The 62,331-nt window shown below is 41.4% G+C and overlaps 1 long non-coding RNA gene across 2 annotated transcripts; it reads left to right on the top strand.

Annotated features, from left to right (window-relative positions):
* Nucleotides 1-20,712: 20,712 nt before the first annotated feature.
* On the top strand, nucleotides 20,713-59,237 carry LOC115360577 (uncharacterized). Of its 2 annotated transcripts, XR_003928350.1 has the most exons (5): nucleotides 20,713-20,736; nucleotides 39,075-39,158; nucleotides 47,335-47,424; nucleotides 54,245-54,368; nucleotides 58,985-59,237. It is a non-coding gene; the product is annotated as an uncharacterized LOC115360577 (long non-coding RNA). The 2 variants fall into 2 exon arrangements; XR_003928349.1 differs by lacking the exon at nucleotides 20,713-20,736 and having other exon boundaries at nucleotides 38,667-39,158.
* Nucleotides 59,238-62,331: the final 3,094 nt, after the last annotated feature.

Raw genomic sequence — 62,331 nt, 5'->3', positions numbered from 1 at the left:
GCGACACCAGTGGCCCAGTGTGCTGATTCAGGCTGTGTAAAAAAAAAAAAAAAAAAAAAAAAAAAGGAGGGGTGGAGGGAGAGGAGGAGTGATGGAGAGAGAAAAGAAGAAAGAAAACTGTCTCCATGCAGCCGCTAGTTTATCCTCTGTGCAGCTCTGTCACAGAGGGAACGCTTTGTCTGAACAGACTCACCCGGCTGGTGAACATTTCAGATGATGTGAAAAATTAGACATACACCAGGAGGAAGATGTTATCTGATTTGGGCGTGTATACAATACACTGCAAACAGTTCCTTAAAAAGCCATCTTGTTGATAAGTTCTATTGCCCAGTCTCCCCCTATGCGTGCAATACATGTTTTACAGTTCTCCAGTTCTTAAAGATCCTTGACCCTGCCTGACCCTTGAGTGGTTCAGCACAAAGGAAGCGATTGTTCTGGGACTGGACAAGGACAATGCATGTTTGTCATCTCTGTGAGCAGTTGAGGAGGGGGGGTGTATACAGTAATGGTATTGTGCACTGGCCAGCATCTCTGGCTCCGTACTGTAAGTTCACTGGGGTTACTTAAGGGAAGAGAGTATATTGTTGTGTGATAAATCCACATGTCTGACCATACTATTGTCTTGCATGCTGTTTTCAAAGTTGTTGTTGTGTGTGTGTGTGTGTGTGTGTGTTTTAACAGCACTGGCAAGTACTGAAGAATGTGGGTCTGTTGTATTTCATTGACTTTGCTCATTAAATGTCCTCTTGCCTTTGAGTTATTGCACCGCATGCCCACAAAACAGATTTTGTGTGCGCGGTGCAGTCAACTGTGGACGATAATGTTGGTTTGCAGTGTGAGGCCAACATGATCGTTTCATAAACAGAGAAGTAGCATTTGTCACGGCCGCTTTTGACAGCTCATGACAACGTGTGACGAATAACACATGCTGTGTTGAGTAAGAGAACCACAGCAGGGCTCAGGGGGATAGCCAAACAGCCAGTCTGAATCAGTGAAGGTCTCCTGGGACAGCTGCAGGGATCAAACTCTAAAATGGAGGAGATCGGAGAGCACTGGCGGGGATCAGATGCAGTAATGCCCCCACAGACAATGGGGCCAGGCCACATGAGGTGAACATTAAGTACCACAAGCAAACTACTTCCATGCACTTGTGCACTGACACATCGAAGTACATGCAGACGTGCCCACATATTCGAACAGAAACACATGCACACCAAAGATATGCATACATTTTCAAATACATGTACAATGCATGTGTCCACACACAAAACTGTATGCACAACTGTACTCATGCTGCACAAACCTCTTGAATACTGCATTCCTGCTATATTTTGATATTTTAATCTGCAGCCAACTGTTTTTCATTTGCAGTGGCTGGGGTGAGCGGGTCCATGGAGTCCCATGACCGAAAATAGACAGCTCATCTGAGTGTTATCAAGGCCTGCCCCACATCTTGTTAAGGCATGTCTGCCAGCCTATCTAAGCCTATCACTGTGCTCCCAGGGAAAACAAATAAGACCTACACTCATATACACATGCACACACACACACACACACACACACACACACACACACACACTCACTCACAAAAACACAGAGACAGTTGGCAGCATGTGAGCTCATCCTTTCAGACTTGTTCTTAAAAAGCAGGTCACAGGTGAATTGAGGAGAGGCCCAAGCCTTGTTTGAGTCACAAGCTTTTTGGCCTTGTGTTCAGTATCAGACTTTCTTGCAGTACACAGCATATGGGCCGGCTTTTGTCAACAATGACAGGGTGAAGTGCCACATGTAGGTGCCAAGGGAGCCCACGTGATTACTTTACCTGATATGACCCTGCTTCAGATGAACGTGACTCGCCAAGCGGGTGTTGCTGCAGTTGTTTCACCTTCTGTAGTAACATAATATGACCCACTGTGCACCCTAGGCTAAACTACCAAACGAATGGTTTACACTAAAGCTTATAAGGATCTTTATGAGTTGTGCTCCTGTTTTTTGTTCCCAGATTTCTTGCAGGGGAAGCTGGATTTTTATCAGAGTAAAACAGCATTGTGAAAATGGAACTACCCTGGGGACAGTCTGAACCAAACCTTCTGTATGATTGAATATTTTCCTGCATACGGGGACAGTGCACATGCAAGCTGTATTGCCAAAGTTAGTTTTTTCAGTCTATTTATCAGGTACAGTGCACATTAATTAGCAGGAGCCAGACTTAGCCTAAAAGGCTAGTTTTCATCTGTTGTCCTTGGCCAGATATTAAAAGGCATCCTGAAATAGCAAATATAAATGTTCATAATATAACTATAAAGTTAAATATAATCCATGAAGGGGTGGGTTCAAACACAAATGCATCAATATCAAAGAACAGAAAAAAATATAATAAGGCATTTCGCATAAAGGCAGAATAAAGTCATAAAACAAAAATGCTGATAAACCACAAAAAAAAAAAAAAAAATTATATGCATAGGAGAGTAAATCACATAGCAGCCAACAACAGTCAAAAGTAAGCAGGAAAGACAAAACACTGAGCAACTGTGGCATCCTAGCTGCATAAAGCCTTGTGTTGCAATTAGGTATCACAGAATGGATTCTCATGAAGGTTTTACAGTATGATGCCAAAATTCTCAGAAGACTATTAGAGGGATTACAGATACTTGAAGTCTTGCAGCTGAAGGCACTGTCTTCAGGTCACCTGTTTGCTGTGATGCCGCTGTGAGCATGATTACACAATGACAAAGAGTTAATGCCACGGTAAAAACTGATCTGACATTTATTTTTTGTTATTCACCAACACAAATATTCCTTGAAGATCTGCTGGATGTAGAATAAAGTCCACAGGTAAATTATGCCATTGTCATCTAGCAGCTCAACTATTTTTTATAATAACAGGTATAATTCTTTTGTGTCATTATTACATAAAGAAAAAAACAACTAAGAATCAGATATAAAACTTGCATCACTGACTCCATTAATGCTGGTAGCTTAAGGCATATTCAGAAATGAATGAATGAATGAATGAGACTGCCAACTAACAAATGAACAATGTAGTTGCACCATGACAGCAATTAAACCTGTGCATATGATAAACATGATTTTTCACGCTGTATGGTGCCTTGTACAAGTATGAGAATGCAATATGTTTTGGGATGGAGGTCGTGCCTGAGGTCAGGTCTCTTCTGTAAACAATTCCTTCCAATAATGCAAGAACAATTATAAATATGTCACAGCAAATACGGAGCTGAAGTCAGAGGTCCCAGTAGTAATTGCAGTGGAACACCAACTCATCCCTCCACGGTCTAAGTGCTCTGACTTGATTTGGAGACAGCTCTGTGGTTAATGCACAGCTTCCATTTGGCAAGAAACACTTGGGGTTTGCCTTTTCATATGCAAGGCTATTGCCAGATCTCTCAGACATTTTGTTGGTGACTTCCCATGCAAAACAACAGTTGATTAAAGAGAGAGAGAGAGAGAGAGAGAGAGAGAGAGAGAGAGAGAGAGAGAGAGAGAGAGACAGCTCAGGGCTTCATTTCACCATCTCCTCGCCCAGCCTATTTCCCTGTCACTTGGCAGTTTGATGAGCAGATCAGGTAACCCCTTGCATTGACAAGACAGAGTTATAGATACCTATCATATGTTGCTTCTGTACTGAAAGACCTACATTTCCCAACAGTTTAACAATCTCTTGGCATTAGATAGTTACGAGTGACATATCAGAGCCAGTGCTTTCCAACATAAGCCAGAGCAAGGTTTTAGCTCTGAGAACTGGTTCAATGAAAGATTGTGTTCCTCTCTAAACACTGCCGCTCATACAGACCCAGCTTCCTTTTAACATGCAAGCCCCCAGAACATGAGATGCCCGATGAAAGATAGATTATTAAAATGGTAATGTTTCTGGAGTCCTGGGCATTGCAGAATTACAGGGGAATGTGCTCCTGGAGGGCTTGCAAGCCAGTACTTCTACAGCGTAATAAGATATTAACAAATATCAGGTTGCTGATATTTGCGCTGACAGCATGAAAAGGTAATAATGTGACTATATAGCCAGTTAAGTGGAGATCCAGCTTTAGATTTTGGTAATACTGATGTAATTCATGACTTGTTACAAATCATTTTGACATACATTAAGTGTGGTCCTTGTGGTGTGCTTTTAAAATATATTGTGTTGATACTGTGTTTAAAAAATAAAAGGTGTGCCAGCTGAGCTCCATTCAACCAAATTAAGATATTTTTAACATACTCTCTGTGAAAACTTTGAAGTTTCATCAAGTCAAGGAATTGTTTGTTTTGAAAGACCCCAACTGTGAGGATGTTGATACATCTATTAGTCAACGTAATTAAAAGACCTCCAAGACACATGAATTCCTTGTTGTTGATACAGTAAATGAAGCAAGCCAATAAATCAAAATCAAATCAAAATTTATTATAGCTAAATATCATGAAGTATGTCTCAATGGACTGTACATATGTTAAAACAATAATGGGCCTGAGTAAAATAAAATGGAAATGAATAAACGTGAGATAAACTACATATACCAATAATGAGCAACATTGGTAAAATGCATAAAACTGAGAGACTACATATTAACATTAGGGGTGTAACGCTTCAACAGACCCATGGCTCAGTGTGTATTGTGGTTTTTGGGTCACAGTTTCAGGTTCAGTTCGGTTTGCTTTGCTCATTAGGGAGAAAAAAAAAAAAAAAACATGACCATTTCCAACATTTTGTGTATTTTGTTTTAATTGCATTTTTGATTCAGGAATGTATATATATATATATATATATATATATATATATATGTGTGTGTGTGTGTGTGTGTGTGTGTGTGTGTGTGCATACCTTTTCTCCATGGCTGCAATGTCCTGGTGAAATCGCTCCCTATGCTCATCACTTACAGCTCCACTACTGTGATCTGTTGGTTCTTGCCAAATCATTGGAACTGCAAAAGGCATAGATTTTCTTTTTTTTTTTGTTGAGCCACTGATGAAGATTAGTTGCACATGTGTTACAACAATAATGTGGGGCCCAACTCTTGTCCTGATCCCCTATTTTGCACCCAAAATAAGGATGATATGCCTTTTTCACAATAGCAGTTATACTGCGCGTTTGCGATGCAAAGGTTACCTCACCACAAATATAACAGAAGTTATCTGCATTGTTTGCACAGTTTCAAGGCATCTCTGGTTCCTCAGGTGAAAAAAATATGAGACAATTTGATAAAAGTATCACACACTGACAATTATAAAAGCTGCTACATATGACTTAGATCAATGCTCGTCGTGGCTTATGAAATGTAATTTGCCAAAGAGGGCATGTTCTATCAAAACATTAGCATAGATGAATATGTTCTACATTGCAGAAATGTTTTTGAGTCAGAACTTGTAGTTCAGACACATACATATCCTTTCAATTAATAATCGCTCTCTCATTACTTCATATAGAATTTCAATATTTGACTTATTACTGTATCTTGATAACTTGAGCCAACTGTCACTTTTGACTTTTTTTTTTCTTTTTTAGTAACTGAAAGTAGGTAAAGTTTAACTACTTTTATTCTGGAATCATTTTGCTTGTAGACCAGTGTGGTGTGTGGTGGTACAGCTCTCATACAGTGGATATGGGTGTAACACTGTATTTTTCATCTCCCAGTTCAAAATATAATGAACACTCATCGTTAGGTAACTCTTAGTTGCCCTGGAGGTCCAGCCATCACCAGTGAGAACTTTGCAGGGTGTGGTGTGAACAGGTTGTTGTTTTTTTTACAGTTCGGTTTTGCATCAAATTGTACGGTTTGTTTTTTTATAGATTGGCTTTACACCCTGAATAAATGTTATTAACAAAATATTTGAATTAATGAAAGATTAATGTTTGTAAAGCATGTTATAGGGCTGTACTGCCAGGCCTGTGGTGTAACACCAGACTTCTAGAAATAATGAGGTGAGCCATGTTTCATTACCTATTCGAACATCATTTACACAGAAGATGAATGAGGACAAAAAACAAATGATCATATAAATTGAAGTGGAATCAAATGTACAGATCACGGATAGCTTCCCAGATATGTGAAAAATTAAACCATGAATGAACTTTAAAGACAATTACCTGTTCAAGCCATGGCAAATATTTCCATGCAAGGACAGATTTATGAGATTAGAAAGAATAAAACTGCGTCAGAAACGAAAAATTCAGTTTGAGATACAGTTATAAGTCACATTTGTTTTCTTAACGCACTTGTTATTGGGCTTGCCTTTGATCCATGTGCAGACACTAGTTTTTAGCATGGGTGTGTTACTTTTGCTGCTGTCAAAACAAAATTGTGGTATTTTCAGCTACCTTCCTCTGACAATGATTTATTGCTGAAAACGCCAAACCTGTCTACCGTGTCAAAGGGATATATTTACCAATACGCCCAAGCAGAAGCTGGTGTGTGTATATGCACGTGTGTTTGGGTGGTGTTTATGGAGAAGCCGTGGGAAAGGTAGTGGCAGGTCCACCCAACACACCACCATGAACTGAACTAATTGAAGATTATGGCGGGGAGTATGCCATGCTTCTACCAGTAGATAATCCCTCATCAGCTGCCGTCTGGACTCAGAGTGCATTTCAGGGAGGGACTCCCCCCATGGAGCTGCCGAAACTGAGAGGCAGTGCTGTTTAATTACTAGCCCCGCTAACAGCACTCAGGGCTCGAGGAGCGCAGAGACTGTGGCGGGACGGCGGACTGAGCTTCTGGGAGAGGGACTCTTACGGGGTGGGGGTGAGTGGGTGAGTGGGTGAGGGAATGCCTAACCCCCTAACTGTGGAAAATAGGAACAATGAGATTTTGTTTAGACTGCAGGCTCTGCAGCTTTGCCTCAGTTGCCATTGTCTCACTGGCTTTTTCTTAAGCCCTCACAGGTTACAAATCCAGACGCATATTGAGTCATTCATGCATCTGTCAATGACAGGGTGAAGCCCACGTAGGGACTCCTGCTGGGAATTTAATGAGCATGTTTTCCTAAGGAGGTGGCTCTGAAAGTTAACAGACTAGCACATGAGTGAATGTGAGAAGCCTAGCAAAAGCCAAGAGTTGAGGATCCGGTGCCAGTTTTGGTTTACAATCGTGTTTGATTTTAAGCAGTGTCTTAGGGGACGTATTGTCTGTGAGGTTGGTGGTCTGGACACTACCAAAACCCGGTGAGATCAAACCTTAACTTCACTCACAATGCTCATGAAATTACTCATCAATGCGTGCTTTATGCAAAATTTAAGTCCCATTTTCTCTGTCCAAAGCAAATCGAGGCCTTTGCTGCAAATATGGAGTATAGAAACAGAGAGCAGAAATGGGGTCCAAACACCAGTGAGAATGGTTTCTTTGTGTGAACTGGCCTTATTCAGAGGCTGGAGGGTGAGCGAGGAGAACTTCAGCAAAGCGTTCTGTTTACAAATAAGCATGGCTTAGTGTGCAAAGAGCTTCCAGACAGTCTGAGGTCAAGGAGCATTCAAGCAAAACATCTTACCACAGTCACCAGCCGACCTCACCGCTTTACTCCAGAGTTGGAATTCACATGCTTATGGAAGACGGCAAACTCTATTGAATAAAAGAAAAGGAAAAAAAAAAAAAACAATAAGACAAGTAAGTCGTAATCCTTAATCTAAATATCAAATGGTTTTGCATTTTCATTCGCAAGTATGTTGTGTCTGGACTCTTGATTAAGCAGTGTAAGAGACTCATTGTCTAATGCAAAGCATAGAAATATGTGTGCATTCAGGACCCTCCGGCTGGCCTGCCTTTAAATCAAAAATCAAACTTCAACTTTTTAGCTTATATGTTTGCTAAATATGAAGGCCTGGATTGGCCATTCTGTGGAGAAAAAGATATATATTTCAAGGTAACTTAGTGATAACTTTCTGTCACATATGCACAATATAAAAATGTGCCTTTGAATTGCATAAAACTCATTCTGTGAACAAACAAACAGAAATTAAGTTATTCATATAGCAAACACGGACTGACTAAGTGCTTCACATGATTACAACAAATAAGGATCAATATACAGAGTATAAAGGCACATTAAAAATAAAGGCACATACACATCAGCGGCAAGAAACTTAGACAAAAAATTAACAACAGCCAAAAAGCAAAATGAAAATTATTTTAAAAAGCAAGCCCATAAAAGTGACTCTGTTAAGATCGGTGGCTTTATTGTTTGCTGAGCTTTGTTTGAACCCACAGAATTTATTTTAAACTCAAGTGGAAATCCCAAAGTTTCCACAGATCCCAAAGCTGTTCTGCTGAATTAGAAAAAGTGTATAAAATAATTCAAGAGACATCAAGATATTTTCTATCTGATATAATGTTGCAGCCATAAAACAATGACATCGTAGGTTTGAATATTTCACTCAGCATGAGTGGGATGAAGCGTTCAGTGAAGCGTTGCAACCAGCATATACGGAATATGTACGTCGCATTGTAGGTGGAAAAAAATTCTACCTCAAAACTACTCACAGGGAAGTTTAAGGGAAAATGAGAGTTAGAGGTTTTAACAAATTTCATGTGCTGACTGATACCAGTTGTGACTACAAAGTTTAAATGTCCCTCTCAGCAGTGTCTACAGGTTGACAGTGGTATGGCCCATTACCTCTCATTCTTCTGGTCCGGTGTCTCATACTAACATCCATTCCTCGTATAATGTGTGTTTTATGTTCTAATGCCTTTCGAATCCTTGTATGTCTTTGCTCGCATTATGGCTTTTAGAATATGGATGCTTCTTCTGCCAAATCCATTTCCCCTGTGGGTTAGGGATAATAAAGTTAATGTTGAATCTTGAAGTAAATGCTTGATAATTCCTCCGCTGATGTTTTTACTTGGAGCAAAACTTGATAAATGGATCTCTATCTGTGGTACCGCCTCAAAAGCCTCAGTCAGCTGAACAAACCTTTCAACAAAGTATCAAACTGAGTCAACTAAATAAACGCAATGAAATATTCACTAATTATGGCAAGGAGATATCAGTCTTGCTGAATAAGTTAGATGTTGGTGATAGATGTTGTGCAGGCGGTAAGCTCAAGCAAAACATCTGCACATTTTAGCACTGAATTTGCACAAATTATGACAATATATACACATACTGTATAATGAAAATAAGGGCACAAAATACCCCCAAACCAGGGAATGATATGTAACTTGTACACTCCACTTTATCAGATTGAGGGCATGAGGTCTGCCTTGTGCACACAACACAATCTTGTGCCATCAGTGTTGTAAATCATGGCCTCAGAATGATTTTTATTTTCTTTGGAGGCCACTCCCTGCTGAGGAAATGCCCTCGTGATGCAGGATGAAAGGCCTGCTTGATATTGACCTTGTCGGTGATATTGACCATGATGCCGCCTGATGAAACCAAGCCAAATATGTCTGAATCTGGTCACACTGATCTGATGCAGTGTTCAACATGTCATTAATCAAAGCACGAGCTGAGATTTCTCCAGAAACGGTTTAACGTCAAGTCAGCAGCGGTGATTTGATTTGACAAGCGGAGTCATAGTTGTGTCTTTGTCCTTACGTCCGTGTCTGGAATGGCCAGACGGGTGGGCGTTTTGGGCAAAGCCTTGTGGCGCTTCCAGAGACTTTCCCTGTGGAGCTCATGTCAGCAGTGCATTCATCCACTCCTAGCTAACTCTGCACACATCTGTTCTGGAGACAAGCAACAGGCCAGGCCGCCTCCTTAATACTGACCTGATATGACATGATGAGAGGATTTCACATCACCATACTGCAGCTGAGGGCAACACAATCCTCAAGCATACATCAACAATCTGAATCTTGAAGAACAATTCCAGTATGATTTGAGTTTTATTTTTCCAGCTCTCAGCCATTTAATATTACCTGTATTAGTTGCTACATGCATGCACCATATCTAAGGATATTCCTTCATCAGTTGTGCCATACCTGTCATGAACTCCCACTCAGCTCCAAATGGCACAGAATTTCTAATTCATTCAGTAATCCATTATTGTGAATGAAATGCCACCAATTTTGAAAACTTGTATTGCAGCTCTTCATAAATTCATATCCATAAACATTTACATTTTGAAAGATATTCTTTTCACAGTTTCATATTGACATATGCATTGGGAACACTACAAGAGCTGAGACGAGACACGAGGAGGCTTCTTACTTCTGCTTTCTGATTTGTGCAGTTTGGCACCCAAATAATAGTTTCAACCAGTAGGTAAAGTTCTCTGTGGCTGTATTAAGACCTGCCTTCTGTCACTCGCAAATGAGCATCACACTTGGTAACCCATTAGTCCGAAGGCCCATTATTCCAAAATCCCTGAGTCTGAAAAATGTCCCGTTGCACTGAAAGCTGATGGCCCACTATCCCGAAAACAAATGTCCATTATTCTTCAACCTTAATAGTTTGAAAATGTCCACTCCATAATTTGGGTCAGTTTAAGCAGGGGTTTCCTCAGTTTAAGGTTAGGGTAAACCGGGATGGGAGCAGTTCTCGGCAGGGATGCAAAACTGGGCAAAACACCGGCAGTCACTGAACTCCAACATCTCCGGAGTGTGTATTTTCAGAACAGTAGGCCTTCGGAGCAATGGCTGTTTGTTTTTAGGATAATGGGCCATCGGACTAATGGGCTTTTGGTCCAATGGGACATTTTTCAGACTACTGGGGTTTCGGAATAGTGGGACGTTGGACCAATGGCATGGCATCACAGTGTAAAAGTATGCAAGGCTGGATTTTGCCTTGCAGACATGAACTTTTTTCTCCAAGTGAATTGCTACCGCAGAAGAGAACTGTTTACAAAATGGTGAATACAAATAAATGAGGAAGGAGTTCTTTTGGGCAATGGGTCAGCATCAGAAATCCGTGACCTCAAATGCTCCCTCTTTGTATGCAAGCACTTGGTGCTCTTGCCCCAAATTCTCCGCACTGTGAACCCAATCACCCCACCCAGTAATCCTTGCACTCCTAGCTGCGGTGATTTTGTCACATGATCTGCAGAGACTGAACGACATGCACGCACAATCTGGAGGGGAGACGTCACAAACGACAGTCACACTCGTGCACAGCTAATCTCATTACTCTTGTCTCTATGCAGTATGGGGTCAACAGGGTTGTGTTCCCTGTGCCGCCACAGTGCACCAGGATCAAAACGATCATGAATTTCGGTGAGGCTTCACAGAAACATGAGTCACTTTAATGTGAGAGGTGGTTAGTATTAATAGCTGCTCTGAGGGGACCTGGGTGGGCTGACTTCAGAGCAAAACATGTTGCTGGGTAAAAGCTGTTTTTGTGCTCAGGATGAAAAATCAGTGAGGCTTACGTTTTGTGCCCATGCAACAGGTGTCACTTCAGATACAGTGAGGAATATTCTGAGTAGCTCAAGTCACAATTAGAACATCTCTGTGGCTGCTCAAACTTGGTGAAAAACTTTTTGAAGTAACACTGCACAGGGAACACTCAGTGGTTCACTTCTGAAATGAAGAAATGTGAATGTGTGCGTTCAGAAGACCCATTGAGAAATACTTGGAGATACAACTGAGTAGATTTAGTGAAAATATTTATTTGAAGCTGTCATAAAACTGTATACATACAAAAATAGTTCATATTGCTCCAATTAAGCTATGAATGAATGTATCATAGAGACACTAAAATATAAGCCCCTGCAGAAGCCTCTAACATATCCAATTTGTTAATTTCATTCTAAATACATAAATAAATATGCACGTATTTATAACAGTGGTGAGTTTGCACAATCAAGTTCTTCTGTCCTGACAAAGGCCAGGTAGCGGTAGAACTATTACACATCCGCCTCAGCTGCAGCAAGCCTCATCCCAGGTGGTAAGGCATTTTATTAGCTTATGATTGGTATTGCAGAAAAAACATTAGTAAAACATTCATTTGGCTTGAGTTGTTTGAGCTGTTTTATCGCTTGTTATGTGAACCAATACATTCAAATAATTCCCCAGTCTGTGAAAAAGTATGTAGATCTGCTTGACAGGCAGGACAGGATCAAAAATTATTTTCATGTCAACATCCCAGAGATGTAGCGTATGTTGAATAACCCACACTGACATCTTTAATTATGATTATGACAAGATTTCTTTATTTGTTTAATTCTAAAAATACAGGGAAATTATCTCAAACCTTGTAACATCTAACATAATTGCTTGCTTACGGTGTTTTACCGAAATAAACCTGTAGATACAAGCCTGGAGACGTCCTCGGCAGAGCAGATGTGTGGTTTATGATCTTACTATTGTGAGTGCAGGCTCAATATCACAGTGCGCGCGCATGTTTGTCATGTTTACACTTTGACATTCAACCAAACCACCAAAAATAAGAAATAATGTCACAGACTCACAGTTGTTGTTTTTTCTTTCTTTTTTGAGTGGCATCTTTCCAAACTATTGACTCTAAACTTTTCAGCCACTGGACTCCAGCAAAGCCACTGCAGCCAACTGCGCACCAGGAGCGCGATTCTCCGCTGAAATAATAACAACAACAATAACAACAACAATAATAATGATAATAGGCCACATATTTTGCTCGAGTTTGTTTTTTTCCTGCAGGCGTTACAAGTCAAAACCCTCTCTGGCTGGTAATAACTTGCATTAGCAGCCATACGCACAGCGGGGTGAGTCAGATTCGCCATGCAGCCGGGGCGGTGATACTGAGGACAGCCCGCTGCGTAGAGGTGAGATACAAGAAAAGCTTTCGCCGGGATGTGTATAATCCTATCCTCGCGAGTCGTGACACTCATCAGACCACCTCATAGATTATAACTCAGGTTTAGGATGACTTTCACGGCTATTCAAAGAAAAGGAAGAGCGGCGGTGAGGGCGTGAACGCAGCGACAGTGACAGTGTACGCACCATTCTGGAGTGCGCGCCTCCTGACCGAGTCTAATTTCTAGAGAAGAAGAACACGCTGCAACTACAGAAAGAAAACCTTAACACGCCGCTTTCCCTCCCGGCTTTCCCACTCCTGTTGCCCACTGCGGACGCTAAAATAAGGAGAGCCGCAGCTGACCAGCGACCAGCACACGGTAGGCCTTCAATAATCTATGGTTTCCAGCCAAATAGCCTCCTGCAACTTTTCTTTGCCCGACCACCTTGTTGAAAAGTGACTTTAAATCCACGTGTCTCCACGGAGAAGTGACTTTGCTCGTGTGAGAACAGCAGGTTTCATGTTAGTGGTGGTGTCCCCACTCTCTTTTGATGTTCAGCCAGTTTAGATTATTTTGACAGGAGTTTCAGAATAATCTGTAGCCTATTTGCATGACACATGCAGCACCCCCTGGGGAAAAAAAAAAAAATCACTAAGCTATAATATTCCTATAACATTTCTTTGGGGACTTGTAGTCTGACTTGAGTAGCTGATAGTGACTTTTTAGTAACTGAATCTTGATGTGTTTTGTTTTCTTTTTATGGTATTACTCTCATCTCAGTCCTGATTATGTCTGTTGGAACTTGTATTGCGTCTCTATAAATAGTGAGCTCACAGGAAGTGACTTTATGATTCTTTTTTATTATAGAATTATTTTTCTGTGATGTATATAGATATATATTTTAGCTGTAGCTGCAGTATCTATTTGGGATTTCAAGTAATGCCCTTATAAAGTTTATGATTGGATTACAGTAGGTTTTTTTTTGTCAAGGATGATTGTTTATTCCCTGTTTTGCCGTTGGCATTGTTGATAAATGCTGCTTTAGAGCTCAACAAGGTGATAAGCTATTTTTTTAAGTGAAGGCTCAGGTTCTTTTGTTTGTTGGTTATTGTCTTATAGCACCGAGTTTACTGTCCTGAGAGGAAAAGGGCTTGTTAACAGTGTTTTAATGTTCCGTGTAGGCCTATTCCTGCAATCGAGTTGTCCAAATATTTACTTGACTATGGCAAAGGGAAATTAGATACATGCAGGCGTTAAAAATTTAATATAATATTAAATAAATGTGATTAAAAGTTTTCAGAGTGATTCTTAGATTGACTATGTGGTCTTAGAAGTCTTAGAAGAAGAAAATTTACTGCTGTTAAGCTGTTCTGATCTCCGTTTGTTTTCCCCTTTTTCCTTTCTCATGATGTGATTTTGAAAACTGCTGTGACGTGCAGTCTCAGAGACCACTTGTCATAAAGCGCTGAATAATTGTTAGGTCAGTTATTTTTAAAGTGTTTCTGTGCATGAAAGTGGAGCAGGGATGCAAGTTTAAAAGTTCAGAGCTCACCCGGAGCATCCCAGCAAACACGTCTTGCTGTGTGCTGTTATGACAGTTTGTTCAGGCTAAAGTTTTCCGTGGGGGGAAAATATCCAACAAAGAATTATATAAAAATATGAAAATATGAAATCAAACAGTGTGCAAATAAATACTGTTGTTCTGACCTGTGTATGTGAAACTTTAGTTCCAGAAGACTGGAAATCCTGTTGCTAAAGTAAATGCACCAAAGACATTATCAAAAGGGAATTAGAGGAGAACAAGACGCTGAAATTGGGATAATAAAAAGCTAATCTATTTGAATTATAGAATATGTATAATCACAAGGCGTCTCAAGTCGATATCTCCAAATTTTTTTACCCTTATTTTCTGGCTTGCATCACTCTAAGTCGGCATTCCTCGTGTTTGTATCTTTTTTTTTTTTTTTTTTTTTTTTGTGACATACAGCATTCACATGGCGCTTGTGGTGAGCTGTCATCGACACCTGTGTGGTTTTTACAGCGCCTTCTGTGTGCTCAGGCAGTTAGTGGAAGTTGGTCATTTCAAAGTAAGATCATCTTGGACATCAGAGATTGTTGAAGTAATTTTAGACGAGTTAGGATTTTTTTTTCTCCTGACCCTGTTTTCTAACCAGAGGCTGAACCTGATTTTGAGGTTGAGGAACTTATTCTACATAAAACCATCCACCCTATAGAACAAAAACTAATAGTAATGCAATACATGTAATTCTCTCCATTGGAAAATTGTCTTTTCAGCTTATACTCGCCTTCAGGTGGGGCAGAGGTCAGGGTCAGCCACAGAGCCACACTCATGAGCTGGTAGGAATTCATTGTCTTGCCGATGGACACTTCAGCAAGGTGGATACTTACCAACACTGGGCTGCAAATTCAGTCCTGAAGTTGAAGGACGATCTCACTAACCATATGGCCAACTTAATGCCTCTAAAGCTGCACTGTCACTTTTCTCCTATGCAGTTGTTGATTAACAATGTCTGGAGCAACATTTTACACAGCTGAAATTCCTCTCTGCTTTGTGTCACACAATACTGTCTATGGCATTTTGTGTCTGTGGCCAAACAAAAAACTTTGGCAGCCCCCTACTTGCACTACACGTTCTGAGACATCCCTGTTGTGATTATGACATTAGTCACCAAACTCACGTCATTCTTACGTGGTATCCTCTTCTTCATGAATTTATCCACAGTTTTGCGGAGCTCATGGATATTCTATTTTCCACAGCAGCATTAGAACTTGTAAAATATGATTAGGTCTGGTTTTGCTCACATCCAGCCTCCCTGCTGTCTTCCAAACATTTTCATGCAACTCCAGACGTTCCCGTAAAGTGTGTGTCTCTTGAGGCTGCCTTATTCTCTTGCTCAGTTGCTTACAGTTAGTAGGGCTCACCGGTCCATGGCTTGGAATTGCTGTGTACAAGTCGTGGAGCTGAGCATGGAGTAAAAATATTCATTACTTTAAGTATAATTAACCAAAGATGTTGGAGCATGACCCGATGAGTAAGTGAGGTCCTGACACTAATTTGTGTGATGATAATAATTTAGTCTGACTGTAAACTAACAATGTGATAATAACAACAGCAAATACCCCTCATACACACACACACACACACACACACACATACAAACACACACTGCACTCCCTATTCCCAAACACTGACACACAGCTTGGACTAAATGCACATTTTTCACATCTTATGGTGCTCAGTGATTCCCGGTGGCTTTCATGCCTTTTATTTTTTCACTGATCATTCTTTTGATCTAATATTATATCTGCCCCGTATCACTGATGCACCACAAATCAGTTGCACAATTATTTACTGTTATCAGTGGCAGTGTACAGTGGTTATGAGTGCATAAAAGCTTGCAGCGAAACCACACAGAAGGCTTTTATCTTTTCCATGTAAGCTAATCTTTCTCATTTTATTGTGGGACTCAGTAAGTGTGCATTTACAAATCCAGCCATGCTGTATCGTTGCACAAGCTTTAGATATCATGTTATGCTTACAGCACAGGGAAGCCTCCAAAAGCCCTAAAGAAATGCATGTTGCATTTTTATACACTATAGATTTCAGGGTGTAACAAGACTCTATTCTTGTGTGACATTAATCGATGAGAAGCTAAAGCTATTAATTTCATCGTATGAATTTCTACCATCAGCAGTGGAACCTGTATATCCAATCCTCTTAGTCCAGGTACATAGCAGTAAATACCAAGGCTTGTATCATTATAGAATGACATTTTTGAGCACTGCTCTACAATCTTTTTTTTTTTTTTTTTTTTAAACTTATTTATTTATTTATTTATTTTATTGAAATGCAATGTTTTGATCATAAATAGACCTACATCAGAGTGGACCCTTTAGTAAATATTGGTCTGTATTGCAGGAGCAATGTGCTGGAACTTCATTCCATAATTACATAAGCATAAGAATTTGTTTTTATTAAAGATGACCTTTACAGCATTTCTGCTTTTTTATTGGATAGTGACAGTAGAGAGAGACAGGAACGGCAGGGGAGAAAGAGAGGGGATGGCATGTAGCAAATAGCCTGAGATCAGATTCAAACCTATGACACTGTGATCAGGATTCAGTCTCAACAAGTGGTATGCAGTCTTACCAGGTGAGCTACCGGGGCGCTGCAAGGACAAGAATTTCTATCATGTGATATTTTTAAGCCTTTCTTTGCTGTTGAATGAGAGAGTAAGTTGTATTTGTCATTTGTTACTGTGCTGTAGCAGACTGTTGACTGTCACCCTTCAGTGGGAAGCAGGAACAGGTGAGCACTGTCAAGGAGCTGAGCCAGATAAGCCAATAAACCAGCCTCAGGACACTGTTAACTGATGCACCTCTTTCCTTTAGTCCTCCCTCACTCTTCATCTTTCCTGCTGTTGTACAGGGAAGTGTCTGTACTGTACTGAGGAGTACTTATTGTACAGTACAGTGTGCAGTGCACAGTAAAATGGCACTAACCAGTTTGGGTTTCTGTTGTAAAAATCCCATGCATGTGGTTTTCCCCTATGACTTTGAAAATGTCTTTTTAAAGTAGTGCATGTTTATCTGTGTGTCTGTGTTTGGGGCTTTTATGTGCATGACCTAATTCCACAGTGAGCAAAGAATCTGCAGTGATGGCGGCTTTTTTACTGTGTCTATGGGCGTGCATGCGCACGTGTGTGTGATTGAGTGTGCATGCGCCCCCTTCCCTCTCCCATTGTTTCCTTGTAGGAGCCGACAGAGAGCACACTAAGTTCATCTAAGGACAGGGAAATGCTTTTCTTTCCAGTGTGAATCATTTTGGAAAAATGAGCCTCTGGACTGAATTGCCCCAGCAATTTGGCATGTTTCTCCATTCTGCTTTATTGTCTATTTTGGCTGAACTTGCAGTTCTTCATTTCACTGCCAAGAAAACTTCAGGTCCTATACAGCAGGCAAAGCCAGTTCCTGAGTCAACCGTGTCCTGTAAGCAAATAAAATAAATCTCTGTAGAATGCTGCCATAGCTTCCTGTTTAGTTGTGAATTCCAAAGGGAAATGAGCGAGCCGGGTCTTTACATTCAGTGCAAAGCCATAACTCTGTGCCCCAAGAGACAGTTTTGAGAATACCCTTCTTTAGGCTTTAGACCCGCAGATAAAATTACACAGGGAAAAGGACACTGGTTCACTTTTTGTATGAGACTTTCTATACTAGGCTTTTTTATATTCAGACCCCCTCTCCCTTTTAAACACATTTTCTCAGCATAATTTTCAAGCTTAGAGCTTAATGCTCACGAACTCAACAGTTATGCAGTTTGGAAAACAAAACTCTGCAGTGCAGTGAAAAGAGTGTGAGAGGGAGCGGTTTTGGGATGCAGACAAGGGAGGGAGGGGGTAGTTTTTAATTTTGCAGTCAGTCGGCACCCCCTATAATTCTGCTGGTCCCCCCATCAGAGGGAGTGGAGAGGGGAGAGGGAGTGGCCTGTGTTGAGGTTTGGATGAGCCAGTGGTGGGCTGTGGCAGCCGGCAGCTGGGCTCTCACTACCTATGTCCTCCAGCTCCAGCCTGAATTATGAAGGCTTGGGAATGGCAGCCAGCCTAATTACAATGACTGATTGCCTGTCCGTTGGTATTTCTCAGACGGTGATTGTCGTGTGCAGGAGACAAGGGGAAGGAGGAGGGCTATTTTTCATTGGCCTTCCCCTCTCGTTCTTTGCATGAGAACAGCCAGAGATTGAGTCCTGATTGGTTGAAGAGAAAACAGATGTTTCATGATTTGGCGAGGCAGAGCTGGTGTGAAGCCAGAGACAGGTGATGTTGTGCTAATGGTGCATTGTAGGCTATTTAGTCCTTGGCACAAATTCCTAAAAATAGCTGCATGTTACTACGCCATTGAACAAGAATTTTTTTTAAAAAATGCACATACTTAATTCCAAAGTATTTCTCCTATGAAACAGTCATTCCTCATCAACCAGATATATCTGTTATTCCAGCAACAATGCTGTTGATGCTGAAAAGAATTTCACCTTGTTGAAAATACAGGAAATGCTTTAATGGTCTGTAAATGTGCCAAATCATCAACCTGTTAACCTCTAACTGTGTATTCTGAGCTTCTTTTTTTTTTTTTTTTATCTATCCCTGGGGCATGTTGGAAAAAAAAAAGAAAGACAAAGGAGAGGTCTTGAATTGGCCATTTGTATGTCAGTCAGAGCACTCAGAGGTGTGATGTGTGTGTTAAGTGGGAGCTGGTTTGAGTTGGTCTGCCCTGCTTTGTCCAGTGCTTTGGCTTTTGTTCCTCCAGTAATGAATTGTGGAAGCCTTGGCTTCAGCTGGGGTGTCTCATAGCAACTGAAAAGAGAGAGGGAGAGCTGGTAAATGGAGAAAAGGCCAGGGGAGATCATGTGTTTCTTTCAAAGGGCAGACAGACCAGACCATCGTTTGTGCATTTGATAAAGAGGAAAAATTAAAATGATGCAGCTGGACGAAAACTCATTGAATCTTTTTTGCTCCCTCTGTAGCATTGTTTAGTACATTTACATCCAGTGTTAGTGTTTTAGAGCCTGGAATAAGAACATGTGTTTTACTCTGAAAATATTACTACTGCTACTGCTACTAATGCTACTACAATCAGTAATAATAATAATAATAATAATAATAATAATAATAACAATAATAACAATTATATTAATAGTAATTAGTATTATTATAACTTCTAAGGCACTGGAGTTAGTTCTTTGCTGGATTAAAGACTTCTGAGATTAAAAAAAAAAAAAAAAAAAAAAAAACATATGATATGATAAAATGCTCCAGCATAAAACAACACAATCAGCATGTAGGGGAAAAATATAACAGCACAACAAACATCAAAGGGAAAAAACAAACCATGCTAAACAATAAAAAATTAAATGTTGCTTGTTTTGTTTCGATTGCACATACATCATAATGCAGTAGTCTACTGGTCAGAACATAATGCCAAAGAAAATGTACTTCCTCTCCATTAAAGTGAGAAAGGCAAACAGTCCTCTCTGTCTGATTGTCCCTAAGCTAAGATACAAAGATAGTAAACCTGCTCCATCTTGCCACTTTACTTTGACCCCTCTGGTGAGATGAAAATACATGACAGATGAATATATGCATGCATTCCAGACTATATACCAAATAAAAAGTGACTAATTATACTGAATGTAATAAGGCACTACACCCACCAGCCCATAAAGAATAAATAAACAAATAAAAAAATGAAATATGAAAAGTTAAATTTACTGGACCCATTTACAATGTACGGTGTCACTAGGACTCAAAAGCTCCTGGAGATCTTATTTAAGCATCTTGAATATCTAGTGCCATTGTTGATTAACTTAAAGCGAGTACTTTGTTTAGTTGTGTTGGCTCTCAGGTCAGCTGGCAGCTTTCACCTGAAACCGAGCGTGTGTGTGTGCGTGAACGCGTGTGCATTTACATGTGCGCGTACATCCACGCATGTACATGTGTGTTCTCTCACCAGGCTAGTTTTTTATTAACTGGCAGCCAATGCTGAAGCCAGTCCATGTTTGCCCTGTGACCCAGACACTACCTGTCTGCTGCCATGGTTACAGGGACAGAGCAAGTTAAGAGGCCTGACTCCAGGGATCACTTTCCCCTGTCTTAACAATCAGGCCTGTGCCCCAGTGGCTGTAAAACTGACCAAACTTCACCCTCACGGCCGAGGGAGCTCTGCTGTGTGCCCCAGTGGCCTTTAAAGGTGTCCTAAGTGCTGTGTAAGGGATTAGACCTGCGCAGCCTAATTGCTCTGGTGTCAGTGTCCGTCCCTTTGTGATCTGGTTCACTTGTAGCGATTAGCTCCCATAAATGAAAGAGCTCAGGGCACACATTTGATACAGCTCTGAAGCGCCTGAACTAAAACACATGTAGGATCAGTGCGCTTTGTCTTCACTTTTGTTACCGGTCATGATGATTCGTGCAGTGGATTGGTCACATGCGCTGATAATGTTTTTCCTTCTGTTTACCATGCAGATGACTGAATGAAGGCACAGCAGAGGCCCTGAAACACTCATTGTGAGTATCATATGTATTTATTATTGTTTGGCGTGCACTGTTAGGAATGTATATATTAGTAAACAACCAAATTGCCTGTATTCCCAAATAAATTACATGAGTGATGAACCTAGTCATTCTGCTAGGCAGGCCATAAGGGGGTGCATCGTTACACCAAAACTCAAAACAGATGCAATACACATATTCATAATGCACATGGCCATCTCACAATGGAATGAATCAACAGCTGTGATCACTCAAAGCAAGTTTTAAAAAAAAAAAAAAATCTAAAAATATATATAAAGATGTCATTAGCTTCAGTTAATTTATCTGATATACCTGCCATGGATGCAGACTTGTCCTGATAGATAGTTTTAAATGCTGATGGGGATGTTATGTGCTTTACATTATTCATTTCTCATGTCCTCTTTTTACGAGTCTTTTCACATGTGGAGCCCTGGAAGACTAATGGGGACATGAATAAAGAATACTTTAGAAAGCTGCTGTGTAACGTGCATGTAATGTTACACAAACGATAAACAGTTGATTGTGCAAATGCGAAAGATGGTTGGCAGTGTATGCAAGTGCTGAGACCTGGGTTCTTCCAAAGGAGGTAGAGCTTGTAAGAACTTAGGAAAACAAATATATCGATGTGTAGATCACACTGGCTCATTTTCCCTGTGTTGAATGACCTTGGAAACAATTGAAAATGTTGACAGGATTTGATTTGCTGCCCACCCCAGGAACCTTGTCTTGACTGGCTGACGAGATTGGTGTTGACATTTTTATTGCCATTTGCTGACTGTTCATTGTTATTTATGCTGCCTTTGATTTAGAAATTATAAGTTGTAGTACCCCACATGGCTTCTTACTTAAGGCAGTGCAATTGGCTGGAGGGCTGAGGGTCAGTATATTCTGGCCCAGATTTTGGTGACTTAGCAGAACCACAAAGGCCTCTCTTATTCTCTCCGTCATGACTTGCAGTCTTACAGGTGTCCACCAGATGCTGCAGGCAGCCTGCACTGTCCTTTGCACGTCATCCAGTAGGGATGTAATATCCACTTCAGAGTGAAGGGTTGGAACTGTTTCCATGGCATTAGGATTAAATGTAATTTTGTTGTGCATCATACAAAATAAGTCTCATTTTAGGCTATTAAGTAGCTTTGATGATTCATCTGTTAGAGAAAGTGGACTGAGAGGGCACTGTGATTGAAGTTGTGTCTTTACTTCAAATGCTTTAATTCAAATATCTGGAGAGCTGGTGAAAGTAGAGGTTTAGTATTAAAATGCTATAGTATGGCGATTATAGCCACTCTTTGGAAGTTCACAGGCACAAAAAAATATTACAACTTCAGGACAATGAATGACACACTAGAAATTTAAGAGCTGCCTAAATGCATATGAATAACTTATGTGCATACACACTATGCTGACAGTGTTATGTATCTCATTGAAAATCCACTCGGGTAAGAGGGAAAAAACGGCTTGTATCTCACATCGAGCAGAGTAACTTAACAGTTAACTTGGGGAACAAAGCCAGCCCTGCCTCAAGGCATGCTGGGAAGCTTGGCTGCCGGTGAAACTGACTGCTAACTTCCAGAGAGCAGCTCCGAAAATCCTTGCTAGGGCTGAGAATGAAGTTTAAAGTAGAACTGAGAAGAGCAACGTAGAGACTGTTGGCTCAGTCTTTTCTTAAAGAAACATTCCTCAACAGTGGAGACGGAAGTATTTGCAATATATAGTTTGGTGCTGTTTAACAGTATACATTAACGGTTCATTTCTTTTTATTTCTTGTTCATCATTTTTTCCAGAATGTTCAAATTATGGTCATGTGATCCAGTTGAACCTTTCACCTCTGTGGTATCAAAGTTTGCAGTAATATTAATTTTAAATGACTGAGAGAAACCAAGGGAAAATATCAGACAAAAGATACATTTGTGGCTGCTCACTTGTACTTGTCAGTTTTTAAACACTTTTGTTTTATTGCATTATGGTTAGATTAGTATTGCAGATTTAAGAACCATTTTGCTCTTAAGTAGCTCTAATGCACATCAAATGCCAATGGTTTGAGTTTTATTTGTGCCACAGTAATTTCCCAGATCATGCACTTGATTAACCACTTGTGGCTCATCAGCTAAATTTTGCTGGCAGCTGACATTAACACTCTTGAGTAGTGATGTAGGAAAAGGAATCAGACTGTGTTAATTAAATTCTATGTCTCAAGACTAAATGAAACATTACAACAGCAGTATTTCTAGTTCCACTGTTCATTTAGTTGACACTTTTATCCGGAGCAATGAGTGAGCAGGAATGGGCTTCTTTGTCTTGGCCAACGGTATTTTTCTTTTATATTATGACTGTTTTGTTTGGGTTGAAACATACATTTCTGGTCATGAAGGGGTCTCCTCTGTCTGTGGTCCTTCTCAAGATTTATTCCATTTCTTGCCCATTATGAAGATTAAATCAGGGGGTGTCATCCGGTTTTGTTTGTTGTAAACTTGTGGGCCTGTAAAGCCTTTTGAGACTGCAAGCAGTGACACTGGGCTTTAAATAAACTTGAACTTGAACTTGGACAGGATGCATTACTGACAAAGAATACACATTTGCTTTTGCAGGGATCAAACCTGTGATTTTTTTTAGTTATGAGATTTTTTTCTTTGACCAGCAGGCCAATCTGCCAGCAGGTAGAAGTTGGTATGGCTAGATAACCTGTGCAGCAGGCCTGATGTTGGCTCAGTTCAAATACCTGTCTTTTATCCAGAACGAGATTCATATGTTCTTTGTAGGGCTTCCATGATACCAGAATTTTGGTAGTTTATACCAGTAGCAGTCAAATTGCATAATTCTAAGTCAAAACCATAACGATAACTGAAATCCATTTCAGCACACACTCCTTTATTTAAACCTTTATGTAAACCTTTAAATGTTGGAGAAACCTTTTGTGTTTCAAGTACATAAGCATACAGGCTGCTTTAGAATAAGAGCACAGAGTTACAAGGGCAACATCAGCCTCAAAGTCTTCAAAAAGGAAACAAAGCATCCCAAAAAAAAAAAAAAAAATAAAAAAGTAAAAAAATTTAAATTAGAGGAGCTGTATGAAATATCCTGCTGTAACATTAGATACAGTGGTATGATTATGTGCTCTCATTTTGATTTTGATTTTAAGTGTGATACAGCCGATACTAAAAACACTAGTATTGGTATTGTTTTAAAAAATGTATATATATTGACTTGATACCTAATTATCAATTCTTGTGACATCCCTAGTTATTTTTTACTCCAGTTATTCTGGGTTTCTAATGTCGTCCACTGTGCAGCTCCACTGGAGCAGCTGGGGGTTAAGTGACTTGCTCAGGGGCATGCTGATGATAGTTGCTGAAGGAGGGGAGAGAGTTTCTCATTCACTCTCTCCACCCAGTTTTTTCCAGCTGGTCCGCAATTCAAACCGATGACATCAGGATGTTTCCCAAATCTCTTGGCTACCGCACTGAGAAGTTGGACATCTTTTCCCATTCAGTGTTTCTTATATCCAGTCCATCAGGACAATATAGAAGCTGAATTTTGTTATTAATTATGTTAGTATTGTCTTAATTGCAGTTTCAGCTGACATGTTGAATTTATTGTGTTGAGAGTGTGTTGACCGCAGCCGTACAGTGTGTGCCAGTCAGGGAAACAGGGGCAATGCCCATTATAGGACTGTGGTGGTGGTCAACTTTGTGCAAGAGAAGCAGCCAAGCCTAGGCTGAATACAGTGGCAGCAGCCTGGAGGGTCCTGAGCCTTCACAGCTCCCTGCTTGGCTCTCACACATTGCACCATTCAGAGCCCAGACCGTATATTCACCCTGCTCTGGGCACCCCACCATTGTGAGAGCGAGCTCATTTGAATAGCCTTCAGGATTTCGAGTGCGAGCATGTCAGAGCTATTTGCATTTGTTCCAGTCTCGGAGGTTTTACAGGTCAATTGGGACAGGTGGGGAAATCGAACATGCCAAGGAGAATTTTCATCTTCATCATCATCTTCATCACCTTCTCCTTTGTTTCACCCAATCTTTGATTTTCCCACTACATCACCAGTCTTGTTTCACCAAGTGTACAAAATATCAGCACCACCTGCTCTGTCTCAGACATAGACTGACCAGATGAATCCAGGTGAAAGCTACAATATGATCCCTTAATGATTTACCTTAAATCCACTTCAGTCATGAAAGGGAGGTGTAGATCAAGGGTAGAAATCACTTTTGAAGGGATTATTTTTTTGAGATAATCCCATATTGAAATCTAATATATGAACATTTATGCCTCTGCACCTGAGAAATGTCGTTATATGTTTTATGTATACAGTCATGAAACAAACATATAGTATAAGCCCCCCTCTGGACATGGTGATTATGTGTAGCCCATATGCATGTTGAATATATATGTGTAACTTATGTGCACATAGGAACGCAACATATTGTCCTTATATGGTCACATATGTGTACTCATAACTGCTCAACATCATATGACAGTGACAGCTGGTGACTCCACAACGCTTGTGTATGTAATATATCTTAAACTTACAGTATATTCATATATGAAAATGTTTCATATATGGGCCTTTAATGTGGACATATAGTCCATATATAGAAATCTCCTATATTACATTTCCATATGGGGCATCTGATATCTAGATGTTATTTGAGATAGAAGACAGTTAAACTTGGCATTACCTCCACATATAAGTAAATATGTTGACCTGCCAGTGTTTTAGGTGCAAAATCAGATGTTTATCCCTTTTTTCTGGGGTTAAAAATTAAATGTAAGTCAACGTCATTTTATGTCAAGTGTTCGACTGTGTAATCAAATTGATTTGATAGCTGCTGTTTGCAGCCCCTCCCACTCCCTGTCCGCCACTGCTCTCTGCCCACTTCATTGCTGTTTTCGAACTGGTGTCCTAGGTAAAGAGGGACTGAAAAGAAAAGGGGGATACCATCAGCCATTAGACAAGCATTAATCATGGAAAACACTGGGAATGTCGTCCTAATACTTTGTATTAATCTGCATCTAAACCCCATTCCTCAATCCCTCCACCTCAGACAAGCTATATTTCTGTCCCTCTCCCTCTCCATTTTTTTTCTCTCCCACTCGATCTCCCTCTCCCCCGTTTTGATTAAGGGGCAGAAATACCTTTGTTGGCATATAGGGTAGCAGCTGGGGAGCAGATAGAGGAGAGTGGGGTGAGTGCCAGCCTGTCATTCCTAGCCTGCTGGCAGGCAGACTGCAGGCGGGCCGGCCATGGGTTAGGGCAGAGCCAGCAAACCAAGACATCACTCAGACAAAAACACCTAATCACTTTAATTAGCCTAAGCCTACCTTGTTGGGCTTTCTATCAGGTCTGCATGTGTGTGTATGTGTGTGTGTGTGTGTGTGTGTGTGTGTGTGTGTGTGTGTGTGTGCATGTGTGCACGCATGCACGCATGCGCGCACTGGCGTTTATCAAGGTTTATCAAGTTGTTTTCTTGAATTGAAATGTCATTTTCATAATATTCATGGACTGATTTGCCTTATTTTGCCTTGTTTCAACACATTTATATTGAAAAACATATTTGATATAAGTGTAATTACTTGGTTAATGCAAGTGAAAAACAGTAGCATGAGATTCTCTCATAGTTCAGTCTCTATGTTTTGTTGTGGTTACAGTGTGGCTAAATTACCTCCTCAGATCAGCTTGTGTAGTGGCCTTGGGTTTCTGAGGCAAAGCAGATTAATTTATATTATCATGTTATCACATATGTTAACATTATAAGGTAAAGTTAGGAGGAAGAAGAACAAGGACAACTTCACAGAAAAATGTGCATTTGCCATATTTACTATTTTACTATAACACATACACATATTTGTCTCTCTGCCTGTGCTGCCTTTGCTTTCTTGTGTCTACATCCAAGCTTGCTCACATCTTGCTGTATGTTGAGCATTTTCAGTCCGGTGCAAGAGTATCTCCTAAGAATGGATATGGCCTCGTGTGAAGGGGTTAATGTGCCTGAGTGTCAGTGTTGGGGGTGTTGTCCATCTGTCCATTGGTGAAAAGGGCCATATGACTCGGTGAGCTGGCAGGACAGGGGCTCTGATGTTGAGATGTCCTGGTCAGTGGGAGGAGGCCGCTTGAAGGATGTGACGTCTTCTCAGCAGACGGGATGTCAGTGGGAGTCAACCTGTCTTCCTGGGGTGACATAGTTCCAGGATAGCACAGAAACATTTACATTTATATTTTAGATATGAGCTGACACTGTCCAGAGCAACTGTAAAAACATTTTTTTTAACAAAAACAAAAAAAAGGTGAAATTCAGAGATTGCTAACATAACAGAAACCAACAGTATTGGAGTAGTATAGGGGTCAAAGCCACAACACCCGGATAACAGACAGTAGAAAATACTGTAACTGACAATTTGACATGGCAGAGACATCCAGAGAAGCACACAAGATCTGACATTAAATGTCATTCTGTCACCTTGATCAGCCATATGAATTATCCCTGTGCTAGCCACTTGACAGTGCAAATATGGCTCAGTGATAGCGTAACCATATCAAAAATATTTTCACTTTGTTCAAACTGTTAGGGGTCTAAAAATTAGAGTCACCTTGTAGGACATGAAACTTTGAGGCACACAATTCCCCTTTGTGGCCAACTGTACCCATGTACAACTCCAGGGTGGTTTAAGCAAACACCTACTATTACGTGCAAATACTTTGTGACCCTGGCTGATAGACAGTAGATGGTGCTCTCTGGGAGATCTCAGTAGGGTTACCAGGCTCCATATCCTCCTAGCAGGCCTTGTGGCTCCTCCTCCCCAGTGTCTGAACCTGGCAGGACCAGGGCAGCTTGGTTCTCCTTTACCACGCCCCCCCACCCCCCCACCCCCCACTAGACACAGTGATGGCACTCAGTGCCAGAGACACCCCTCCCCTCTCCTCCCCTCCCTCCCTTCCCTCTCTGCCGCAGGCAGACCCAGGCATGGGATCTCCATCTGTGCACAAAGGAGCCTCCTCTATCTGCATACGCTGCACATAAAAGGGCCTTTTGTCATGAGCTCCGCACACATGACCGTCCGCCTTTCACCCCGCTGAAAAAAAGATCACTCTCTCCAGCAACCCAACCCCACCCCCCCATCCCCGCCAGAGTTTCGTCTGTAGAGAGAAGAGAGAGACAGAGAGAGAGAGAGGGGGAGAGAGAGAGAGGGAGAGAGTGAGAGAGAGGGAGAGAGAGAGAGAGAGAGAGAGAGAGAGAGAGAGAGAGAGAGAGAGAGAGATCCACTCTGAACTTTGTCAAATAGGGACAAGCATCAGTTGGGGCTGTCTACATCACTGCTGTCCCTTTTTTCCCTTTTTTCATTTCCCCTTTTCGTGTCTGGCTTGTCTTTTTCTGTCTGCTGGTGTCCTTGTGTGCACTCTCTGTGATCAATGCATTACAGCATCTCCCATACTGAAATATGAATGTGCTCTCAATTTTGCTGTCTCCCTTCCTTTCTTCAGTTGCTGACATTTAAGGGGCATTAGTGGTTGGTTCTGTGCCAGGTTACCCCCCACCCCATCCCCCCTCACACACCCACACACCCACACTCACACACACACACACACACACACACATACACACACACACACACACACACACACACACACACACACACACACACACACACTCCCCCATTACAGAGGCACAGGCTCAATTGACAGCAGTCCGAGAGCTGATGCTTTCTCTCCTTCTCATTTCGGTGCCTCCTGCCTTTTAACCCCTTTGCCCCATGCTGCTTTGCAGCATGGGGCAAAGAGAGGTATCTGTGATGTGGAGAGATAATGATAAAAATTCTCTGTAGGCATAAGAACAGTGTCAAGATGAGACAAGGTGGATTTCTCCAAGGTTGTGAGACGAATGGGCTGCATGCCATTTTGGCTCCGAACGATGACAGATATTGGTGTTGAGGGATATGGTGGAGTCAGGGTGGGGACGGAGCAAAGATACAGAGACTGGCTAATACACACTGTCAAGTGCATGGGTGCTGCCACAAAAACGCTTTCCTCAGCGTTTCCTTTGAAACGCACACGGCCCTGATGCCTTGCTCCCGGCCAAACGAGTGTGGATTTTGGAAAGCCCTCCAGCTCATCTTGCTGTCGCTGCACACAGGCCTGTGGCGGGACAGAAGGATAAGATTGACTTCTCCCTCCACTGCCATGTCCTCTGTGTGACCCCCCTCCCTCCCTTGGCTGGTGTGAGAGGTCAGGTGCTGTCATGTCGCAGTTTCCCCCTGGGCTGTCCACACCTTTTGCCTGATGATGATGGGTGGACCAGGCCTTTGTCGCGCACAGCCTGGTCAAAAGGCTTTAGCATATGCAGAGTGTGTGTGCATAATTCACACACAGGGACTCTGAAGCGCAGTAAATATATTTCAAAGGAATTTGGCACCAATAAACTGTAATAGGGTGGGTGTGTAAACACTTAATCTGTGGCAATGATCACACGGAGCAGGACTACTTTTTTCCCCTCAGAAGTTAGCAACATGAGACATGTATAGTGTTGGCACTAAAAGTATTTTCTTTGAAATTTGTAGCACGTATTAAACATATAATATGTATTTTGTTTTTTGTAAAAATAATAATATTTTACAGGAATTGAAAAAGCCACTAAATTTACAGAAATAGCCCTCTGAGTAATAAAACCTGTGTTTATGCAGCTGTCCCCTGAAACACTGCTTTTCTCCCACATAGATAAGTATCCTTTTGCTAATAACATTCGGCACATCAGTTACAGTCTGTTGCCTAAGTGGAATTTAACTTATCGGTTGGTTTGCTTTTTCAGATCATTTTCAAATCTCTGTCAATATCGTTTCCCTTTAAAAGCAGTCTATACATATACAGGATTAGCTTTTGAGATATATACTCTGGGCTGCACATGTTTTTTTGTTTTTTTTTGGTGTAAAGAAAGTTTTCCAACAGATACCAAACTTTGTTCAATGGCATCACTGAACTGGAGCTGCATGTAGAATGTTTCTTACCCCATTTGTCAGAGTCTTTGATCAGTGCTAGTTTGTGTCAGAGTTAACTTTATCGTGGGTCCTGAGAAGAGAAAAAGTGCCAAGAAGTCGGTTGCTCTGTAGTATGGAGAAAGCATGAGGAGGAGAACATGTTATGAAATGGATAAAGCGTATTAGGTGCATGTTTATCTGTACTCAGTTGACCAGGGATGCTATAGAGAGAGTGTAAAATAACAAAACAGCATGCGGAAAGTGTGTGTGTAGTAGTGAACAACTGAGTGTGTATGGCTTAGCTGCTGGACTCCTGGCGGCTCTGCTGTGCCGACACAGGCGTTGTGACGTGGCCCCTAAAATGCCAGGCCTGCCTGCTCTTGGCTTGGTGTTGAGGAATAATAAAACAGAATGGCTCAGGCTGTTTAAAGTAGGCATTAGCAGCCCTCAGGGGAAAAATGCAGAGGGGGAGTTCAGGTATGTAAACGCCCGGCACAGGCTAGCCAAGTGGACAGAAAAGGAGAATTTACTTTTTTTTTTTTTTTTTTTTAACTTTTTTTTCTTTTCTTTTTTTTTTTTATTGTTACGCACCACCGAATCTGGAGAATTTGTCCTAGTACCTCAGTTAATGTTTCTGCTTTGGATCAATATGTCCACAGTGAGGTTTAGATAGCACCATACAAGTTCTCATAATCTAAAACTGAAATTATACAGGGGTTACATTGAATTGTAATATCCGGATGTTAAATTCACAATATACACTAATTTCCATCAAAATATGTATTTTGATCAATACTAGGGAAGTTTTTAAATATCATCGATTCTGTATTTTGTTGCCTCTGACCTTACACAGTAAAATATACATATGCATTCTGCTGCTAGAATGAAGTTTTTGCTTAGAATCTCACTGAAAATGGAGCTCTTCAAGCTGTGACAGTATAAATTCAGTCAGCCATCCTGACTTATTTCAGTGTCTGATTTTTAGTACTGCAATATCAGAGGACTGAGGAAATGCTGAAAAAAATGTAATGGAATGTAATGGAAATAAGTAATATTTCACTTAAAAATGAACGTCTACACCGTGAGTACAATATGAGGATTGTCCTAATATTGAGTTACACCTTTTCACCAGCCCACGGCTCAGTTGTCTCTAGGCATAAAAAACCTTGTTTAATTCATCCTTGCTCTCACATCTATATCTTCTAGTTTGAACTCAGTTTAATAAGCAAAATCATTAAAAGAACATATTTTAAATGGCTGTCTTTTTTTTTTATAGAAAAAGTAGGTGGTCTTGTCATATTTTACACTCCATATAAATCTTGTTTACAGCCCTTTAATTTGAATTGGCTATCACTTTTATTGATATCATTGTTTTGATGTGGATTTCTTGCATAAACTGCCCTAGTTTGATGCTGCCATAGCAAAGCTGCCCCGGTCCTGGACAATGTGTTTGGCTGTTGAGGGGCTGCCAGAAGTAGTCGTTAGTTACAGTTAGGGTGCGTCCCTTTTTGGAAAGGTTGCACTCCGAGGTCTGATATCGAATAGGGTCCATATTTTTCTGCTTGTTCCCAGGAGAAGCTCTCTCTCTTTCCATCCTTTTCTCCCTGTCTCTCTTTTCCTTCCTTTTCTTCTTCCAGAGTCCTAGGGGAAACAGTAAGGTGAGTGAAATCCACATTAAAAAAATATAGCCTGCATGTCTTTTTTCTTGTTAAGATTAACAGATACGCTACATTCGGACCATGTATAATCTCGGTTATTTCAGACTATAGCTCTAAAATGATTGAAAGCACTGCTCAAATAATGAGTTCAGATTTTTTTTTGTTTGTGTTTAAATGTATGAAACGTGAAGGCAGCAGATCAAAAACTAACCAATGCATGTTTAGCAAATGTAAAATCAATGCTTTGCTTTGCGCTTTGAGATTAGAGTAGCACAGTGTAAGACATTTCACTGGAACATCAAGAAATCGATTGAACTTAATTTCAGCATAACAAAAACACGTTAATCAAGCGCTGTAATTCAGGCTCTGGCAAACAGTTAACTAATTTTGAAATGCCCCACATGTTCTGAAATATGGTATTCAGTGATCAGAAGATATGGTCCTGGGGGGGAAAAAGCCATTTATGCTGGCCTCAGTGATAAGAATATAATATATAAAGTTAATAGCCATGACAACAAACTGTTATAATTTATGTTCATATCGAAATGTTAATGGCTATACTTGAAGATACAAACATGTAATTAAGATAAAAATGAGCTCTTTCAAAACATGTTCATATGTAATTTACACTGGATAAACTCACTTATACCGTAGCAAAATTATTAATTTAAGTTAAAAGCTTTAAAAGTAAATATAAAACACACATTTTGCAAATTTGACCCTATAATTACTTTTAACTCTCATGGTGTGCGTCTGGCTGTAGAACAAAAAAAAAAGTTGTACTTTATTAGCTTGAAATCAATTTTTTTGGAGATGACACATTTTTATGCCCCAGTGCAGTGATACATAATTTTGCTACAAAAATAAATACAATGGTTAAAATAAGATGCAATTAATAAAACTCCTGAAACTTCTGCCTAAATGAAAAAAAAAATCCTTTCACATGAGGTAATGATTGTATTTTTTTTTTTGTTGTTGTTAACCATTCATTCTTTCTTGCACCCTAAGACAAAGTTAAGATGGAAAAAATGGGTAAATATAACATGTAGTCTATCTCTGTATATCCCCAGTAAATTATAACTTCACATTGTTTTCAAATGGCTTTTTTTTAATGATACAGGTGGACAACTCTTCATTCAAAAGGCATTTAGGTCAGTTGTGAATAATGGTTTTCAATAGCTTTTCAGCCTAATTACACATTTTAAAAAGTGCAGTATTTTAAGAAGCTCGTTTAGAGCAAAACAAATTTATTTTTTCTTGTAAAAAATGTTATTTTTATTTCTTTACTTATTTTTTGCCTGTGGTCCATTATGCATTCTCTTGTTAAATTATATATTCCTGAAAGGGCTCCGAATTGAATGCATACAAGTTTTACCTGTTCGGACATTTGGAGAAAACATGTATAAAATTCATTTTCAAATTTTATCCCTTGACCTTGACCTTGAGAAAATGCTGTATCAAAAAGCAATCACCATTAGATGTGTGAAATTCTGCCACTGTATTGCTCTTGTCAGATTGAAGAGGGAAAACGCGGGTGATCTCATTTCGAGTGCTAACTTGTAAGAAAAGAGATGTGAATCATGTCTGATTTGAATGTAGACTGTGATTTTGCTCTTTCTGGACACGTAGGGTTAAGCTGGCTTTGCTCGATGCCATTTTACTTTTACCTCTGTCTTGACGCACAAGCCCTGATTGAATAGCAAAATAGAAAGTTTTCGAGCAAAATGTCGGCTGCTTGCTTTTCATCATACAATATTATCTGGGACATCAATACTGCGCATGTCTTGCGTCCACCATTTTGTGATCAGAACTTTATCCACATGCCCCCATTTTATGAACTTTGGTACAACACGTACTTTGAATTCAGTCGTCTCAAAATTGATTTATTTAAAGGCTCCTTAATTACTATTAAGAAATTATATTTATTTGTAATTATTGCTCGGTTTAATTTCAAATACATATATAATGCTCAGTTTGCTGATGTGACTGAAGCTCCCTTTTTGAATTTCAGACATGAGCAAGAGTTCAAAAGAATTGCAAATACTGTGCAGTGATTCTATCACTTTATTTTTAAACAGGTTTTTCTTTTTTAAGCTGAGCCTCACCCGGTTGTGATACTTTTCTTGTCAATTGGCAAGTGTATACGTGTCTGTGTGCGTGTGCGTGTGCGTGTGCGTGTGTGTGTGTGTGTGTGTGTGTGTGTGTGTGTGTGTGTGTGTGGAGAGAGAGAGCAGAAAGTGACGGTCACAGTCGGCTGCCTAAGGTGACGGGCAGGGTCAAAGGTCAGGTTGTGTTAATAAGATGTGATGTGTTACCCTGGGACCTCAGTCCCATGGGGGATAACCCCCTAATCGGCATTAGTTAATGTGTTAGTAATCTTTACCTTCTTAAAGCAAACAGCAGTGGAACATTCAATGGGCCTGCTTGGCCTCCCGTGTAACGCTTTTGACCCCGGGGTCATGGCCTTTGTTCCCTGCTCGATGGGGAGTGCCCTCAGAGGTCTCGGGTGTAATAGAGAAGTTGTTTAGACACGTGCGGGGCTTAAGCAAGACCACCTCATCGACTTTGCTCCTGCTCCTGGAGAGGGGGCAAAAAGTCTTTCATCCTGGCGTAGGGCTGCTCTTGTGGTTAGCTTTTATCCCCCTTGAATCAGTCCCTTAGAATATCAGTTGTTTCTATGTGCTGCATATCATGTCTGGTATGTCGATGTAGTAGTGGTGGTTGCTGACCAAGCACAGAAGCAGCACCCCCATCGCCCACCTCCTCACCATCCCCTCCACCCTTCACCCCCCTTGATGGTTGCAAATGACCGAGCACAGATCTTGTTTGTCTTTGTGGATCCCCTGCCTCGTGCAATTTTATATTCCTCCTGCTCTCCTCACTGCTTCCTGTAGCTCTAGACGCAATAGAAAAACAAGCACTGTCTTAATTACGTGGACTTGCTCTCCTTAGGTGACCTCAGTGTAATACCCAGTGTTCAGAATGTCAGCATGGCTGAAAAATGTATATTTAGATACCATGGGACACTAAAATATATGTATTTAGTATATTTAGCAGGCCACAGCAGGCTATAGCTCACATAGAGGCCTCAAGGTCATTCAGTATGAATGTGGGGAAATGAAACTATTCAAGGCCCTCATATCAACATAATTATTTAACCATAATATATATATGTATGTATATGTATATATTCGTTATATTAGTGTATTAGTATATATATTAGTATATATACTGTATATATATGCTCTTAGAATTAAATTATATCTTCTTACAATTTTGAACAATTTTGACTGAACCCTACTTGTACTGTATGTATGCTCGTTCTTAGATAGGACGAAAGTTGCTATTATGAATTTCTGTGGTATGTGTGTGTGTGTGTGTGTATTGGTAGCCTTTTAAAGCCTAAAAAAATATTATGGCTTGCCAATTAAGTTTCCTTTTGAAAATCACAGTGTAATGTCGTTAGGCAGAGTCGACATGGCGCCGTCTGCCATTTTGTTTCACATCTTTTTATCAGTTGGCCTGAACGACCGATTCTGTATCATAGAAACGCAGCAGACATGTAGAGGAGAAGCTGTGCCTTCTCCCTGCTTTAAATAGTCCTTTCAAACATGGTTCAAACAGGTACAGAAAAAAAAAATCCTACCAATGGCTCAAAAACAATTTCACAAAAGTATTTAATCTTCAAATTATTTACTTAATTCAGAAAAGTAACTTAGAGACTGTGTAAGTTACTTAAAATACAGCAAAGTGTAATTACCGTTATACAATGTGATCAATTATTGGGAAATGCAGCCTCAGTACAGAGGGGTGATATAGGGGAGCATTGTGGTAAAAGTTGGCAGGCCACCCAAAACCAAAACTGTATCCTCAAGTGAACTTTTTGCCATGCAAAGTGCAGTATGCACACTAAGCATAATTGCAGTCTCTCTCTGAAGCAGCTATCAGTTCAATACTTGTATAATCCTCCAACTTATTCCCAAATAAGGACTGTTAACACATACCTATTATATGTAGGCAGCTTTATACGTTGAAGCCATAATGAAGACATGGGTTTCTCAATTGGCTAAAACGCATGGCGAGATGTGACGTACAGCTCCACTCCTAATAGGATTTTATAGCTCATGCCAATGCAGACACCCGAACCGAGCTCGTATCTCATTTAGAGAAAGAGAATAGGGAACAAATAAACTGCAATCCTGCTCTCTCTGCACTTGGTCTGCACTATAACTAAGTGTAAACAATGCTCGCGTTTTGCTCTGACTGGCTCCACATCCTTTGTGTTTGGCCACCTGTTTTTCTTTTTTCTTTTTTTTTTTTTTCTTTTTTTAGTGAAACCTGTCAAGCAGCGAGGAGTGAAGAGGGGAGAATGGTTGTTGTGCAGAGTCCAGGCTCTGTGCTGCTCTAGCGAGGAAGAGAGCCGGCGAGGAACGGCGTGGTGGCCGTGCTATGAAAGCACCCCTCATAAACTGTACAGCCCAGCCTGAAGCAGTAGCAGCCATGTTAGACAAATCTGTGTGAGCCTGAGCCCCTCTAATAACGCAATGCCCTCCGCAAACGGACAGAAAGTTTTCACAGAGTAATAGCAAGAAAAGTTTTACTCCCACCTTTTTTCCTCTCTCTCTCTCCCTCTGCTAGGCATGCAGTTCTCTCCTCCCCTCTTTAGTTCTCAGCAGTTTATAGAGAAGAAATGGCAATCAAAACAGATCCACAGCAAGAGATAAAGTTTACAGATCCCCTTTCTCCTTTGCTTTCTTTCTTTTTAGAGCTCCTGTACTTCAGGGCAGAAGGGGGAAAAAGTTTAAGCCACGAGCTCAGCCTTTGCAGTTTTTTGGAACCAGAGCCAAAAGAGGCAGGAAGTTGTTTTACAATAGCGTTACAGTAATCTGCCACAAATGGAAAAAGCCAAATGCTGATCACCGAGTAGAGAAGGTGGCAGAACAGAGGCAGAGAGAGGGAGGGACAGAGGGGGAGAGAAAGAGAGCTGGCGAATGTGTGAGAGAGGCAGACTTTAAAGCAAAGAATAATCAATATAAACTAAGATGGTGGAAGCAGGCGCGCTCTCCCTCTCTCTCTCTCTCTTTCTCTCTTTCTCTCTCTATCTCTCTTTCTCTCCCTCTCTCTCCCCCCTCCCCCCCCGAATCATTAGATATGCTCTTTTTTTTTGGCAAATCAGAGATGCGGTCAGAACAAATTATTTAGCCTGTCACGTAATTCTTTATCCCTCCTCCATTTTATACGGGACAAGTCAGCCTTGCTTGGGTTTCCCTCTCTAAATTGTCTCTGAACTGTTGAATGCGCCTTACTGGGCAAGTGGCAGCTGTTTTTCCTCGAGGAAAAGCAGCAAAGTCTCACCCAAAATGCTTATCAGCATTTTGACTTGGTGCCAGCTTCAGCCTCAGCGTTCAGCCTCGCTTTGTGACAGAGCCCGAGCTAGGAGGAGGGTCCTAGCCGTGCGCTCTTTGCCACATGTTACTGAAATAAACGCTCTGGAAGCTTATCTTTTTCCTGTGTGTGTGCCTCTGGTCTATTCTCTGCATTCACACCAGTCACTGTGGCATGCTAAAGAGTTAATGCACTCAGAGAGTCTGTGCGCCTTTTAGAATGTGCTCCCGGGACTGTTGCAGCGACAACAGACGCACTACAGTAAGAGATAAGGTTAATAATTCAACCGGCTCTCAGGAGCGTTGCATATTTCAAGGATTCTTCGGCAGGGCAGTCCACTCTCAGGGAGTGTGTGTGCTCTCTTTTCCTCTCTTTTCACTTCTTTTCACTAGTTGATATAGCTGAGGTATAGTGTGTACTAGTATGGCGTGTGAGTGTGTGCACTGCGTCTGCGCGCTGCCGGAGGAGTGGATTTCTGTGTCATTCTTCCTCCTCCACCCCTCCCACACTCCGTGCTTTCCACCCTCCCACTCTCCCTCTCCCCTCTCTCTCTCTCTGTCTCTGTCTCTCTTTCCTTCTCTGTCTCGGTCTCCCACCCATCTTACTCCCTCCCCTCCCCTCCCTCCCCCTCCCCTCCCTCTCTCCCTCTCCCTGTCTCCAGTGCAAATACAGTTCCTTGCCGTGTTGGACATGTGATGAAAAAGTGGCTGGTTCGCGCGCTCCACCGCACCTCCTATTTCATCATCAGCAGAGCTTTTCTCCCCTTCACTCTGCGCTTGCTCTCTCCTCCTCTCCTCTCTCTCTCTTTCTCTCTCTCCCTCTCTCTCTCTCTCTCTGTGTCTCTCTCTCTCTCACTCTCTTCTTTTTCTCTCTCTGTTTTGCTCGCTCCCCTCTTTCTGCTCCAGCTACACGCAAGGGGGAGACTCGAGCTCTGCAAGGGAAAAAAAAAGAAAAAAAGTCTGCTGCTATTTCTACAGTCAGGGCCTCCCCACAGCCCGCCCTTCCATAGACGGAGCTTTTTTTCACTACTAGCTGGATTTTAACCCTCTGCCTCCAACTAGCTGCACAGCAGCTCTGCAAAATCTGGCAACAAGTTGCTTTTTGTGGGCCTTTTGTGAGTTTTGGCGCATTGATTTTTGCATCACTTTGGATTTTGCCGCTTTTTCATCCGTTTATTATCTAAAAAATATACCGCAGCTTTCTTGCTGATGGTTTTCCTGTAGTATGTATTTGGTTTCTCTCGATTTTGGATGGAAATTCGTCGAGGTGGCGTCTCGCCACGTGACGGGTCTTCTTCCACCTGGAGCGCCGGGGCGCCATTCCTGACGGGTAACCTGCTTGCAGTGGGATCTTGGTCCTGCTGGCCACTATGGATGACAAGCTGACAATGTGTCCAGTATCTGAGCATGGTACACATCTGTGTGTTAAAGACGTCCTTCCTCAGTGCCAGCAACTCGCCTGAAGTACCGCACCTCCTTCTTCTTTGCTCTCTGTCTGTCCTTCTCTTTCCTTCCCATGTCCTCTCTCTCTCTCTCTCTCTGTCCCTCTGTCTCTCACGCTCTCTTGTTCTCTCTCTTTTGCGCCGACTCTCACTCCTAACAGTGGAGTGAGTGGTGTGCCGGGCCGGAGCTCTTTCTGGGACAGGTGCCAACTGCAAACAAAAGACATTAAAAGGCAATAAGAGCAAAAACATGCAGTAATCAAGAATTTTCAAATTGTTGCAGCGAAATCTCAGAGGTAGCCGTGCATGCCTTATCTCTACACGGCCGCTTTGTGCCATTAATGCATGTTTATTTCAGTATTAAAACTGATTTTTGCAATCAAGGCTGATGATAAAGCAGAGGTTTGAATACTTTGTTACACTTAGTCCAGTGAAGGCATTTCATTCGGGCAGAGGGAGGGAGTAATGAGGGAGAGCAGAGTATAGACTGCTGAATTATTCATGTGCCCAGCCAAGACTGTGACTGGACTGGTTGTGCTATTTGCATGCATCAGACATGCTGTTTGTCTGTTTGCTAACATTCCTCATTCAAAGACTTGTTAACTAGCAGACGGGCTGAGCTGGAGCCTTGCAGACAGCCTCATGGCCTCCTATTGTTGCAGGCCCCGCCAGGCCTGGGCCCAGCCGGTGGCAGGCGAGCCATGCAGCCCTGAGCTGGGGGATCAGACTGTGGCTGGAGGTGGGAGTGAGCCTGTGGCTGAGATTGAGGCTGGGGCTGGGTCCGAGGCATGCCTGTGAAGGGGACAGTCTGAGGGAAACCACTGGGTCTTTCAAGCACCACCAAACAGGAGCTTATGGCTGTCTGCTCTTCTCAACAGTGATGTGAATCCCATGAAACGGGAAAGGGCTGCCGAAATTCACATCCAGATTCGGACATTCACCATCTTTTCTGTGGAATATGGGTGAGTAATATCAGTTTTATTATTTGTAGGCCTGTGTGGTTTAGACGGAAGTTTAGCCGTGTGTTTTAAAATTGCGATCTATGTTTAAAAGATGCGCTGTACAAATAAACATTTGATTGCGTTAGACTCTTACACAAAGTTTCTTTTTATTTTTTTTACCTTAGTGCACACTGATTTGTCTGAATATTAAGCGTACATACATACAACATAGTTCTGTATTATAAAAAGGTACTAGTTTATGGCAGATATGACAGGCTTTAGCAACAAATCAGTTGCTATAACTCTGAGAATGCATTTTCGTGTTGTTCCCCATCCCCCCAGAGAAACCCAGCTGTAATTTAGTGTTTCAAAAACATGTTTAGCCAAAAGCCATTAATGGCACTTTGATTACTGCCACTATAATCTGCCTTTGTGGTAATCAGTGGATGAGTGGAAGGCCACGGTTGTGTAGGTATTTCATGTGAGTGGTGTGGTTCGGGCTTGGTATGTGTATGAGGAGATATACGTGGTGTACTGATCGGTTTGACTAATGTGCTCAAAAGCTTGCTTGTCAATTAACCATTGATGTGAATTACATCTTTTATTTGAATAGAAAGTGTTCAAAGCAGGATATCCCAATGTACAAACAATTTGAAAACTAATCAGGTTATTTCTCCTGCACTGGTTATACTGAGCAACAGGAGATCCACATATTACTACTTTCAAAATACTCCAGTAAAATCCTGAATGAGTAATAAAGCTGTGTTAGCAGCCATAAAGTAATTCTACAAAAAACAACAACAACAACAACAAAATTATAGTGAAGGTTATAAAGTAAATTTCAGGGATAAAAAGTAAATTTGTCCAGGAACATTTGTCTCTTTGTCGAGTATGTTGTAGTTTGCTTTATCTTTATGATCTCAAATGAATGGCACAACCATCTTATATTAATATATGAGACATTTGCGTGCCCATTTATAATCCCCAGGCCTGTTCTTAACCATTTGTGATCATTTGTAGTATTTCATGTAAGGGGGATTAAAACACTGTTATTAAAAATTTATTATTATTATTTTTTTAATATCATTTTTAAAACATACCATATTCTTAGCAAATAGGATCCATTGCGGACGTTTTCCCAGTTTGGCCTAGTTTGTGCTTTAGCTTGCTAATATGTGCTCAGATGTTCAGCAGCTTATCTGAGTTTTTGTCTAAGGGTTTAGGATGCCTCTCTGAGGGGTAAAGCCAGTCTCATAGTACTCGAAGATTTGAGGGTTTTGTCATTTTTCCACACCTAGGTGATTGTGTACATTAATATGAATATAAGCTCTGCTTAACTAGCACTGGACTCATGGTTTTGGCTGAGTATCACACTACCCCACCCCTAAGGCCTTTTTGGCAGCAAATGGCAGTATTCCAGGGGAAGGTTGCATGTTGAGAGGCAGATGGCAGGGTGGTAAGGGTTTGCAGTATTTTCTCTCTGTAAAACTATACCTGACCAATCCAGGACCCCGATACGGCCCACAATGAGGTATACTGTAATGTAGTGAGGCATAATAAACCAAACTTAAGTAAACTGCACAGGCACAATAGTAAATGTAGCTGCACAGATACAAGAAAGAGAATAATAGGGCAAATTCACACACACACACACACACACACACACACACACACACACAGCGTACACACACGCAAGCACACACACACACACACACACACACACACACACACACACACACACACAATCGTGAGTCTACCATAGCAGAATATCAGAAATGAAGAGTTTTAATAAAACTGAGCAGTTATTTTTTGTATTCCTGCTCTCGGTGACTGCCGTTCTAGATGTAAATGGTCAGTTCAGTGTTTTTATCGCATTAAACCCACCACTGAGCTATCAGTTCAATCAAAATGTTATTTTCTGTGTATCACTGTCAGTAAATATATTTTACTTTCCAAAACACACATGGGGCCTAGTAAGTTAGGGATTATGCTCCAAAAGTGGAGGTTAAGAAACTGCAGGCCACAGCTAGAACAAGAAGTTCCCAAATGTGAACTTGGACTTGGGTTTGAATGTGACCTTGAATTTTAATGAGAACTGCCAGTGGATTTGTAATGGGACTGATATTCAAAAATTTTATATATCTATCTCTCTCTGTCTCTCAATATATATACACACACACATGCGCGCGCTCACATACACACACATGCGCGCACGCACACACACACACACACACACACACACACACACACACACACATCAGGTTAGATTTTTTTCTTTTCTTTTTTTAAATTCTAGATACCGGTAGAAAAAGCCGAAAATGAGTGCTGTGGAAATATAGATCATCTTGTCTTTGATATTTAGTTGACCGTGTATTTACACAATTATTGCTGAACATTGATCATAGTGATAATTGTAAGTAACTATTATTGTATGCATTTTGCAGTTTATTTAGGTATTTTATAACAATTATATGTCGCTGACTATCTTTCCCGCAGTGATTTGTATTTTATTTAGAGGAATTAGAGTTTTATATTTCAATATTCTAAAAAGACTGAATGCTGTTCAACGATATTGCATCTCTTTTTTTCTTTTTTCTACAAAAAATTAACTGATTAAGAATTTAAAAGTTCAGTCATAAAGTTCCCCTAAAGCAATATCCTACATGAAAAAAAGAAAATAATAAGATTATTAAGGTTATTAGTTGTTCTTTGCATTGAGGAGAAATAGCAGATTATTAATGTAGAAAATATATTGCATGCCTCATAAAGTCATGTACCTTTGGCTTAAATTTGTTACTTTGACTAATTGTTATGTATATGTATATTGTGGGATTTAATTAGTTTTAGTTTAGTTTTTTAGTTATTTGTTTTACGACATTAATATTGGTTCATGACTGCATAGCATCAGCATTTTTTAGCAGTGTGTGTGTGTGTGTGTGTGTGTGTGTCTGAGAGAAGAAGAGGTAGAGAGAAGGGGATAGAGTGAGTGTGAGAGAGAGAGAGAGAGAGAGAGGGAGAGAGAGTGGTGTGTGTGTGTGTGTGTGTGTGTGTGTGTGTGGGTGGGTGGGTGGGTGGGTGTTTGGGCGGTTGTGGGTGTGTGTGTTCTGTTTCCTGGACCATGTCTATAATTGCATAAATTAATATGGAATTTTATCTTCATATAATTGAAATAATACTTGTTTTTCCATATTTTACAACAAAAGCCCAAAATATCTATATTACACAAACTTTAATTATTACCTAAGATTTTTGCATTCACTTTTGCCTAACTAAATTTATTTGTTTACATTTGTGCAGAAACATTTTTTCATAGTTCAGTATGACACATTTAAGTTGAGCATATCAATTTCCTGTGATTCTCTGAAGTGGCAATATTTCTTATTTTCAATAAGGTTGTAAGCATAAAAAAAACCCTACCCATTTAGATAATAAAAGAGATCAACCTCTTCTCATGAATTGCCAGCCTGGGGCATTGTCACATCTCTGTGTTATGCAAATTTAAAATTAAGAATCTTATTTCACACAACATTAGCAAATGAGATTACCTTCTGGCATGTAATATCATTGTTTAGTTGTGTAATCTAAACAGAGGTGAAAGATGATTTTTATTTTCAGATATTTGAATAGATATTTTTGTTTTTGTTTGTTTTTTTTTTTTGTTTTTTTTGTTTTTGTTTTGTTTTGTTTTGTTTGTTTTTTTAGATTTTTATGGCCCTGGGTGTTGGTTGGTATAGAAGCATTTTATAGACTTTTGTACAGTTCCCAATTTTAGTATTCCTGCTAAATATTCTCCAAGTATAGTGTGTGGTTTAGGTCATGTGCCAGTGCTCAGAGTATTCTTACAAGTACAACACACAGTGAAAATGACTCATTCACCAGTGCAACATAGCGATAAGCCACCAATGCACTGCTTCATTTGTTAAGTGGATAAATTGGTATTTAAGATTATGTGATTTTGTTTCATTTATGAGGTTGCTGTGATGTTGTGAATTCCATCCAATTTTCTCCTGACTAATATGAAATCCAGATTGGAGTGGTGAATGGAGGCCAAGTGAGCACTGTCTGTAAATATATTTTTATGCCATAATAATGGAGCCTTTTTTATTTCTCCAGCTGAAACTGTCTTAGTTTGCCTTTTAGAAGTACTGTAAAACTCAAGAGACTGAGCACAGTATCTCATATATATGCCTGATCTGTGGCTCTCTGGAGGACTGGCATGGTTAGAGATTTGACTCCCATACTGCAGGGACTGCCTACATTAAAAATACATATGTTTATTGTCCTGTGAGTAGATTTGGAAAAATATTCACCAATTAGAACTTCATTTTATAATCATTATTTTTTAAAAATATCTAATCATGTTCGAGGTTATTTATAGTCCTTAATTATTGTTTCAGTTTCAAGTTTCAAAGGACTTTAATCAATGGAAGCTGTTAGGATATGCGTTCCTAATTTACTACACACCATTTTTAATTGTGATTTGTTGACTTTATGTAATGTAGAGAGAGATAATACATGTTCATGATTGTATTGTTGTCACAGAAATGCACTTCTTTCAAAACAAAATAAGGATAATTTAATTGCCTTAAGAAAAGCCAAAAAACGTAGAGCTTTGTGGTATAACAGAAACTTGGATCACAGTCATTGCAGCACAGGCTGCCATATTTTTCAGCTCTTAATTTCTCTTGAGCTCGAGATGGAGTGCAGTATACAATACATTTATTTTTCATTAAGAGTTTGAACAGTAACACTCCATATTATACTGAATAATGCATAGCATTCTCAGTGCAGGTTTACATAGGGTGGCAATATGATGACTTTGCAATTCCATCCCAGATTTGGGTCAGTTTTATTACTGATAGTTTGCACATGGTCGTGCAGTGAGTCAGCACGATGGAGCACATTAACACTAGCAGGTCGCCACTTGTTGAAATGGAGCTGAATTGAAATTTCCCGTTTTGACAGATGAGCATTTATGGTTGTTGTAATGCATTGTGGGAAAGCGTCTGAGACAATTGCTGACACTTTAAACGTGCCTTTTACAGTGCTTCTATTAATCATTAGAGACGTCTGCCTCAGGCTTGTATTTAGGACTAGTCAGTCAATAGAGGAATTACATTCAAATTCCCCCCAAGATGAACAACAGTCTAGTTCGCCTGGGTCTGTCTGACACAAGCTGGCAAGGCTCCCTGTTGCCCTGCAGTATCGTGACAGTAGGAGAGCAGATCAGTAGACCCACAGTGGCCACTACAGGCCGTGCTGCACTGATACAGGATCAGTAATACAGTAGGAAGTAGGCCAGGCCTGAGAGGAGAGGCTATGCAAAGAAACTGAGACCCCGACACAAATATGCACATACCCCTTTTGGGTTGGTGTTGTGTAATGGCCAGCCAAAATTATTGCACAAAAACAAAATTTCAGGTCTCAGTGAGCATAATAGTCACACACACATACATATGCACTCATATGCACACACACACACACCGAGGCCTTTAACCCTGCCTCTCCTCTCCCTATACATGGAAGCCATTAGTCCATTACCCTGCCGACTACTGAGGATTGGGGGGCATTTTATTCTCCCTGTGTTTATCAGGATGTCAGCTGGGAGTGTCACTTGCGATTTATCCACGAAACCACACCAGCTCCACTGAGACGCTGAGCACACTCATAATGACATAATATTGGACTGGGGGAGGATTTCAGGGGGTGAAGGATGATGTAGATTTTCCTCCCCTATAACGCTCCCTCTCTTCCTCCAGACATCCTGAAACAAGACCTGTGCAACTTTGACATAGTCGCTTTACATCATAGACCCTTTAGCTGAGGTCAAGTCTTTTTTTTTTTCCCCTCCACAAGTTTATTTACCCTGAGGTGATTTGCCAAGCATGTATGCTGTTCGCAGAAACACCCTGTTTCACACTCCTGTACTTTCACACATCTTGTACCTCTGCAAAGTACAGCCAGTGTCTTGCTGTTGGACACCGAGTCGCTCCACTGGAACATTTGATATTTACGTGCCTTGCTCAAGAGCATTTTGTCCGTGATTTAAGATGATTTAAGATGTATTAAAATATGGAACTGTGGAAAAAAGACTTTTCCTTGCTTTTAAGTATTTGGTGTGAACAGTACACGTTGTAGGGAGTTTGTTTTTTTATTATTCTATATTGTGCAGCATCACGTCTGAGGGTCTCTCTGACACATCATCAGGATCGATACTTGTTTTATGTACCTGCCAGGCAAAGTGATATTCCAGATAACACTGAGCTGAGCCCACTCAACTTCTCTTTCCAGTGCTCATATATTTCCTCAGCTTTTGGCCACTGCCGTCGCCAAGGCAATTTAGTCATAGAAAAACTGCCGAATCGGCAAAATTGCTCCTCTTGGAGGTCGAGTTGGAAGTGTTGAAAGGCCGCTCCAGCGTCTCTCCAACTATCAAAATAAGTTCCTTCCCCGCACCTCACCTCCAATGCATCACTTTTTGTCCAATTCATCAATGTTTAGCTGAATATTGGTCGGATTTCATGACTGGCTTAATTTATCATTGCACTGACCATTTGGGTAGTGAGAATTTTATAATAATGATTATGTAACGTGCCTTTCACAACTTCATGATAAATTTTTCTTAGAGATTTGACTGCTATTAATTCCACTTTGACCACTGTAGTACTGCATTCTATTGTGAGTGCCTGAAAAGTCACAAAGAATGGGAGGCACATTCCCATTCAAGGTCAGGTTCTGTTGTATGTGTTCTCTGTGCACTCTGCTGTATAATGGTAGAGTGAACCAGCAATTATAGATTGACAGCAATTCAGCAGTGCTACAGTCAATGTTTGAATCAGAGACTACACAAGTCAAGCTATGCATCTTGCAAAAACAAGAGCCTGCGTTTTTCAAACGCAGAGAAAAAGCACTGGAAAAAGTTTTACATTTTAAAAAAGCAAAAAGTTTGAAATTGATTTAAACTACAAAATACTCTTCTTATTGTGTCTTTGTTTGATACCTGCAACCATTTACATGGTATATACTGTAGCCTATCCCCTCTGCACACACTCCCAAGCCCCATGAGTCATCACCATGCACACACACACACATGCGCACACACACAGAGTGCAGTGAGTGCACAGCTCGGATATGAATCTCCCTCCATGGGCCAGAGGAGTTGGGTTACTCATGGGCCCATAAACATGTGCTGGCGGCAGTCCAAGGCACTGCACTGTAATTACAAACGTTAGAAACAATATATAAAAGACCCTTCCCCGGCAAGGCCACGTCCCGCACTGCAATTAGTGTCCTTGTACAGAATTATCACCCTTCAGCAGCAGCTCTGAGTGGGGGCCTGTAATTGGCAGTGTCCTCCTTGGTCTGGGGAAAGGACAGCCCCTCACATGTCTTTCTCTCTCTCTCTCTCTCTCTCTCTCTCTCTCTCTCTCTCTCTCTCTCTCTCTCTCACTCTCACTCTCTCCCTGCAATCTGAGATTTGACTAATGATGGCTAACTACCCCTATTGTCCTTTGCCCCGTTTCACCTCCACTCTGGGTCGAGCATCACATACACACAGTAACACAGAACCATGTCAGTGTCTGCCTCGCACATTAAGCCTATACATGTTTGCACGCATGAACACATGAACATACTGTGGAGAAAAATGGTAATTACGCTCACAAGTGCACACATACGCACCACTTCGCTCCCACGCACATGACACGGTAGGGCTCCAGTAATACAGCATGGCAAAGCATGTGCACATATGCAGTGAGTGGGTGCCACCGGGCAAGGCCGAGGCCGCAGAGGAGGCAGTGTGTTGGTGTTGGTGCTGGGTGAGCATGCGGCAGTGGGAGTTGGCCAATGTACAGGCCAGCAGAGAGGGTGCGGTGTGTTACATGTTCTACTAATGAGTTTCCTTGGCCAGGCAAGACCGTGGGGCGAGCTTATTAGTAAACAGGCTACAGAGAGGAGCCCCTACAGCCCTCTGCTGCTGCTGGCTCTCCAACTGATCCCTCTCTCTCTTCTCTCTCCCTCTGTTTCTATTTCTCTCCCTCTCTCTGTTGGTTTCCCCTTCTCTCTGTTTTTCTGTCGCTGTTATTTATCTCTCCCTAAGATTCTACAATTCTCTCTCTCTCTCCCTCTCTCTCGATCTCACTCTCTCTCTCTTTCTCTCTCTCTCTCTCTCTCTGTCTCTTCCTTCCTGTTGTTGTAGGCAGAGAGATGCTCTTCAACTTCAGCCACAGGCACAAACAATGTGGCCAACAAGAGAAATTACAGACAGACTGGCGATCACAGCAAGATTGTAAGTACCATAATGTATTGCAAATTCGATATGTTTTTATTTAATGATTTATTATAATGCAGTTGTATTGACTTGCATTTCATTTAATGAAATTAGATTAGATGGTGTATATGTTTCAGTTGTTGTTATACGAATGACAGCCAGCTACTCTGCCTCCGTTTATTTTCTTTCTTTTTCCGAGTCTTACAATATTATAATTTGAGCCCTTACTGTATAAAACGCCCTCATTAGATTCAATCAGAGTGGCTGGGCTTTGTGCCTTCAGTCCATTTGAAAGGCCAAGTGGTCCCAATGGCTTAATAGTACAGCAGACTCAGAAAAAAATGGATAATCTTTAATGCACTCGTACAGAAAACACTGTGGGTGCAATCTTTATTGTCCACTGGGCATATGAATTCTTGACTCCAGTCCACCAATTCATTCTCTATGCCTGGGCCTGGATGTGTTAGAAAATGGCTTCCACTCTCTGCCTTCCAGCTCTCAGCTCCCCGCCGCCATTTTGTGTTCCTCTGCCAAAGTAGTCAGGTAGCAGGATGAGAGGCAGAGAGTGAAGGAGGGGGAGAGAAAGCAGGTGGAGCTGTGTGCGGGGTTAAGAAGCAAGCTAAAACTCTATAGATAGGGAGGACTGGAGAGGACAGGAGAGAACAGGAGAAGGTGGTTGTCCAAGTGGTCAACATACAGTGCTAGGAATACTGAATCTATCCTTTTCTCATGTGGAGAGGTTTTTAATTGTTGCCGACTGACTGCATACAAACAAGCAGCCTTGCAGCCCCTCTGGACCCTTCCCAGCTCCTCTTCTCAAAGAGCTGACCTTGGGTGGACGCCACAAACTGTTCTTTTCCATTGGCGCAAAATGTGCTGGCAGGGCCCGCAGCTGCACGACCCCCTTCCACCCTCAATCCTCCATCCCTCCATCCCACCATCGCTCCTCCCTCTCTCCTTCACACCGCCCAGACTCCGTAGCAGGCTCGCCACCATAGTAACACAACCTGCCTGCTTACGGTGCCAAAGAGCAGGGGGAAAGCTGTAACTTCTGCTTATCTACCTGTCTTCAGCCTGAGAGAAGCATGCGAATAGCTGTAGCGTCTACCCTATCCACCTTACCGCCTCGAAATGATGTCCCCCGTCATATGACCTTAATAACCTCAGGACTAACCCTACATCCTCCAGTACCAATAGCTTGTTGCCCATGGCTCTGGAATTCTGTTTGCACCAAGCGCTCAGTTACATGGGCATATGGCACATAGATCCTCCTGCTTCCTGACCCTAGACCACAGCTATCAAGCTGTCGGTAGGAGTATTGTACCCTTAAAGTAATACACCTAGTTTTGGTGAGATTGGCCCATTGGTCAGTTTATCAATTAAGTGATGAAATAGACACAAAAACCAGCTGTGTGCCTCAGGTACATCATTACCGCCAGTGCTCCATGCTAACTATTTTTTGTATTTTTATTATTATTTTTATTATTATTATTATTATTATTATTATTATTATTATTATTATTGCATGCCCCATGGATTCATACATTTTAAAATGGTTTATGTTTGGAAATATTTCAGGTGAGCAACCCACATATGCAGCTGCGGCACAGTGATTTTTAGCTGCACACGATCACCCATTGCCCACCACTTCCACTTCCTGTGGAAGCAAGACTCTCGTTGTTTAAAACAGCACATCATTTTTATGTCAAATTGTGGGTAGGGCTGGCATACATTTTTCTGATCCCCTACCAAAACAGCCAAACTAAGCCACATAATTCAAAGTTGGTTATCATTTAGCCTGAGAGCTACTACCAGTTCTCTTTGTTTTTCACTTTTGAGGTAATGTTAGATGCCTGCTATCATTCAGCATAGCATGTGGTAAACAGTTAGCATAGAATACCAGAGCAGGATAACCTTACAGATGATTCTGATGATTTTGATCTTGATCATCCCTCATGCATAGGTTGATCAGTGGGCCGGTCTCTGAAAAAAAAAAAAAAAAAAATGTTTTTCAGGAATGTGTAAAACAGCTGTTCACATCTGCACATAATAACTGTACAGGAATTTTGTCTTGGTACTTGGTGGCACACATTTTGACAATTTACATAGAAACACAGCACATTCCGACTATATGGGTATGTGACATTTAATGATGATATGCTTACCATCTAGCTGTCTGTGTGTGTGTATCATCTCTGGCATGCAGCTACCTTAGACTCTTAGTGCAATAATATAGGTCTCCAGCAGCAATGCGTTTGGCCTATATAGGCCTGTGGCACTCAGACAAGCTCTCTTTGAGACAGACAGACGGTCAATGGACTCGCTAACAGTTCAGTCTGCACTCCGTCCCCTTTGGCTCCCTGCTCCTCTGATCTGGCCATGTGTTTGCATATGGGACAGAGTGGCCTCCATATTGTGTTTGTGGAATGAATTATGAATGCTATTGCATAACCATGGCCTGTTTCTAGGGCATATTGCTATAGCATCTACCCACAGACCAAAGCATGAATACATTTACCCAGCCTAGACCTCTTGGAAGTGATACTGTGAAGCTGGCCTCTCATGGGCCTGCCTGCATTTGTTTATGGTTATATAGAGCAGATGGCCATGCAACATGGTCACATATCACACACTCGCTGCCTCGCTGGCACTGCCACACACACAAACACAAATGCATACAGGCAGGAGTGTAGGAACATTTGAAGGGCACTCAATAAGACTAAAATTCATTCATTATTCTTAAATAAATCACATAGGGAAAAGTATAAAATCTCTTTATCAGTGAACATTATATTCCCATTCATCTTGGCAGCAGGCCTAGAACTATAGGCACCAGAGCTAATAACTGCTGCCAAATGAAGCTTTTCAACACTAACTGTGGTTAACTGTGATGTATTTACAGCCGTAGCTTTCAGCTGTAACTGCTAACCACTGTAGCTAACAGGGTCTGACTATAGCCAGCTGTAGCCTGGGGCTAACAAGCTCTTCAAGGTTACACACTGTACAGAGACCTGCCTGCCCACTCTGCCCCTCTGTCTGTCAGCTGAAGTTCATATCCAGAGAGAAAGGTATGTGTCCCACCCTCTAAATATAGCTGGCGACAGATGCAGCGCAATGGGGCACTGCCCGAGCCGAAAGGGGCCCTCCAGGCAAGCCAGGGCAGAGCTAGGCAGCCAGACGTGTCAGGACTAAAGACTTCTCCTAATAGACAGGGGCCCTCCAGGTCACCAGCGGCCACATGGCACTGCTAGTCTCACCAGCTTCCATCAGGATGGCAGCTCAAAGGCAACCCCTGAGTCTTAGGCCCCGTTCACATGAGCATCTGTGACGCATCAAAAAACAGATAACATCTCTTGTATTTCAATGAGCCATGCTGTGCGTTGATGGGAGACATGAATTGATGGAGTGCAGTACATGAAGATATCGCAACCCCGTCCACCAAAAAAGTGAATTTAGCTGGAATATTGAGACACAGCCACAGCAATACAACCAAGGCTGTTTCAGTGCAAATGTGGCCATGAAATTTGACAAATGATGTGAACACTGCTTTAGACATGGAGGACAAGATTATAAAACTCTAAAGAGGGAGTGGAATTTCACTGTACAGACTATGAAATAGTTTTTAGTATATTTTATTGTTTCCCTGGAGCATCAAAGAATTAAGTGGATCGAGCATGTACAGTATAGTTCAGGGCAGCCCTCTCTGTATCAGTCTGTCCAGTGACTGTGTTCATGCACATGCATGCAAGTGCATGTATCTGCCTCCACGTGCGTGTGAATGTGTACTGTGTGAGTCTATGTCTGTGTGTGAGATGAGAAGCAGCTGGCAAGGTTTAGCTGAGTGGTCTGGATGACCCCCGCTGTGTGCCCTGTCATTACAATGACTGGGGCCATTTTTTACCTCTATAGATGGGGCCGGGGGGCCGCGCTGGGATCAGCTAACTCTGCCTAATCCAGCCCTCTTCACCTGGCATGTTGATGGCTCTGCCTGGGCTGGGGTGGGGCGGGTGTAGTCACAAGGGGCAGTTCATCTCACAGGCAGACACACATATGCACATAGGCACAAATACACATGCATGTAGGTACACACTCATTCACACACACGTATGAAGGTTCACACTGATGTACACACTCAAGCAGACACACATACATAAAAACATATGCATGCACTCTCAAACACACACACATGTATACATAAATACATACAGAACCACACACACACACATTCACACACACACACACACACACACACACACACACCCATAAACTCATTCTCTCTCCTGACACAAACTCACACAGGGTTTGTGAGCTCCATATCTGCCCCTTGCAGAGGTGACGGGGAGGTCAGCCAGTCTGACTTTGAGCAGAATCCCCCTGTGGCTCGCCCCAGCCATCCCCCCTGGCATGTGTAACAGGACCTGCCCATGCAGCCTCTCCTCTTTTCCCCTCTCCTCCTCCTTCTCCTCCTTCTGCCGCCTCCCCTGGCCCTGGTATAAATAGATGGGTCATGCCTGCTTCGCTAACCCAGGGGGTGAAAAGGGGTTGGGGGGGCACAGAAGCCGTGCTTCCCTTTTTAAACACTCTGCTGTGTCTATCTGGATTTCTCCTGTCTGCACCCAGACACCCCTTCACTTGACACAGGGGTGCACATATAGGTGTATTTGCATGCACACACGTGCATAATTGCACACAGTTGCAAGTACACAAGTTATGGATGCATACATACTAGGCAAGGTTATTTTTATTTTTATTTTTTTTTTAGTCTTTGTGGAAAAATTCTTGTTTTCTTTGATGCACAACTTCTAGTGGGAGATTATAGACTTTTTTGCCAGTCATGTTCCTTGGAATGTACACTTCCCCTCAGCAGTGCAATGCAGCTGTAAAATCTTTTGATTGATGGGAGTACATATGCAAGCGCTATGCAGATTTTTCCGAGGGTCAGTTGAAATGAGGACAATTTAGACACATCTGACAAAAAAGTGGAATAACCCCATAATCTGATGATTGAGTCTACATGCTTTGCATCAGTTCTCGTTTGCCCAGTTCAGTCATAAATTATGTGCTTTTTCCATGTTTGTGTCAGTTACAATGAAAAGAAAGAAGAAAGAGGATGCTCACCATGTAAATGTCCAGCTGCTAGTGTTGACCTGCCCTCCACACTGACCACAGACCCAGACCAGAATCCCATAGATCAGGTTACTGGGTTACAGCATTCTGCTCCATCTTACTAGCACTCTAGTGAAACCCAGCTTCATTATCGACTGATAGACAGCATAGCGCTTTAATTGAAGTGTCACTGCATTAAAGTGGCTCTTAAAGCAGTTGTGGCCTTTGCTGTGAACTCTGTGATGCTGTGAGGGTGTGATGCAGTAAATAACTGTTGTGGTTTGCTTTATTTCCTGTGAAGTGTGTTTGTAAGTGTGTGTGTATGAGTGGATGTGCGCGTTTTCGTGAGAGCAAGATTTGTACACACGCTCATATATGTATGTGTTTGCATTCCCAACTGTGTGTACATCTGCATATATTTGTTTATGCATTCATGTGTGCCTAAAAGCGTACATGCATGTGGATGTGTTTGTGTGATGTTATAGGAGGCTGAGGTGTGGAGAGCAGGTCTTTGCACACCAGTCTGTCTAAATGGCTAATGGAAGAGCGAGGCAGAAGAAGCCTATCAGTTACAGATGCTCTGGTTTAAAGTGAAGGAGTGCTTGCTGAGTTTGCACACTTTTAAGAAGGCTGAATGTTCAGGTGGCCAAGCTCCTGCTAAAGGAGGTGTTTTTAGATTATATTGCGTAACCATGTCAAGGGCCTGATACAAGTGTGTGTGTGCCTGTGTATGTGTGCGTGCATTGCATATTGGTCCTCTGCAGTATGTGTGTGTGGGTGCGAGTGTGAATATCTCCCTGTCACTGGATGATAGCAACTGGCTTCACTTGAAAGCAATGCCTGGATGCGCGCTCTGTTGGTCGGGACCCCAGAGTCATCTACTATATTAGATTGAAGTATGTCCAGTCAGCAGACTGCGAGGACAGTGTGCCTTGACCTTATCTTATGAAGTCTGGGCCCCATACCACTTGAGTTTTTGCAGGGCTGCAAAATGTGAACAGTGGAAAAAAAAAACAGGTTTTTTCTATATCATTTCAGTTTTATGCCCTTAAATTTAAGTAAAAAAAAAATATTTCAAACCTGTCAACTTTGTTGGTCCCTTTGGCGGATTTGTCATTTCATGCTTTAGTATGTGAATGTGCATGTATCTGTGTGTGTGCACTTATGTGCAGCATCTTTCTTTCTGTCAACTTGTCTCTGTCTGCCATGTGTGCCCTTCTGGTGCGTGTCTGTTAGCCTGTGAGTGTGTGTATATCTGTGCATACTTAAAGTCCAATCATCCGGTGCTGTAAGTAAGGTGGTGTTGAATAATGCAGACAACCTCAGACTCGCCACTGAGCAGACACAATGGGGCCTCTCAACTCAAGACCTACTGCTCTCCATTGTGCTGTGCTGTACTCACTTCATGCCTTCATACATAGAATAATATTACTGTCGAGGCTCATGCTGACAGATTGCCTTGATATGACTCTTAAGTGCATTGAGTGTGACCGCAAAATGTGTGGTGTGTCTGTGCTCGCACTTCTCTGCCTGCATGTGCCACAGAGCACACTCTGAGTTTCATACAGGCACAGAAACACATACACAATCTGTTCAAATTGCATGCAAACACAGGCACACGTGCAAACACACATAGCAGATTTTCAGAATTTTAGGTCCTAGCAAGTGTTCTCATTAAAATCATATCTAAAATTCATCATGTTGAAGTATCTCTTTATTTCCTTTGTTGCAGAAGTAACAGATTTTCCCTCTCGGGGCTTTTAAGATGGAGGCTACCTGACAAGCCGCTGAAACCATGATGGAGAGAAGAGGCGATAGGCTGGTGTTCCCCGCTTTCGCTGCATGTTACTGAGCAGGTGAGACACATTAACAATGGCAGCATCTGTGGCCCTCTGTTCTGCACATGTGGGCCAGGGTATGAGCTGCAGCTCAAGCTCTCCCACTCAACACAGTGGTCACTAATGTTAACACTCCTCTCCAAACGGAACTTGAGAAAAAAGGGAATCGGCACGATGTGGGGCCAGACCCATCCCCGTCTTTTCACAATGTGTCACATGTAATTATTAATAATAATCTTGAGTTGCAGAGTGATGTGGCCTTGTTGACAGTCACATTTCCCAGCCCCTTTCAACATTCATCTCAGGCCTGTTGAACACAGACAGAAATATAAGAGTGCACTCAGCAGAGGGCAGATCTCCACCAGGCGCATCTCCCCTTTTCCAGACCATTGGCTACCCTATGTGCTGAGCCAAATTTGGGAGAGACTCAGCAGCCACTGTCATTTTTCTCAAAGGCTTTTCAAATTACAAACTCTAAAAGGTTCCTTCAGTCCATTGTTGTCTGAGGTTCCACGCATTTTCTTTATCTTAATGCGTCCAAAAATGCATGAAGATTTGGCAAATTTGTCTACTAACATGAAAGAGCAACAGCTGTTTTACATGTCATTTTCTTACTGCTGTGAAGCATCAGGCTACTTGATGACAGGTTACATCAGCTTCTGACACTTTATACAATGTTGTTCTCCCAAGTGTCTGCTCTGTATTCTGCTGACTTTCTTCATTAGCAGTGTGTTTTATAAATTCAACCTAAAAACCACAGTCTATGATCTGAGCAAACGTAGGCATAATAGGATAAAAAAAAAAAACTATTAGTCTGATAGACCCAGTTGTATGCGAAGGGAGAGAGAGAGAGAGCAGCAGTGGCCGAGTGAGCTAGACAGTGAATGAAGGGAGGGAGCGGTGTAGCGACCTAGTAACATGTGAAGAGAGAGAAAAAGAAGGAGCAGTGGTGGTCAAGCAAGCTAGACAGTGAATGAAGAGAGGGAGCACAAGTAGTGAGAAGAAATGTTTTTCAAAGGTTTTGAATCACCGCAACCAAGAAAGGTTCTTCATCATATATAACTGTGCACAAAAAATATTAAGCTGATAGGCCCAGTAGTATGCTAGATTAGCAATGAACAGATACACACACACACACACACACACACACATACACACATCAGAACACATGGCCTTCTCCAGCTTATCACCAGGTAGAAATAATTAGAAACATAAACCAAGGTCTGAAAACTCAGGGTTTTCAAAATGGAAAATAATTGCCAAGTGGAATATTGCCATTACACATTTTGACCTGAAACTACTTTTCTGTAAAATCCACATATTGCATGTCACAGCACCCCATATGTTATTGACAAGATCACATTTGAATATGGAAATATCCTGGCTGTGCTATTTGTTTGAGACATAAGCAGTTTGTTGGGTCATTTGAATTCCCTTTTGCCCCAACTGTGAACCGGGTGACACAGTCACATTGTGTTCTGAAGACACATAGACTGCAGCGTCACCAGTGAGCCAGCGCAGAGCAGACTGGCATGTGTATTCCTGTTTCTGTGAATCATAACTACTGTTTTGTATTCACTGAGGTGTGTCAAAGCGGATTACCTGCATGAACGGGGGACCAGAAAGGACTTTGTGTTCAGAGACTGTCCTTTGGGGTGAGGTAGTAGGTTGTATAGTTTTAGGGTCATACCCTTCCTGTCAGATAACTATACAACTTACTGTCTTTCCTGAAGTGGCTGTAATATCGTCACATTCCATTTTGGGAGCTTTTGGATCCAGATCAGCATTGGAATTTGTATGTTTACCCACTGACTTTGCTAAGACTTCAGCCTTTGATAGACGTATGACTGATTTACTTGTGATTGTATTTGGCTCTGGTAATGTCATTTTTCATGATTAATCATTACTGCTCATTATGATGGATGTTCTGCAAAGAGTATGTTTACTTTTAGTATTGTGATATGTTGCTGGTTCTCCTTTTTGGACAAGCAGTTTGACCGTGCTCTCTTTACGCTTCACCAGAAATATCAGCTACACTTACAGAAAAATATTCTCTCATCTGAAACAAAAAATGAATACATATATATATATATATATATATATATATATATATATATATATATTTTTTTTTTTTTTTTTTTTTTAACTTTACATGATCATTCTAGGGTTGCAGAAATAATATCTGCGATTCTGACCTTTGCTCTACTTAGGGCTGGTTGCCTCACTTAAGGGACATTCACATTATTGCATGAAAATATTGTTCTATCAGTTTGCTGGAGGCATATGAGGTTAAATGCTAGCAGTAGTTACATCTCTACCTATACCCACTCAAATACAGTTTTTAAACAAACCTTACTGACCAAGGCTGACATTACACAATGCAAATGTTTTCTCTTTTTTCTGTATTCTCAATGCCCTCTTGAAATTCTTATCAAGTTCAGGAAATTCTGAGCTATACTGACCTCTGGCAGTCTTCCTACTTTCACAACTGTGTTTGTATTTATGGTTACAGGACGTCATGGTAAGATACTAGCTAGCGTGGTTAATCCCAAACCAAATAAACAATGCATATGTGCATGCAATGTTCGAAACCGAGTACCTAGGTGATTGTCCCTGTGTCCTTGCTAGACATTGTGTCAGAAATGGAAAAAAACAAAGGCAGCAATCTGATGCCAGTGTACATGTTGCTTAGAAGTATGCCATGGATAGAATTAAATTCTAATGGTTTTTGGAACTGAAGCTGTACAATGACATGAAGGCCTATAGTACTGTCATTGGACAGTGCATGACAGGTTCAAAGTTCTTTGATCTGATTTGATCTCTCGGTGCAGTGTGCGATGCACAGAATGTGGCATACACCAACACAGGATTTTAGATGGCAAACATATCCGTCTCCATTCAACAAAATTGCAAGGCACCCACAAAAACAAGGCTCTTGAGCTATGTCTGCTGCTGTGTACAGCACAATACAAAATCTCGTAAGCTTGGGGACTGCCTATTGGTCCGAGGGCCCATAATTCCCAAAGCCCAATATTCCGAAAAATGTGCCACTGGACTGAAAGCCATTAGTCCCGTTATCCTGAAAACAAACACCCATTATTTCAAAACCCTTCTAGCCCAAAAATGTCCACTCCCTGAGTGTGGTTAAGTTTAGGCAGAGGTTTCCTTAGGTTCAGGTTCAGGTTAACAGGGGTGGATGCATACTCGGCCTAACACCAGCAGGCACTGAACTCCAACATCTCCAGTGTATGTATTTTCAGAGCAATGGGCCTTGGGAGCAGTGGGCATTTGTTTTCGGGATAACGGGCTGTCGGACTAATGGGCTTTCGGTCCAATAAGACATTTTTCAGACTATTGGTGTCTCGGAATAATGGGCTGTCGGACCAATGGCATGGCATCGTGAGCTCCATGTAAGGTGCCAACCTGTAGTTAGCTTGCTAACAAGAAGATATATATAAATGCTAGCAGTGGCTGAAGGCTGACATTGTGTCATGTATTGTGTTTTTTTGTGTGTGTGTTTTTCTTGTCTCTGTATGCTTTTATAGAATTGTCATAGGGCTCAGGAAATTCAGAGACACAAAGTCAGTTTCTCCTCCATTTTAAAGTGGCAGCCATAAGGTCTCATGTAGAACTACAGTGCTGTCATGGGCTGTTCTCTCAAAAGTCAGCACACTGCAGGTTTAATAAATTTGGACTTTTGGCACTGTGTGTATCTGTGCAGAATTCTAGCCAACAAATTCTCATAGTGGCTGAGGAGGCTTGCACAAATCCTGTTTTGCATCATAATGTGAATGTTCCTTTTGTTGCACTCATTGTAAGTCAAAGTTTGAATACACCTGTACTCATAAAACTACAAATGCACTGTTCGGATCCTGGGTCTGCATCAGTGCCAATCTGGGTGAATTTTGAGGTATCAGATAAAGGTTGTCTGATCAAACTCTGATCCTTTTATAAAAGTGTTTGTCTCAGTTGCAGTGGTCTCAGAAGAAGTCTTTGCTTCAGCAGTAAACACTGGAGGGAAAAAAACAGATATATTAATCACCTCATTACAATAACACAATAAAGAAAGAAAAAAAGGAGTATTATGTCATTGTTGAATTTCCTGCACTGGATGAGCAGCCCTGCTTTTCAGTTTAATGGAGCATTTGGAGCAACTCAGACAAACTGCTCTGCTACTGTACAGCAGGGTGGGCCTATTTGAAACCTTAGATTACTTGAAAGATGTGTGATTAGTTTCACTACAGTCATTTGGAGTTCAAACGTCTGCTGCATGACACTGCTGCCTGTGAATGTCTGCACCAGTGGAAATTCACTGTTTAACCTTGGATTGACTTGAACTTCACCTTACAAATTACAGTGTTGAAGAACATACACTACATTAACTACAAAAAGGACTGTTTCTCAGTAAATAGTCCAAATTTAATAACCTTGATCAGTATCAAAGACACACAAAAAAAATTGAGAGCATCCCCAAACTAACATGTAAGTGTAGGTCTGTTTCCAAGCTAAGGATATCAAAAGACAACCCACCCTCTCTGATGTTCGTACGGGGTGAGGTAGTAGGTTGTGTGGTTTCAGGGTAGTGATTTTGCCCAATCAGGAGATAACTATACAACCTACTGCCTTCCCTGAAGGGCAGCAATACTGCACCAGACAGACAGCAGGGGGCGTCATGTGGACAGCATCATAAACCTTGCAGGATCAACAAACCAAAGCAGGTCAACTGTCTGGCCCAGAACCGTGAGGCTGTCCTATCCAGAATGCAGACTTCCACAGCCGATCACAGCAACGGAGAAGGCCTGCAGGTAAAGTCTGTTCACTTTGGCTTTTGTCCTTGATGTACCTTTTCTGTTTCAAGCAATAATAAAAAAGTTGCATGACAGATCACTTTGTCTCAATGTTTTATTTTTTTCTGTTTGTAACCAATGTTGAATAAAGTGCACAAAACGGGAAAATATTGTCCGGCATGTGAAATTATTTAGAAAATATGATATTAAATTATGGCTACTGTAACACATAGGCTATCACTAAGCACCCTTTGAAAGTAAAACAAGATGTCATCTAGTCCCATTTTATTAGAGGTGGGATAGCATTGCTCCCTGGTGAAAGGTAAGAAATCAACCATTCAACTAGCTGACCACGAAGTCATCAAATTAATGTAGGAAAATCCTCAATTAGTGCTAATGAGTTTATCCAGTCCACCAGCCAGTGTGAAATGTCACTCAACATGTCTTTTAGAAGTTGTTTTCTACTGAGTGGTGAGAAAGTGTTATATATATTTTTTTAAAGTTTGTAAACTTTCATGTCCCACAGTCTCTGGTAAACAAAAAATTAAGTTTATGACGTACATCCAGTCCTGAGAGCAGCTGGCAGCCCTAAACCTGAGAGCAGAGCAGAAGGAACGAAGGAGAGCCATGGCACAGTCTCACCTCGTGGGCTCAAGTGTGATTCATATGGCAACAGATGATGGTTACAGTATTCTATCTCTCCCCGGCCAATACGACACACACACACACACACACACACGCACACACAGATAGAGAGAGAGAGATGATGATGAAGTGAGTGCCAGTCAGTATCAGGCCAACACGGCGTCAGACGTGCCTCACTGTCTGAGACTGCAGCCCACTGTATCTCATACAGTATCAAGATCACACTCAGGGGTGTCATTCAGTGAGAAAGCCCTCGCTCCCTTTGCCTTCACTTAGCTATCATATGGTGGTCAGTTCTTCGCCAATGTTATAAGCAGCTGCTGGTTAATATTATTTTTTGTGACCTCATATTTAGTGAGCTTCCTATACAGATACTACACACACTTGCACTGCCTCAGATTGAACTGTTTTCACATAATTTGTGCTTACATTTGCATGCCACACTCTCACACATATCAGTCATACCAAAGTCAAACACTTGAAGTGGGCCTGAACTAGTTATATAAGTACCAATGTCTCTGCAGCATTAAGAAGGATTATATGAAAACAAAGGTTACTGCACTAGAACTGCACAGATCTGCAGCATTGCCGTGGAAATAAATGTCCAAATGTATCCCGTCCGTCTTGACTAGTGTATTTGTATGGAGAATACACCCTGTGTAGTTGTCCCCCCGCCAGACACCATATTGAATTGATGTGAGTCTTGGCCCTGATGTCTTGGCCCTGGTGATAGTGGAGAGTGAGCTGAATACTAAGCCTGATGAGACAATGGCTCTGTGTTCATCCTGTCTCTGGGGTTGCATCTCTAAAGGCGATCCTCAATCACTCGTGTCCTCTTGCCTTGCCACTTCTTCAAAAACACTGCAAAAGATTTGACGTCCACCCTGGCATTTTCTTTATTCCATGCAACGGAGACTAAAAACGAAAGGCTTTTGAGACTGTCTGTAATTCAGGGTTCAGAATTCAATAATGTTTAGTCATATCCAAAGTTTCCAGGAATATGATAAGAACAATGATAACCACACTGTTTTTCTAAGCTTTCACATGATGTCATGGCCGCATAAATAGAACAGCGTTATTGATTGAATGTAAGTGGATCAGAGTGAAGGCTCCACTGTATGTGGGTAGGACCCTCAAATAAGACAATGGACACTGTGCATTGCTAATGAAGGATAGCTAAGCCTGAACATAAATAGATTGGGCCACGTTAATCTGTACCACAGTCATTATAAAATCAATGTTCATTCTAAACTGTAGGGCTGGGACACCTTTTTTTTTTCTTTTCCAAAAATACCACTGATATTTGCTCCACATACATTGATCTGATCTTCTAAACATAGCAATTAACAGAATGAATGAAATTAATTGCCCAAAATAAGTTCTGAAAAATACCCCTGGCAGCTGCCCCACTGACTGTTAGAGACATGGCTAGAGCGCCTCCCCATGGTTGCTGGTATGCATGTAGAAGTGTTACACCACCTAATCCATCCAAAGTCTATCAGTAGTGTACGTGCTAAAGGTATGGGTTAACACCTTCAACACTGATGTTAAATATTTTAAAGTGTCTCGAATGAAAATCTAAAATTATTTTGTTAAAGGTAAGATCTACTGACTGTGGACTGCTGAGGAGCAGACCGCCATCCTCAGCTTCTCGGCAGCAGGTGGCAGTAGAGGGCTGTCTTACGTTCAGTGCGAACCAGGCAGTGACCCACTTACTCAGTGGGTCAGCAAAGCAGGCTTCATCCAAAGCAGCACACATCAACTAAACCCATTCAAAAGCTCCTCTAATCTCTCAAACACTTTGAATGAATTGATTGCCTTATAGTTTGTAATATGTGTGAATAACAGAATGTGAATAATCGACTTGGCTGAGGTACATCTTGACACATTAGGCCACATGTCAGGCGTTTTATTTTTATTTTTCACTTATTCATACCAAATATTATGAAAAATATTATACACTTATATCTAAAGTTGTCTTGTTATCTGTACTTTCATTCCTGGTAATGTCATTGTTGCTATGCTTTATGCCTTTCATATTTATTAACAGAAACACTTATAAGCATGCGCACAGAAGTAGACAACTCATTCCTAAACTCAGTTGGGATTCTGAAGAAAGATGAAATTTCAGGATCATAAACTGGTTGGCCATAGCACCACAATTTTTTCGCTTAACACTTCCTCAGTGTTCTCTGCTTTATCCAGCGAAGTTCATCTCAGGGACAGACTTGTTGTAAGTGACTGGGGTGTTCCTCATCATCTAGATGTGGAAAGCATCTTCAGTGTGCCCTTAATTGGGAAACCAACTGTCGCTCAGACAGAACATCTTGACCGTAGCCCATAACAGCAGGCGGCGTTTCTGTCTGGTCTCTTGAGGAGTGTTGCAACGGGCTCTATCTTCAGAGTGTAATGTTTCTCCATGTCCTCCTCACATGGAGAAATCACCACCAGTGGCCTGGTCAGGACCTTGGAGAAGTGAAGCTCAGTGGGCTGCAGCTGACATCTGTATATGTGTGTGCGTGCGTGTGTGAGTGAGAGAGAGAGTGAGA

The sequence above is a fragment of the Myripristis murdjan genome, chromosome 6, assembly GCF_902150065.1.
Source record: "Myripristis murdjan chromosome 6, fMyrMur1.1, whole genome shotgun sequence".
NCBI classification, from domain to species: domain Eukaryota; kingdom Metazoa; phylum Chordata; class Actinopteri; order Holocentriformes; family Holocentridae; genus Myripristis; species Myripristis murdjan.
This window is presented reverse-complemented; position numbering and strand designations above follow the sequence as displayed.